This window comes from Cyrtonyx montezumae, unplaced genomic scaffold, assembly GCF_038088225.1.
Source record: "Cyrtonyx montezumae isolate F1298 unplaced genomic scaffold, pur_monq_1.0 scaffold_37, whole genome shotgun sequence".
Lineage (NCBI taxonomy): Eukaryota > Metazoa > Chordata > Aves > Galliformes > Odontophoridae > Cyrtonyx > Cyrtonyx montezumae.
The window spans coordinates 1,778,678-1,848,803 of record NW_027072042.1 but is presented as its reverse complement, the minus strand read 5'-3'; the positions used below and the strand labels follow the sequence as shown (position 1 = coordinate 1,848,803).

The 70,126-nt window shown below is 45.7% G+C and overlaps 4 protein-coding genes across 4 annotated transcripts; 1 reads left to right on the top strand and 3 right to left on the bottom strand.

Annotated features, from left to right (window-relative positions):
* The first annotated feature begins 1,998 nt into the window (after window positions 1–1,998).
* LOC136054445 (inhibitor of nuclear factor kappa-B kinase subunit alpha-like) lies at window positions 1,999–7,090 on the top strand. The gene is made up of 7 exons (XM_065745713.1): window positions 1,999–2,025; window positions 2,489–2,598; window positions 3,998–4,047; window positions 4,754–4,850; window positions 5,638–5,785; window positions 6,352–6,488; window positions 7,021–7,090. Exons 1-7 carry the CDS (start codon window positions 1,999–2,001, stop codon window positions 7,088–7,090), a joined length of 639 nt encoding a protein of 212 aa, XP_065601785.1.
* Window positions 7,091–15,798: 8,708 nt separating this feature from the next.
* Window positions 15,799–28,723, bottom strand: LOC136054444 (acrosin-like). Its single transcript, XM_065745712.1, has 5 exons — window positions 28,708–28,723; window positions 17,414–18,002; window positions 17,027–17,292; window positions 16,602–16,762; window positions 15,799–16,180 (listed from the first exon to the last, which is right to left on the bottom strand). Exons 1-5 carry the CDS (start codon window positions 28,721–28,723, stop codon window positions 15,833–15,835), a joined length of 1,380 nt encoding a protein of 459 aa, XP_065601784.1. The 3' UTR covers window positions 15,799–15,832.
* Window positions 28,724–29,049: 326 nt separating this feature from the next.
* Window positions 29,050–31,073, bottom strand: LOC136054443 (acrosin-like). The gene is made up of 5 exons (XM_065745711.1): window positions 30,952–31,073; window positions 30,665–30,862; window positions 30,278–30,543; window positions 29,853–30,013; window positions 29,050–29,431 (listed from the first exon to the last, which is right to left on the bottom strand). The coding sequence occupies exons 1-5, from the start codon at window positions 31,071–31,073 to the stop codon at window positions 29,084–29,086; spliced, it is 1,095 nt and encodes a 364-aa protein (XP_065601783.1). The 3' UTR covers window positions 29,050–29,083.
* A 12,599-nt stretch (window positions 31,074–43,672) lies between these two features.
* Window positions 43,673–59,854, bottom strand: LOC136054442 (ATPase family AAA domain-containing protein 2-like). The gene is made up of 18 exons (XM_065745710.1): window positions 59,835–59,854; window positions 59,355–59,463; window positions 59,026–59,141; window positions 57,644–57,818; window positions 56,888–56,976; window positions 56,412–56,571; window positions 54,711–54,801; window positions 53,955–54,269; window positions 53,020–53,146; window positions 52,499–52,682; window positions 51,411–51,596; window positions 50,703–50,838; window positions 50,365–50,561; window positions 49,131–49,290; window positions 48,660–48,782; window positions 48,414–48,563; window positions 46,809–47,020; window positions 43,673–43,717 (listed from the first exon to the last, which is right to left on the bottom strand). Exons 1-18 carry the CDS (start codon window positions 59,852–59,854, stop codon window positions 43,673–43,675), a joined length of 2,595 nt encoding a protein of 864 aa, XP_065601782.1.
* Between the last annotated feature and the right edge of the window lie 10,272 nt (window positions 59,855–70,126).

Sequence of the window (70,126 nt, the reverse complement as noted above, 5' to 3'; positions counted from 1 at the left end):
TGGTTTGAAAAAAGCCAGTGCAGAAGACTAGACTAGACTGTTTGTCTGTGTAGGAGAATACACTGTAGGTGTTGCTGTAGCCAAGGGTCTTGTACATTGTTTTTTTGCACACAAAAATGTGTACTGCTAAAACTGAAAATAATACTAATCACTTACTAGGCAGTGATCTGAAAATTGTACTTAACTTAGGAATACAGACATAAATTTCTTGCAAGTAAGCAGGCATATTAAGTTTTGGTAGAAGAAATTAGAGTCATTCTTAAGAAATTCAGAACAGAGCCAGAACCAGTTCTTACTGACGGTTGTCCTCTGCCCCAAGCCTGTAATGTTGCCTGAGGCTGTTGTGGCCGAAGTTCAGGACCCAGCACTAGGCCTTGTTGAACCTCATCCTGCTGGCTTCAGCTCTGCAATCCAGCCTGTCCTTATCCATCTGTAGAGGCTTCCTACCCCCAGGCAGATCAATGCTTCCTCCCAGCTTGGTGTCATCTGCAAACTTACTGAGGGTGCACTCAATCTACTTGTCTGGGTCATCAGTAGATACACTGAACAGGACAGGCCCCAATACCAACCCCTCGGGAACACCACTCACGACCAGTCGCCAGCTAGGTTCAGCTCCATTCACCACCACTCGGTCCAGCCCTCCAGCCAGTTCTTTACCCAGCAAAGAGAGTATCTGTGTGAGCCACAGATAGTCAGCTTCTACAGGAGAATGCTGTGGGAGACAGTGTCAAAGGCTTTGTCCTTTGAAAAAGACTAGCTGAAATACACCCACTGCTTAGATTCCTGAGTACTGGGAGTATTTCAATTTTACTTCCACTAAAAGTAATAAGGAGATGGAGGCCTTTGTGATGTGGAGCAGTTCTGCCTGTTGTCCTGTCCAGATTTCTCTCTACAGGGGAAAAGGGAAGCTTAAAAGCTGTGAAAAACTAGGGACTGAAGTAGAACGATCACAAAAGTTTATTGTCAAAAGCTGTTTCTTCTTCCTTTCTCATGGGTATACTGAACAAAGCCTGGGAGACAGAAGCCTTTGAGAAGGGACACAAAGAGAAAGCAGAGCATTTGTAATGTATTTTTCCGAGTAGAGGTCTTTAAAATATCTCAGAAAGTAGTCTCTATTATGTCTCATCTGTTGAAAGCTATCAAACTTTTCTCTCGCTTCTGGTCCTCAGCAGGACAGAGTGAGTTAATATAATAAAAAAAAGCTTCCTGGTTAGAATACCTACAGGGAGATGGCTCACCAGTAACCATCTTCCCCGTCCTTTCAGTGGAGTGCTGGGTCGTCTTGAACATGGTGAAGTTCTTCGTCTCTTCACACAGAGGCTACCCCTGCAGCCCTGCTACCAAAACCTTGCCATATGAATGCAGTAGGCACCTTCTAGTAAACAAGAAGTATAATGGTGGCTGCTTCTAGAAGAATGATTCAAAGCTGTCAACAGCTGCTTCTAGGAAATCCAGAGTACGAGCAAGCATTTGCTTTGCAGAGCCTGAGAACTGTGATCTGTCTTGAACCTTTGCAGTTCCGATTGTAGTCACCCCATGAACATTTATCAGAAATGTGAAATACTCTGCTCTGTTATACACAGTGATATCTTGGATTATGTAGCAGGCAGCATAACTTCAGTGAGACACAGTTACAGTCCTTACTGTGAGTTACTGTGCTCTAAGTAGAGACACCAGCAGCAGGGTTTACCTCACGTTTTTCTTCTCTCTTTTGATCGTGTGACTTCTCACTTCTTGTTTTGATCTTTACTTGCAAGATCTACAGTCATCCCTTTCTGGTGTCACATTCCTTTTACATGCCTTCACACCAAGTACTTCTGCAGTTTCAGCAACAGGTGTGTTCCAGAAAACATTCCATGTGCAGATCCTGCAGACCCGGGTCAGAAGGGAAAAGCTGAAATATCCCAGAATGGCAGTTTCTTCAACACTCGTTTGTGTTGTGCCAGATCAGTATCCACAGGCAATGGTTCCGAGATGTTATCTGCTGTTTTCTCAACCATGCCAGAGATCTCCAGTGTATATCGGGTACCTCTTGGCTTCTCCTTGTGCTTGGGAAGCTTACTGTTCATTGCGTCATCAATTGGTGTGAGGCTGGTATTTCTGTATTGCTTTGAGGATATGAAATACTAGAGGAATGTTAGACCAGAATGCACATGGGAATGTAAAATGTGAGAGCAGCTCCTATTCATGCTATAAGAACGGGAGGAAACATCTCCACTGCTGTGACTTTTGTAGACCCAGAGTCTGTATGTGCAACGTGCATTTTAAAGAGCTGTGAGTAATGAGGAAGCTGATTTTTCTCACCCATGTTGCGAATGTGAGTGATATCACTGAGTAACCTTAGTTATAACAGCAGCCATGTTGAAGAGTCTTTATCTCCTAAAGTCTGCATGGAGTCAGTCCATTGTCCAGAGAAGTGTTCTGTAAATTTCTGTCTTTATTCTTGCTGTCCTCCTTCAGTTTGATTTGTAGCTACTTTTCCCTGTAGGCTGAAGATATTGGATATCTAGATGAACAAATCATGGCTCTGCACACGGAGATTGTGGAGCTTCAGAAGACTCCGTACGCAAGGCACCAAGGAGAAGTCATGGAAAGCTTGTATGTTCTTTACTTACTGTTTTTATTATGCATTAATGGATTTTGTGTTGAGTGATGTTTTAATCTGTTGTAATGGCTCTTCTGTCTGCCTGTGTTTTCAAAATGAGTTTCTGACTTTTTTTTGCAAGCTGAGTGTACAGAGCAGTCCTGCAATCAGTTCAAGCTTATTCTGCTGTTAGGAGGGAAGGTCCCACCTTCTGTGGCTGTGTATTCCTCTTGGAGATCAAGTGATCATTTGGCAGCATTGTAAAGCAGATTTTGACAACGTTCAGTCAAAGGAGCAAGCTCACCTAGTTTACCTAACCAACCTGCAGCCTCATGATGGCTGGACCTGTGGAAACAAGGGGAAAGTAGCTGGGAAGGACAAAATAGCCACAAGATTAAATTTCTTGATAGTAAGAGCTCAGAATTCTGACTAACTTTGAGTATTCTGAGAGGAAGCATATGTCTTCCTGGTATACTCTTCCCTCTCCTCAAAGCTAGTTACTAGTCAACTAAGTTACTTTTTGTCCACGTATAGTCACTGATACCGCACGACTGGGACCGGGGAAGGAAGTGGTGAAGGAGAGAAACTCCCTTTTGCAGTAGCTGTCCACATTCACATCAGCTTAAACTACTGATGAAATTGCCTTGTAAAACATTGTTTGTAGCACTTTCACTACTGAGAACACAAGGCTGCATCAGCATTTTTCAAGGTGCTTAAAGTATACAGGATAGTTGAGTGCTACAAAGACAAAATTCTGTGCTGTTGCTCTTAACAAGGAGTGGGGAACAGTCTCCTGTTTTTTTTCAGTTTTTCAGGCTGTAGCAAAGTGTGCTGCTTCAGATCTGATGTATGCAGCCTCAAGACACAGGTGGGTCCTGTGTGGCGTGCCAGATGGGATGTGCACTGGATGCTAATGCTTTCTTTTTCCATGTGCTGCAGGAGAAGAGAGCACTTCTACCCTGTCATGGGCTGATGCAGGGCTCTGGAGACAGATAACTATGAAGTATGCTAGAAATGCTTACATACATAAGGAGGAGAAGCTTGCATGATTTCTTGAAAAAGGGGTGATATAGGGGTGATCTAGGGACAGCTAATGGAAGAAGTCTGTTGTGGGCCAAAGACCTGTCTGAACTGCTGCTTTTTGGAGTATTTGAAAGAAACGGTGTGTACTTAACAGGAGGAAAAGAAACACTGTCCTATTGTTTGTGCTGTGGATGTTTCTTTTCATTTGCAGAATGTCTCTAAATTGTCTGGGCAACATAAGCAGAAGGGGAACAGTAATTTGAGGCAGCTGTGCAGAAGCACCTTTAGTCACAAAAATGAGGTTTTGCAGTTAAGGATACTGCAGAAGGAAAACACAGCTGAGACATGTGAAGGCATATGATTTTTTTTTTTCTTTCTTTCTTTTTGAAGGGAACAAAGAGCCATAGACCTGTACAAGCAATTAAAAACAAGACCTCCAGGTACGGAAGCAGGTTGCCCAAAGACTGCTCTAGATTTGTTCCCAACAACCAGCTTTCACTAATTTTTCTCAACTCATTTCCATCAACCCTGAAAATACTGTTTAGGAGAAGTCAAGTCATTGTCAAGAACATACCTCAAGCCAATTTTATCTTGTTCTGCTGAGCCAGGACTTCTCCCAAATTCCTGTAGTACTGTTACTCAGTTATGGGTTTGTCCTATGATTTTCAGACTTGAACATCTGCCGTAAACAAGTCTGTATGCCTCCTGACATTTCCTAACATTTTCTTTCTCTAAGTACTACTCCTTTACTCCCCCAGACTCAGGAAGAACTGCAGCTCCTGTCTCATCACTCCAGCCAAAGGCAATCCTTTTTCTTTTAATATCCTAATTATTCTTGATGGAGCCTCATGTTTGGGCATTACATGTTCTGAACATGCAGCCTAGTAAGCAAGGAAGAGTTAGTTCCTTGTGCGTTTGGCAACTAGCTACGGTCCTTATCGAAGCCTATGTCTGTGGAAAGAAGAGATGGTTAAGAAAAGCTGTGCCTAATGAGAGATTATAGCTGACTTAAGATTTTCTGAACTGTGTTTCAGTTTGTTTGCCTGCTCTTTTTAAGTGACTTTCCTTATCTCTGGGCATGAGTGAGGGGAAGCAAGTGGCTCCTCACTGAGCATTTTACTGATGTAATGATGATGTTCCTTCTAGGTCATGCCTACAGTGACAGCACAGACATGGTGAAGATTATTGTGCAGACAGTTCAGAGCCAAGACCGAGTTCTAAAGGAGCTCTTTGGCCATGTCAGGTACACTATTCAGAAAAACAAAGGCAACTTTCAGCATTTGTATGTTTAGGTCAGAACCTAAGCGTTCCATTCACAGATAAGCACTTCTCATAGCAGTATTAATTCTTCTCTTTGTGTCTGTGTTAAATTTCCACTTTTTTCTTCTAAGGCATATAGCTAATGCATAAGCTAGTAGCAAGTGAGAGGAAAATGCAGTAGCTTGTGCTATTACCAGCCAAGAGTTTGCCTTAAAATTAGTCAGTTCTGCTAGTGCTTAAGTTGGAATTTGAGTCTTTAAAAAGAAAAACAACAGTGTAACAGCTGAGAAAATAACAGTTCACTAATTCCTCAAACAGCTCAAACAAACAAACAAAAAAAAGTACTGCATAGGCCTCAGTAGTCAGCAAAATGTTATCTATCCTTACTTTCTGTAGCTTATGGCTAATAGATCCCACAGAGGATGTTGCCAGCTTAGGTACATTAGTCTACAGAGACTTGCACAGACTAATTAAAATACCATGGTTGAGTTTCTAAGCTGTCTGTCATCATCAGGATCAATTTTTATACCTCAGATTAAGAGCTTATATTGTCTGTATAAGTAGTAGTCTTGAGTCTTAACTAGACAGAGAAAAATCCAGGGTCCCCCCAGCCTTGCAGGTTTTGTACCTGCAGCTGCTATGGCGTGGTACTCAGAGAAGGGGTGTTCTGGCTGAATTTTCCTTGAATCTCAAGATGAGGCCGATTCAGTCTTGCCAAAAACTCATTGCCATGCAAGCTGGAATTAACTATGTGTTTGTTTTTATTATAGCAAGCTCTTGGGCTGTAAGCAGAAAATTATTGACTTGCTTCCAGAGATTGAAGTGGCTCTAAATAACATCAAGGAAGCGGAAAACTCGGTGATGCAGATGCAGGGCAAAAGACAAAGGGAGATATGGCATTTGCTGAAAATTGCTTGTGTAAGTAGCTTCTGGTTGAGTTGTTTGCTCTTCCTTCCACTACAAGAACCAGGGGACATCAAATGAAGATGTGAAGAAACAAAACAAAAAAGAGATGCTTCCACACAGTAGTTACTTTACTGTAGGGAAGGTAAGTTTGAGATGCTGAAAGTTAACACAGATTTAGAAAGGCAGTAGACAAATACATGGAAGAGAAGTCCAGCAAAGGTGTTCTTGGTTCTAGGGAGCCATCAAATGCCAAAATGCTGGAGGCTGGAATATGGTTCATGTAACATGGCATGACATGAGCCTTGTTCTTATGCTCCCTGAGTGTTCGTCAGTATTGGAGTGTGTATACTGGCATAGGTAAATTTCAGTCTGCTCTCTTAAACCTATAGTATGTTGGCATTTCTGCAAAAGTGAAATGGTTGCTTTCTTAAATAGTGTAAGTAGTTTGAAGAATACACTTGATTTTTATGCATCATTTCTAGTCACTGTGCAGCCAGAACTATCTGTTGTTTGCCACATGCCAACATTTAAGTTCAGTTCAGGAAATGTATCACAGGAAATGAATTTCTTTTATCTAGACTCAGAGCTCTTCTCGATCACTGGTAAGCTCCAGCCTTGAAGGGACAGCCTCAACTCCAGCAGCCACGTGGGCCCCCCAGAGCTCCTCAGAATATGCACCTCACCCTCTTTCATCTATGGCAACTCCTGAAGATGGGTAAGAGACGCAAGGAAAGGATGCTGCTGCAGAGAGGGGTCATTGTAACCACTATGTACATGTACAGTCTGAAATCCTGTCCTCTGCTGATGATGTCTCCAGAGCTCAGGAGCCCTGACCTATTTACACATCTTTAATACGTCCCACGTGGTGGGTTTTGGATATGTTAGGAGAGAGCATTTTGCAATACTAGACTGTCTTTGAAGGCAATGTTGTTCAGTTCCTGGCTGGTGTTTTTAATAACTTCTTTCTGTCCATACCACAGCAGTCCCCCAGGGCTGCAGCAAAAGGCAGACTTGGAGCCAAAATGCAGTTTATTTTCATGCCCAAGTTCTGGCGCAGGTGCCAGATAAATCAGGCCATGTTTGGTGCTTCTTGCAGCAGTTTCAAAAGTGCTAATTGAAAAGTAGGTCTGAAATTGGAATCATTAGTAAACAATCTGTTTTATTTCACCCTTCCAAAACAGTTTAAGTACCTTGTATGTTACTAACACTCCAAAACCTCAGGAGTTTAGTTAACTCTTTTTTCACAGACCTCCATGCTCCAATCCTGAGCAAGTTTCATATACCTCTCAGGTAAAGCTGTTGATCTCCGTCAGTTAGCACTGTGCACTTAATGTCTTGCATATCTCAGCCTAGCTGAGACGAGAGTTGGCAGGAGCTGAGGGTTTTGGTGTTTGTTTGTTTGTTTGTTTTTTTACCTTTTCTCAGTTCAGTAGTAGCTTTAATTCCAGTCAGCCTAACAGAAGGAGGGCGCCCATCAGGGACTGCTCAACACTCAGTGTGCCACAGTGCAGTTATTGTAGAGGCTATACCAGGGTTAACAAGCACAAACATTTCATTTATCAAACCGTTTGGCCAATGGCTCTTTCTTTTGGGGCCTGAAATATCTAAGTTCTGAAGATACACGTTTTATAAGCATGATTTTGCTGGGTGTCAGTTTTCTGAAACCTTAAGCAATGCTTCCTGCTTCCTCTTTTCTCTGCTGCTGACAGGCGTGGTGGTGGTGTGGCAGTAAACAGTGAACCTTCCCAATCGCATTCCATTCCATTTTGTTGCTGATCTTTATGAAATAGTGCTGTTGTGCTCCTTATGTCCATGATAGTTTCTTTAGCAATAAATAGGAGTCGGGAAGGCAGAGAGAAAGAGGTCTGGGACGGACAGAGAGGAGATATGGGGTGGGGGAGAGGGGAAAAGCGGGATGTGGCAGAAACGAGCTCCGGGAGTAGGGAATGGAGAGAGCCGGGATGGAAAGAGGGGGGGGGTTTGGGGTGGGAGAGGGGGGAACTGAGGGCGGGGTGGGGAAGAGGAGCGATGGGAGGCAGCAAAGAGGAAGAAGGAGGAATCTGGAGTGAGAGAGGATAGCACCGGGAATAGGGAACGCGGAGAGCCACAGCGGGAGAGCTGGGAATGGGGATCGGGTTATAGGGATGGGGAGAGAGTTCAGGGGTGGAGGAAAGGGGAGAGCCGGGGTGGGAGAGCGGAGCAGTGCCGTGGGAGAAGGGAGCTCCGGGAACAGGGGACTGGGAGAGCTGGGACAGAAAGCGGGGCGGTTTGGGGTGAGAGAGTGGGGCACTGGGACTACAGAACAGGGTCTCGGAAATTGGGAAGGAGCACTGGGGTGGCAGTGGTGAGAAATGAGATGAGAGGAGCTCCTTTTATTTTTTATTTTTTTATTTTTCATATTTTTATTTGTTTGGTTTTTTTTTTATTATTTTTTAATTTGATTTTATTTTAAGGAAAATTGCAAGTGTCTTTAACACTACCTGTGCTCTGTCACTCTTCTCATCCTCTAGGTGAGTTTCAGGCAGTCAGATCACCTCCTCCAGCGGTGCCTGCCGCTCAGGTTGTGCTCCTTCTGCCCTTGGGCTGTCTTTGGTTCTCGTTCTGTTTGCGTCCTGCTGCTACTCGCTGACCTTCCCGAGCTCTTGCATGAACAAAGCCAGCTCCGCTTCACATGCAACCTGAGTTTGCTCACTCTCCTGGTGCTACTGCTGCCACTGCTGAGCATGGCTCGCAGCTGTAGCAGCTCCTCCTGGAGGAAGCGGATCTGCCAGTGGAACAGAGAGGTGATGAGAGACAGGCACACTTAGCACAGGAGCCTAGTGGGAAGGCTTGGGCCATGCTCACCTCCTGCCGGCTCTGCTCCTTCTCCTGATCTGAGAGGAGCTGCTGTCTATTTTGACTGAGGAGAGCCAGCTCTTTTTCTCCTGCAGCCAGACGTTTCAGTGTGTCCAAGTGCGAATTCAAACAGTTCTCAGCATACCTGCTGAGCTGTTGCACCCTCTCCTGGAGGGAACAGATCTGCCAGTGGCACAGAGGGGTGATGAGAGACACACACACTTTGCACAGGTACCTATTGGTAAGGCTTGGGCCATGCTCACCTCCTGCCGGCTCTGCTCCATTTCTGAGACGAGCTGCTGCCTCTGTTGTCTGAGCAAAGCCAGCTCCTTTTCTTCTGCAGCCAGACATTGTAGTGTGTCCCAGTGCGATACCACACAGTTCTCAGCATGGCTGCTGAGCTGTTGCACCATCTCCTGGAGGGAACAGATCTGCTAGTGGCACAGAGGGGTGATGAGAGACACGCTCGCTTAGCACAGATACCCAGAGGGAAGGCTCTGGCCATGCTCACCTCCTGCTGGCTCTGCTCCTGGGCCCTCTGCAGCTCCTTCTGCTTTTCCTCATAGGCTGCACTCTTCTCCTCCTGCATGAAGAAGGTGGGGTCTGTGAGCAGGAGTGGCTGGGCAGGGCACATGTGTCTGCGGGCATTGAACTTGCACAGTGCAGCCTGTGCCCTCTGCACTGAGCAGCCATGTCTGTCTCGTGTCTGTGAGTGGTACCCGGTGTCATCCCGCCCTGCAGCCCCTGACAGAGCCTGGGGCTGGACAGACGTGCTGCTGGTCCAGGTTCTGGTCAGCAAGCAGCACCGGACTGCTGGGTGCAGAGCTCTCCCCGGGCGTGTGCTCAGACACATCCTGGGGGTCTCAGGCACTCCTGCTGCCCAGCTCCACAGTGTGCTGGAGCCAGCTGCAGCAGCTGTGAACAACGGTGGCAGCTGCACTGCTGCAGCAGAGCTGGATGCCCTCCCCTTCCTCCCCTCTCTCCCCTCCCCTCCCCACCCTGGGGAGAGCTAATGGAGCTCTGGGAGTCTGCTTGCCTTGCAACACTTTACGGACAAGGCCTTTGTGGTTGCCTGCTCCACACCCTACCCTGCACTACGCTCCCTGCGCGATGCATCTCAGTCGCTCACCTGACCCCGTAGTCGGCTTACTCTTCCGTAGAGGCGGATACAACCAGCCCTCAGCAGGGAGGAAAGGACAGAGCACATAAGGACCTCGATGAGGATTTTGATTACCACCATCAGGTCCATCCTGACTGAGTCAGGGGCCTCTAGAGAAAACAGAAACATGCCCACGATGGTGAGCTCTAAGAGAGGCAGGTGGATCTTCGTCCTGTTCTCTTGCCAAGAATGTCAACACGCGAGTGGCTGTCACCCAGAGCAGAGCTCCAGCAGTGAGCACCCGATGGAGCGGCTGCCCCAAGCGTCTGTGCTGGGGGAAGCTGCCCTGTGCTTTATGATGTCACGCCCTGCCCTGTGATGTCACATTGCCTTTCCCCCACCCTGGCCGTAGGATTCCCAGTGTGCCCTGGTGGATGCCCTGCTGGACTTGTGAGATTTGGATCTCGTCGAGGCTCAGAGAAGTGCAAAGCTCGGAGAAGTCTCTAGATGCCACTGTGATGCGGCACGAAGCCGACGTGGAGGCACACAGAAGGTTCTGGAACCCGCCTTGGACGCGAGTTTCACCAAAGACTGTTCCTAATAGGGGGAAACACTGGACATTTCTCCAGCTTCAGCTCCGTGGAAGAGCTCTGCTCTTCATTCTGTATCTGTGCGTGACCTATCTGCTAGGGCTCGGGCTGCGTGGATGCCTCAGTTCCACAGAAAACCAGGTAGTAGCTGGGCGGGCTTTAAGGTTCCTTCCTTCAAGAGTCCACCAGCTCCCACACTCTCCCTCTTTGTATTTGATTCATTGGCTTCGATTCCAATTAAATGGTGTTATACCGTATTCTTTGGCATTCAGTGTCTTATTTCAGAAGTGAGTTCTCCTCCTCGGATCGTTGCCGCTGCCGTTGCGATGCGGGATCCGGGAAAAAGGGGAAGGAGGGAACGTGCAGTGAAGGTGGGGGGTTAAGGGCAGAGGTGGGAAAATGCGGGAGTGATGCTCCGGCTTATTTCCAGCTGAGTTAAACTCTCCTGCATGCAGAGATCTGTGGGAGAGTGCCAGAAGTGCTGTACCAAAGCATCTTCACTTCCTCCATTTTGACTTGATCTGTTTCACTCATTTGCGATAAAAAAAAAACAAAACAAAGAAACCAACCCTAAATAAATAAACAAATAAGAAAATAAATAACAGAAAAGCGTTTCTTTCTAGATTTGATTTAATTCTTTGTTTGGTTGTGTTGAGAACAACACCAGGGAAGGAAAGTGGGCTCAGAAGAGCAACTAATGCACAGAATGGCTGAATAAGATGAACCACCAGTTCATTCCTTAGTAATACACTGCAGAGCCTTGCTTTCACAACAGCGTGAATTTGATAGCAAGACTCATTAGCAAAGCATTTAATTCCCTCTGAAAAAGCTTGAGGGTACTGGGTTTAGCCTCCCAGACCATCTGTTGCTGGTGGCAAATGAGGAAGTCTACAGCTGACTAGAAAATTGAAAAAAAAAATAGACCAAAAAAAGAAAAAGGTATTCTGCATTTCAGATTAAAAAAACAGCCATTAACTAAAAAAAGCACTAGATGTGCTGCTGTTTGACAAAGAATTTCAGTGAAGAAAGAATTAAGGCCCTGGAAGATATTTAATTTCATAACTGAAAAACTTTTCTAAACTTAGCTATGTAAGAAACTACAGCTTCTTACTTTATCCCAAGCACAACAAACACTGCAACATTCTTGTTGTGAGTTACAAGCATTACCAATGATACTGGAGGACTTCAGAAAAGGTGAGGAGGAGAACTGGACTTCCAATCAACATTTCACACATGACTTCCGTTGGATAATCCCTTCCTCCTTACAAACTAACCACGCTGACTTGTACATAACATTCAAAACAAAAAACACTTCAACCCAACTTCGTAATACCAAAACGCTTTTGAAGTACATTCTCATCTTCAAACACCAGACAAGAAATCCTCACGCACGACAAGGCACTGCTTATGTTTGGAATCTGACAAACTACAGACTCCATCTATTTTAAAGAAATTATTTTTTACTACTACTAAAACAACTCCTCACTGTTGACAAGAAGCAAAGAAAGGTACAAGAAGCAAAGAAAGGTACTGATAACTCAGCTGAATATTCTCCCAAAAACAGCTGACTTGCAATGGATGGTTTAAATCAGTTACCTTGGAGGTTGAATTTTGAATCTTTCAAAGACCTCTGGATAAAGCAGTGGAAAAATGACCATTTCCTTTAAAGATGAAATCTGGTCAGAGAGACCACCCACAGCATCAAATAGCACCTGAGGATCAAATCAACAGAACATACATCGTTAAGGAAGTCTGCAACTTGGACAAAGGCTTCACCAAAAATTTAATGTCAGTAGAAAGGAAATGTTCTGGGGTATTTCTGAAGTTTCTTGACAGAAACACATGAAATGTAGTCAGAGATGGCCCGTTACTGAAAGCCTCCACAAACACCAGAAGCACTGACACAATGAATTAAAACTACTTACCGAGCCATCAATTTGCATTGGCTCAACATCAGCAGTGCTCTTCCCAACTTCCATCCCAGCCCTGTGATCTCCCTTCAGGTCATCCCTGTCAAAGTTTACTGGAAGACACCTGAATTCAATTCGGGAGAAGGAAAAAGCTGCTTTATCATTTCAGATGCAGCTAGGAGGTCTTTGTTTTTATGGCGGCAAGTGAACGTAGAAGACTTACTAATAAAAAACATTCCTAATGAGTTAATATTCATTGGAAGTCGTATTTGTTAACATCCGTGAGTACAGACGAGAAGATGAATGTCTGGAGTGACCATTTAAGACAGCGTTGTTGTTTCTAAGCAAATCCCAGCATGTGTGAATATTCATGCCAGCCAACATGGCACACATCTGCCTACAACTTCAGAACCAGTAATTCCCAATGTGGAAACAACAAACAGACCCCAAATCCACCTCCTCCTACCCAAGTATTTGTTCCCGTTACACACTCACATTGCTACAGTGATAATCATCAGGTGACCCTGTAACCACAATGATGATGGTTGGACTAGATGATCTTATAGGTCCTTTCCAACCTTATGAACTTATGAACAACAAACCGAAAACCCCTTAAAGCTGATACAGTATCAGGACTGAAAACACTACAGATAAATAAGACCTATCTCTAGCAGTACACCAACCTGCTAAGCCTTCTGCTGCAAGAACTTTGGGCACTACTGAAAGTGTATCTCACGTTGTCAGGAGAAGATGGTCTGTGAGAAATCAGCCTGCGCTGTTTGGGTGCTGTTGAAAATAAGGAATTCAGAAAAATGACAGTAACATATTTGAAAGAGTAAAATGCAAAAGATTCAGAAAGTGTCATGCGTTTCACCCATTTCTAATTCCAGAGGAAATTTCAAGTGTTTTGGTTTTGTTTTCCATCAGTGCACAGCAGAAGTGCAAACACATACCTGCCTTTAAGCAGATCTGAAAACCACTAGAGCAAGCCTTCTTAATTACAGTGAGGGTGGTGAGGCACCAGAGCAGGTTGGCCTGAGATGGGTGAATGCCCCATCCCTGGAGGCTTTCAAGGTGAGGCTGGAGCAGGCTCCGTGCAACCTGATCTAGTTGTGCACATCTCTGTTCACTGCAGGAGAGCTGGACTAGCTGACCTTTAAAGGTCCCTTCCAACTCTGAGGATTCTATAATTACTATTATTTCAATGAAGCATAGGTCTTTTTGGAGTTTTCTTTTCTCTATTTCCCTAACTTGAAATCAGAAAGTTCTGAGATGGAAAGAGGAAAATCTGCTCTGTAAACTGACGAAAAGAAGAGCACATTGATGTAAAAGTGGTAATATCAAATCTAAACTGCAAATCAAAAAAGCACCAGGAGTAAAAAGTGGAAATTCTGAAATCACGCTGTAGCAGGTAGCGTTACAAATGCAGCAAACGGAAAAGATCAGCAAGCATGCCTTGACAGAGAAATACAATGTGCACAGGACACATGCATCTGACAACACCAGTGGAATTTACTTGAAGAAAGAAGGTACAGTATTAAATGGAACTATGTACAACCAGATTTACATTAAAAATAATCTCACTAATGTGCAAGAAATAGATTCTTAAGAGAAACTGTACATATAACCTACCTTCCAGTGGAGCTTGGTAGGGCACAGCAGTTTTCCTCTGTCGGAGGTAGTAATGCTTCTGATTACTTTCACCATCAGCTTCTTTGCCATCACTTTCTTCTGATGACCCTGTAATACGGGAACACAACAGTAAATTATTACATGTTTTTGTTGTTCAGACTTTTAGTTTTATTTTGTTTTTTAAGATAAATGTATAGTAAGTGATGATTTCAAAGTGCATGGCCTTGAGATTGCCATAGAAAATATGCAATGCTCTTATCCCCAGTGGAAATCTAAAGCTCCCCAGGGTTTAGGCTTCCCATTCCTTCCTTTCCAAGGCAATGAGAACTTAGTCTAAAATCTGTTTGTGGTCTAGGACTGACTATTAGCTTGTCAGAGTCTCCGTCCTTATCAATTTTATAGAGAGAAATGTTGTTGGAGGGAATGGCCAGAGTCATGACCTACACCAGTATGGTTAAACCGTGCTCCTTTTGTTACCCAGGCAGCCTTATTCTTGTAGTGTTTGAGACAGGGGCGTACAGAAAACAGCGCACAATCATTGGCAGAGAGCCTCGAGAAAAACAGATCTAAAAACACTCCCGTCAGTTAGCAGCTCTGCAAAACACATCTCGGAGGAGGTAACTTTTGATTTTGATATCATAATAGTTTTGCAGACTCTCTGCTGAGGGTCAGCTCCATGAGTCATTCCAAGCCACGCACTCTTCCTTCAATTAGGATCTGCCATCCCACAGCTTACTTGAACTTGTTTTTCTTTTCATCTGGAAGTATCCTTGGTTCTCAGCCTTCCTTTCTCATGCTATTTATGCTGTTCCACAACTTCTGCTCTAAGTACACTTTCTTGTATTCCCACACGCGGGTCTGTGCCTCTGCTCACCTGGTCTTATTGAGCCTCCTCCAGTTGGCCTCAGCCCATCAATCCAGCCTGTCCTGCCCTTAGGACACTTCCTCCCAGCTCAGTGTAATGTGGGAGCTCGCTGAGCCAGTGTGAAGAGCAGCAGCAGTTCTGTGGTGGGAATTCTGCACATGGGAAGATGGCTGTGTTTGCCTTGGAGAACTGGAGGCGGCTGCCAAGGCAGGCACTGAAGGATTCGGGCTCCGGTGTCCCAACATGCACCATCGGTTTTGTGTATCCAAGGTGAGATTAAATCAAGGCCAGAGGTGGTGCACGAGCACAGAGACGCTGCTGGTGGGCCAGGGTTAACCCTGCAGCAGGCAGAGAAGAGGACTTCCAGCCCAAGGACAAAGCAGGGCTGAAAGTGGCCGAGGTTCTGTTCAGGGAGTTCTCACGTGGATAAATGGTGATTCCTGTTTGCCCTGTGCAGAATGGTCAGTCCGTTCTGGGTTTTGCAGTCACTGCTGCAGTCAGCACTTCCTAAGGCCCATTGCACTTCTACAAGCCTCCTTCTGGTGTGCTCAGGAGCTCTGCTTTCCATCACTCCCTGTCCCTAGCAGTTGAGGCTGCGTGCATAGCCCCAGGCCTTCCTGCGTGCCTTGCCCTGTGTCTCCTAAAGGCCTGGCCCCTGGCACGGGGCAGGGGGGGGATGCTGGGACCGCTGCTTCTGCTGTGCTCACTGCCATCAGTTATTCAGGGCTGATGCTGCAGCAGGAGGCGCCTACTTTGCTCACAGGGCATTGCAGCGCTTGCCCCACAGTGCCTGGCCACAGCAGGGGATGGCAGCCAGGACGCTGCGGGGAGGAGAACAGCTGGGGCTCTGGGGGGGCACGGCCTGGGGACACAGGGTCAGGGACCACGCACGTACGCTCTGTGTACGTGCCAGCCTCCTTTTGCAGGTGCCAGGTAGGGAAGCCTTTGCCTGGCAGAGGAGATTAAACTGAGCAGGGACACGGGTTGCTGTGAAAATGAGAAACTTTATTTCTACAGTGGAGTAAACATCAACATTTGGGTGAAATCAGAAGAGAGAAGGTAGGACAGACAGCACTTGGGCATTCACAGGGAAGAAAGGGGTCCTGCTACACCGCAGCCTGCTGTGGGTCACGTGGATATTTCAGCCTTGCTTTCTCTGAACCAAAGCAGCAGTTCCTGGAGCCGACTGATGAAATCCCAGACTTTCTGGGCTGGAAAAGGACATGCTCTAAAGGGGCTGGACTGCGTTGGCCACTGGTACGGGGTTGACGTATGCACTGGAGGTGGTGCTGTAGTGCGCACTTCTGCTGTCAGCAGTCCCATCTGCACCAGGATCCAGTGCCGGAAGTGCTGAGTGGAGGTATAGACTCCAGGCTGTTGCATTCTCCCGCAGCCCCTCCCCCAGCTGGTCACGCCAACGAGCCAGAAGTAGTTGGCTCTTTTATCCCTGCACATCAGAGGACCACCACTATCGCCCTGCAGAGGAGGAGAGAAGGCCAAGGTGTTACTGGGGGGCCACATCAGCTGCACAGCTGGCTTTCTCACAACACTCCCTAGAGCCACATTCAGTGCACAGCAAAGCTTGGCTTGGGTGCTAGAGCCTATAAAAGTTTCTGGGAAGGGGTTGCAGGCATGGAAAGTAGCTCTCCCTCCCTCATCTCTTTGCAATGATCTGTCCTGAGGCAAGAGGCGTGTTCCAGGACTGGCTCTGGACCTCCAGGGCACCAAGAGCATCCGGGGAGCTCTCTGGGCAGAGTCCTAGGCACGTGAGGCATGGGGAGCCAGGGGGAGGAGCTGCAGATGGGAAAGCGGGGTGAGCTCCAGAGGTGCTGCCACCCGGCGCTGGGAGGTTGGTTTGCAGGCACAGCACGGCTGCGTGTCGGTGTGCAGCTCCTACCTGGCAGGTGTCGATGCCGCCCTGCGGATATCCAGCACACAAGTTGTGGAGATGGATGGCCCCAGCATACCAGTTGCTGCTGTTGCAGAGTCGGAGGTCAATGAGCCGGACCTTGGCCTCCTGAAGGATGTGATGCGATTTGGCAGGTTCCTCCTGTAGGGCTGAGAGCAAAGTGCACAATTGGCAGCGTCAGCTCCTTGCCGGTTCTCATCCTGTTTGGGGGTGAACCCCCTTCCCTAGGTCTTGGCTTTGTGTCCTGAGACGTACCGACCCTTCCCTGCTTTGGGAAATGGGTCAGGCCCATCCCTCTCTACGGACACATCACCGTGGTGCGTGTCACCCTGGGGTTCAGTGCCGCCATCAGTACCGCCTGCCCCCTGCCTCAGCAGCACGCCAAGCTTTAGTCGCACATTTTGGATACTCACATCTCAGACCCACGTGTCCCCAGCCACTGACATAGCACTCGGAGAGCTCTGCCACGTTCAGCGAGGCGTCAGGCACGCAGGCGAGCTGGATGTAGGAGCTGCAGAGGACAGGTTGGTCCAGTTCCAGCAAGGCGATGTCGTTGGCCATGGTGCCACTGTGGTAATACTCGTGCATTATGATCCGCTTCACGTTGCGCACTACAGCTTCGGGGCCCAGGCGAGTCAAATCGCTGGCACCGATCACCACGTGCCACGGTGTGTAGGGACTGGAGGAAGGATGGAGGAAGGGGTCAGTGGGAACACGGCCACGTCCTGCAGCACCCAGGAGGGGTGCACCCAGGAACACCCAACCTCTGGCTGAACTTCAAGGAAAGGGACAGCCCTTACTTCGCGTCCTGGAAGCAGTGCGCTGCTGTGAGGACCCACTGCGAGGTGATGAGGGACCCTCCGCATACGTGTCCCGTGCCCGCAAGCCAGGTAGTCTGCAGGCTGACAATCCACGGCCACGCCCCACGCGGGGCGTCCGTGCCGCCCACGATGCGCGTTCCCCCAGACCAGGAGGCCATGGGCCGGAGCCCGCAAGTGCTGCAATGAGAAAGACGGTGAGTGCCGCTGCCGGCTGCTCCCTCGCCCCGCTCACGCTGCACGTGAGCCGCTGTCCGGGGGCCACTCACTCGCAGACACTCCAGGAGCCGTGCATGGGCCAGCACGCGGCCAGCGGCACGAGGAGGAGCAGCAGCAGCGCCGTCACTCCCGGAAAAGAGCAGCAGCTCATCGCGCCCAGCTTCGTCGCCATCGACTGCGGCCGCAGTGTGCCCGTTGCCGTCGGTGCCGACCTCACAGAGCCGCCGGTTCCGAGGGCTGTGCCACCGCCGGGGGCTGCGCGGGGGGGTCCGGGCGGGACCTGGATGAAGAAGGACTTTTTCTTTGCCTGCAGTAGTGCAGCTGAGGTACTTGAAGGTATCTGTAAGCTTAGCTGGGGTCAGCCCAGCTCTCTGTTAGTGCTGAGACTAAAGGAGTGCAGTGCCAATTTAAAATCAGGTTAACTCTTGTGCTGCCATCCTGTGTGCTTCCGTGAGCTCTGTTGAGACTGGAATTACAAGGTCAGTCCTGATTAGCATCACCATGAAAGGAGAAGTCTCATTGGGCAAGAAGTGTTTTGCTTCTTTTTGTTATTAGAGATGAGCCAAAGGATCAAAATAACCCAGTGCTAAATCAAAACTGGAGCCAATCTACATTAAAAACTTGAGTGTGCCTGGAGTTGGCACATGCTGAACTAGTCTTGTAAAGACATAATGTCATGGTTTTATGATTTTTGGTACTGGTATTCCACATCAAAACATCATGTAGTGCATTTAGAGTTAAAGAGTTAATGCTTCAGCTCCGTGGATCATCGATAGTTCCAGGTACGCCTGTCTCAGAAGGGAAGAAGAACTCCATTCCCCAGAGGACTTTGCGATGCTTTGCATTCTTACGTGTTTACGCTCAGAGGGAAAGATAAAAACTGTCTGCGGTCACGGGACACTCTCTTTCCTTTGGGATCGACTCAGCAGTGGGTGCTCGCTGCCGTCCGCCTTCAGCGCTAGCGTAAGGCCTTCGGTTTATCGGACACTCTCTCGCTCATTTTATTTGATTTATTAGCTTTAATTCCAGTTATATTGTATTATATTGTGTTATTTTGCTTTCCGATATCTTATTTAGTAAATTAGCTTTCCTCCTCAGATTGTTGCCGCTGTTTTGTTCCTAGGCCCATCTCCCTTTTCCCTTTCCTCCTTCCCCTTTCCTGGGGCGTGGGTCCGTGGGTCCCCCGCACCAATCGTCACGGAACCGGGCCGAACCTGCCCGTAAACCGTTGACATTTTTTGGCGCCCAACGTGGGGCGATACCAGCTGCCTTAGCCGGGCAGAGACATACTTTTAGAGTGAATCTCTGTCTCTCGTTAGCAGGCTTATCTGTACTGCAGGTGCTGTACGGCAAAACACGACCTTGAAGTCTGGGCGTACTGCCAGTTGTCCTGGGATATTTGTAAACTTTTTGGGTACTGCCAGCTAGTTTTAGTAAAGAAAAAAAAAAGGAAAAAAGTCTCCGAGCTGAAAGGGACAATCTCCTGATCCAGAAAGAGAGTCTTTTAGCTGACAGTCAGACTCTCCAGTCCAATCTGACCAAAAACACCTCAAAGCTGAGTATCTTTCCTGCCAAGGTACTGTGAGAAAGTAATCTTTTTGTTTGCGGTAAGAGGGAAGGAACCTGTAAATAAGTAACTGTAGTTTGTGATTTAGCATGTAACGTAGATGAACATTCCGCTTAAGCAATCAAAAAGGCCACAAAGGATAGACACTACTATAAGGAAGCTTAGCTTGCGAAAACACTTGCCACAAAGGATAGACACTACTATAAGGAAGCTTAGCTTGCGAAAACACAAAACTTGCACAAAACCGGGAGCTAGCCTAAACACGCTCAAGGACTAGTGATTATGCAATTAACCAATGAGATTTGTTCATATGAATAACGTACATACATATGCTCCGTCCTCGTGATCTACTGCTTTGAAGTCGGCACAGCCGGAGCTGCTGTGGCTGATTGAGGTACAGGGTGGGTTTTCGGGAGGTTCCAGTCTCTCGGGAACCGAGTGAGAGCAGCCAGTCCCGGCAGACCCCGGCAGCTCTCTCTCGCGAGAGGCTGACGTGGCGTAGGCGTTGCCAGGGAAACGGCGGGGGATTTAAAACGATCAGAACCCGGAAGTACCGCTCAGTCCTCGTGATCTACTGCTTTGAAGTCGGCACAGCCAGAGCTGCAGTGGCTGATTGAGGTACAGGGTGGGTTTTCGGGAGGTTCCAGTCTCTCGGGAACCGAGTGAGAGCAGCCAGTCCCAACGGCTGTTCTCGCGAGAGGTTAACGAAGCGTTAACGAGGCGCAGATGTTATCGAGGTAGGCGTTAACGAGGCATAGGCGTTGCCAGGGTTTCAGCGCCCTCGCCCACACCCCTCAGCTGATTAGGGCTGAAGGGGTATATCCCTGAAGGGCTCAGGGAGGGCAGCGAAATATCACATTACAATTCATATCTATATATATATTATTATAAACTATTATTTATTTACTTACTTTCAATTTTTTTCTTTTCTTTGTTTTTATTTTTTTTTGTGCCATGGTCTCTACTAGACTGAGGGCTTGCCTTAAGAAGGCTGTGGCAACCCAGACAGCAGGTCTGCCTAGAAGTGTGGCTACACAGGTCTCTGGTTGCAAGGAGTGCCAGAGCCTGCTACTACTAGATGAGGGTGCTAAGCAGTTCTCCTGTGCAAGGTGTGAGCAGGTGGAAGATCTGCTTAACATGGTGGTTGAATTGAAGGAGGAGGTTGAGAGATTGAGGGCCATCAGGGACTGTGAGCGGGAGATTGACTGGTGGAGTAACTCCCTAGAGTGCCAGAGAGAAAGGTACCAGGGAGATCCCCCACAGTTGGTGGTGGACTCCCTGACCTGTCCCCGTATGGCAGAAGGGGGATATCTGAGGGATAGGGAGGGCTGGCAGAGAGTCCCTGCTCGGTACCGTGGGCAATCTCCCCCTCTGCCTCCCCAGTGTCCCCAGATACCCCTAAGCAATAGATTTGCAGCATTGGAAGTTGAAGAGGTGATAAGGGGTGAAGTGCAGGAAGATTCCCGCAGGAGGTCACCAATGGCAAGGCAGTCACCTCCGTGCATTGAGACTGCTGCTACTAAGAAAGAAAGGAAGGTGATCGTAGTGGGTGGCTCCCTTCTAAAGGGAACTGAGGGCCCCATTTGCAGACCAGACCCAAACCGCAGGGAAGTGTGCTGTCTCCCTGGGGCTCGGATCAGGGACATTACTAGAAGACTCCCGGACTTGATATGCCCCACCGACTACTACCCATTACTCGTAGCTCAGGCAGACTGCAATGAAATATTTCAGAGAAGTCTGCGAACTATGAAAAGAGATTTCAGGGGATTAGGGCGATTAGTTCAAGGGGTGGGAGCACAAGTGGTGTTTGCTTCCATACCTTCTGGGGCGGTGAAGGACACAGAATGGGCTAGGAAAACACAGGTGATGAATCACTGGCTGAGAGGTTGGTGTAGAGACAGACACTTGGGGTTTTTTGACCATGGGGCAGTTTACTCGGCTCCTGGCCTGTTATCTGTTGATGGGACGCACCTATCCCAAAGGGGGAAACGAATCCTAGCACAGGAGCTAGCTGGACTCATTGAGAGAGCTTTAAACTAGCTGTGACGGGGGAAGGGGATAAAACAGGGCTCACCAGTAAAGAGCCTAAGGAGGCTGTGCTGGAGAAAGGGGCGAGGCAGATATCTCAGCTGAAGTGCATCTATACCAATGCACGCAGCATGGGCAATAAACAAGAGGAGCTTGAAGCCATTGTGAGGCAGGCTAACTATGACCTTGTGGCTATTACAGAAACATGATGGGACCTCTCCCATGACTGGAATACTGGGATTGATGGCTACAAGCTCTTCAGAAGGGATAGACAGGGAAGAAAGGGTGGTGGCATAGCTCTCTATATCAGAGAGTGTTTTGATGTTGAAGAGCTAGTGGTTGGAAATGACAAAGTAGAGTGTCTATGGATAAGGATCAGGGGGATAGTCTTTAGGAGTGACATCGTGGTGGGGGTCTGTTATAGACCACCTAGTCAGGATGAAGAAATAGACGAGGTGTTCTATAAACAACTCGTAGATGTTGCACGATGGCCAGCACTCGTTCTCATGGGGGACTTCAACTTCCCTGATATATGCTGGAAATACAATACTGCGCTGAGGAAGCAGTCCTTGAGATTTCTAGAATGTGTGGATGATTGCTTCCTGACACAGCTGGTGCAAGAGCCTACCAGGGGAGATGCCTTGCTTGACCTACTTTTCACTAACAGGGAAGGACTAGTAGGGGATGTGAAGGCTGAGCTGCGGGGGCAGCCCTTAGGACTCTTTTCAACAGCTGTGAGAGAAAGGAAAAAGAGGGGGGAAGAGAGGGGAAAAAAGAGGCAGTTTAACAAGCCAAATCCAGATGTTCATTTCATACACACACCCTGAACAGCTTTTTGCGTGGTTTATTTTGTTTTCAGAAACCATTTTTCACCAGCCTGTTTTCTCAGCTGGGAAACTTCTGGTGTAGTGTTTAAAAAAATAAATAAATAAAAATTGCATTTGACATTACGAGAAAACAGAGACTTCAAGACATTAAAAGGACAATATCCTTCTTTGACTCGGCACAATGAAGCAGGGCTATAGGAATTTTAGATTTTTGTACCACCCAAAGAATAGGCAAAAGAAATTTTCCACTCTTAAACCCAGTTTACATGGGAATTTGAGAGTCGATTTAGCTTGTTGTTTTTTTTTTTTTTTTTTTTTTTTCATTTTACATAATTCTCAGAGGACTTTGTGTTAGTATAGTGGGATTTTATCAGCAAAACTATGCAAACTGACAGAGATCAGTCCACATCTGCGTTTTGAAAAGCTGTAAGTCCAAAACTCAAGCTGAAGCTGAACGAACCTTATTTTCATCTTGGGAGAAGTAGGTCGATACGCTTGCTCACACCAACACCTACTCAGCATAGCCAGGTAGCAAGAGAAATTTGATGTGATTTAATCTTGATGCACTTTCGCTTAGAAGAAGCTGTACGATATGAACCACAGCTGGTGAACTCTGTGAGTGGCACTGGTGGCAATAAAGATAGCGAAAAGCCAACAGGATGGTGCTGCACAGAGCTTGGGGGTACTCCAGATGTTGGCAAAAGAAGAGAAAAATAGGGAAAATCAAGTGTTTTCTTTCCTCTGTTCCAGCTCATCGGCACTTCTGGCATCAAGTGCAGTAACATCCTTCTCTGAAGCCAAAAAATTATCTGTGTTTTTGCACATTAGTTTGATTTCATACAAAAGAACGTGCAAAAGTCCCCAGTAATGGCTGCTGAGCCCCCGGAGCTAAAACAGAGTAAGAGCTTTCAGGCTGTTTATTGTTCTGTCCTACCCCAAAACATGTCTACCTTTTGCTAACAGTGGTAATTTATCATGTTTAGAGAGGCATTTCCAGTTTAGTGGATTATTATGCCATGTAAGATCCAAGCGCTATTTGCTATGGTCTCAGAAAGTATCTCTGAAAGCATTTCTGTTCGGTTCGTTTTTGACCTATCAGAAATCCTAAATTCTCCATATTTGCATTGTATAACGTTGTCAGAGGAAAAGAGATGGAATCTTTGTGTACAAAACAACGACATGTATATGTATTTACTAATGAAATTACATACAACAACTGTTAATGCACAAATACAGCTGAATGTCTATACCTGCAGCTTCTCTTCCCCTGTTCCTGGTTTTCAGCTCTGGTACACACAACCTTGGGCACTTGTGAGCTGCTTCTAAAAGGAGCCATGGACGATCTTCTCAGAAAAGCAAAATATGTCAGATTTCAACTGGGACCCACAACTCTTCAGAAAAAGGATGAAAGCCATTGCTCTACATTAATAATGGGGAGCTGGGCCCAGGTATTCAGAGTTCACATCAAACATTACTATTTCTAATTATCTTATTTCTCCTATAAATGTACCAAAAGCCTGTAGTTCTGGGCACTGCTCTTCTGGAGACATATGGGTTTAGACTTTAAGCAGTTGTTGAACAAAGTTAATCTCACTCTGAAGCAAGACTCTTCCATATCAGAAATCCTTCACATGTTTGTTATTATGCGAGTCCTCCAAAATATTTTCTAGCAGAAATACTTGGCACAAGAAAAGCAGTCCTAACGTAGTTATTCAGATTAAAAAAAAAAAAACCAAACAAACAAGACCAAGAGGCTAGTGATGCATCATATCCCAGAATATAACGCAAGACTCAGACAAACCAGTAGTGGGAGGACCATTTGTAGTTATCGACTTGGCTGTCAGCGTGAAAACCTCAAGAGGGCTGTAAGTGTAGGGTTGGCTGCCTTTGGTTTTTTATATTTGCTGGTTCAGCTATGACAATCAAGGGATGTTGTTGTTCAGTTTGACTAAGCAGACTAACTCTACTGATTTCATTTCTCCAGTTTTGTTTGCCTTATCTCAATCCATTTGGCTGATAACTAGGTATGGCAAGAAGCAATGGCATTTTCTTCGACAGTTTTCTTCTCCAAATACAAACTCGTTCATCTTCAACACCACTGAAACCAGACACGCGTACTCAAAAGAATACTCCAGCTACAAATCCTTGGCATGCCATGCAAAGCCAGCACTTGGCCCACAGACTGGCACGCTAGTGTCAGTTGCTAAATGCATGGCCAAACAAGTCAATGCTTGATTTTTCTTTCTTCACTCTTTTTAAAGTGTCCACTAAAGGACAAAAGACACCATGCTTTCCTTCAGCCCCGTTGTAGGTCGCATATTGAATTTACCTACAGTTCTTGGTTGCTTCATATCAAAAACAGATTCTCTTTGTTATTCACCTCCCTCCAGGAAATCCTGCCCTTGATTTTAGTGCCGTTTTCAGAGGAAACAGGTTCAGGTTCAAGAAACTGTGGGCTAGATTTGTTTATTTATTTTAAAAGAAGTCTAAGGCTATTTTGAAAGTTCATACACAGCCAGGAGTGACATAACCTTTCTAATGCATGCTCCTAACAATAAGCAGTAGGAATTTCAAAGCACACTCAGAACTGGCTTTATTTTTTGGGTGTTTTTTCTGTCTTGTTTTGTTTTTGTTTTTTGCTTCCATTCACTCTAACAGGAACTGGATTTGACAATTGAGCAAGAGGTTAAAGGAAATCCAGGTAGCCTTCTCTAGCTCGGGACTTGAGGCAACATAAGGCACAAGTCTCTTCCCCCTGCTTCCTGGTTTATGACCAGCACTGCCTGGACTTCTCAGGCAGCATCCTGATCACAGCAGACAGATACAGTCAGGCCTACAGAAGTCGGATTCTCTGTCTCAGCCCTCCTGCTCTCCCAAGGCTCTCTCGCCTTCCTACACAGTATGAAAAAACAATAATAACAAGGTTCTGTTTTGATAGAGACAAAGTGGTTGTTCAAATAGTTCTGCTAATTTCACAAAGATGTGTGATTATGTTTCACATATGGCTCTGTGCCTTTTAATAACAGAAATTGAACACACATTTCAAGACACAAGTTTTGTTGATAGGCTGCCAACAGACCAGAGTAACTGTTTGCCTTTTGGTTTTAATTACTCTAAAGACAGCCCAGGGATCATTTACCCAGAGCTAATCAGTTTATGGGCTCTTTAGGAAGCAAGATAAGCCCACAGATGTGACAGCAAGCAGTGTGGGGGTCAGAGCTACCACAAGGACCTATGCCCAGGAGGATGAGAAGTGGAAGGGAAGGGATACGCTGCAGCCTCAGGCCTCAGCAATTATCACATGGCTGTCAGGACAGCTCTGCTCTGTGTAAACACCTCTGTTTTCTCCAGAGGGGACTCTGATCTTGAGAGCACCGTCCACAGGCACTGAAGTTATTCCTGGATGATAACACCAAAAGGTGGGCAGGAATCTGGCCCCTTCAACGCCCGCTGCGTTACGTGATGCCCAGTATTATCTCTTTAAGAGTGCTACTGGCTACACATTCTAGCCAATGAGAAATATTTTGGGGATTAAACATAACCAAGTTATTGTATAAACTCCAGAAACATCTTGAAGGTAAAAGATGATTTTATCCAGAACATCAAGATTATGGAGGGAGATCACTGGAAGCCCTAAAAGGTAGAAGCCAAGACCGTCTTAGGTTTCAGAGGTAACTGCAGATCTTAAGCACCCAAAAATGCAACAGGTTGACTCCCCTGCACTTGGAGAGGGTTGGAGGCCTGTAGCTCCACAGACACTTACACAGCCACCCCTCCAGGTGGGGCACAAGGAGAACTAGATCTTCCTGCAGCTCAAGCAAACCTTGAGGAAGAAAGAGTCAGGCCTGCCACATCTGAAGTTTCTCCTTCTTTCAAGAGACCCTATCAATTTTGCAGAGGTTTTCAGCCCATTATCACATTACAGGTAGACAGTTGTCATAAAGCATTAGACCTAAGCGAGGCTGACAGCATAACTGCAGGCTTGCTCCAGGCTCGGCAGTCTGCGCAGCACCTGCAGGCACAGGACCAGAGCAAGCTCCATCAAGAGACAGGTTGGCGTAATCTGCGGCGAATCACTTTGAATTGCTGCCTTTAATTGACAGGGCACTCAAGACCTGGTCTGCAATATAGACAAAAACCTCAAAGTACGTATGTGCACACACACTCCTGCCAGGAACTTGCTTGCCCTCAGATGAGCAATTGTTAGAGACCCAGATTTTTTTTTGTTTAATAGAGTTATGTGTTTTGCTCTGCTCATCATCATCACAGGAATAAGCAAGAGCAATGTTTCTCTACAGAACTGCTTAGGTTTCAGGCATGGGGTCAATCAGCATGCAGGTACCCTGGGGAAAGGGAGAGGGTCGCACACTTCAGATAGGGTTATGAAAGCTGAAACCCTGTCCACGTGCTGTGGATAATATATATAGCACAAAAAAGTAACGATTGACGCTCTCACTAAGTCACCAGTCTGCTGCAGTCCCAGCTTCCAAACGCCTTAAAATGAGTCCTTTACATGAAACTTCTAGACCAGAATTTAAGATAAAAATATTTTTTCACCCTTTTCCCACTGTATATGACCTTATATTTGCCTGCATAAACCTATACTGAGTTCTCAGATCCAAAATACTCAGCCAGACTCTTCTTAACACATGTGTTACTTCAACTGGAGAGGAAAGTCTTCCATCTCAGCATGTCTTATCTGATGCAGGACACCCTTTTATTTTCCTCGTTGAGTAAAAGATAATCTCTTGGGAGAAAGCCTGTGTCATGAGCTCCTGGAGAAAGATGTTATATTAAACCATCTCAACTTCTATACTTTAAGGTCTATTTTCATTTCTGGCTATAAAAGTAACGTGTACCAATGGGAAGTATTACTCTGGCTGATCTTACAGGGGTGCAGTGAGAAGCAAGAACGCTGAAAATCCCAGCAAGGAGGGACTTAATAGAGAAGCCACATATGAACTATATAGACTTCTGAAAAAATGTCAATATCAGCATGCACTTAATCTATTTCAGAGAAAATGCTGCTTTTGTACTGTCTGAAAGCATTTATAAACATTTTATTAGTTTCATGGTTGTATTCTGACCGCAAGTTACCACGTCTAACAGCACAGAGCTCAGAAGAGCTGTAAAAAAAGCTTCCAGTAGAATCCAAAAATGGGTTTTTGTTGTTCAGACTTTTAGTTTTATTTTGTTTTTTAAGATAAATGTATAGTAAGTGATGATTTCAAAGTGCATGGCCTTGAGATTGCCATAGAAAATATGCAATGCTCTTATCCCCAGTGGAAATCTAAAGCTCCCCAGGGTTTAGGCTTCCCATTCCTTCCTTTCCAAGGCAATGAGAACTTAGTCTAAAATCTGTTTGTGGTCTAGGACTGACTATTAGCTTGTCAGAGTCTCCGTCCTTATCAATTTTATAGAGAGAAATGTTGTTGGAGGGAATGGCCAGAGTCATGACCTACACCAGTATGGTTAAACCGTGCTCCTTTTGTTACCCAGGCAGCCTTATTCTTGTAGTGTTTGAGACAGGGGCGTACAGAAAACAGCGCACAATCATTGGCAGAGAGCCTCGAGAAAAACAGATCTAAAAACACTCCCGTCAGTTAGCAGCTCTGCAAAACACATCTCGGAGGAGGTAACTTTTGATTTTGATATCATAATAGTTTTGCAGACTCTCTGCTGAGGGTCAGCTCCATGAGTCATTCCAAGCCACGCACTCTTCCTTCAATTAGGATCTGCCATCCCACAGCTTACTTGAACTTGTTTTTCTTTTCATCTGGAAGTATCCTTGGTTCTCAGCCTTCCTTTCTCATGCTATTTATGCTGTTCCACAACTTCTGCTCTAAGTACACTTTCTTGTATTCCCACACGCGGGTCTGTGCCTCTGCTCACCTGGTCTTATTGAGCCTCCTCCAGTTGGCCTCAGCCCATCAATCCAGCCTGTCCTGCCCTTAGGACACTTCCTCCCAGCTCAGTGTAATGTGGGAGCTCGCTGAGCCAGTGTGAAGAGCAGCAGCAGTTCTGTGGTGGGAATTCTGCACATGGGAAGATGGCTGTGTTTGCCTTGGAGAACTGGAGGCGGCTGCCAAGGCAGGCACTGAAGGATTCGGGCTCCGGTGTCCCAACATGCACCATCGGTTTTGTGTATCCAAGGTGAGATTAAATCAAGGCCAGAGGTGGTGCACGAGCACAGAGACGCTGCTGGTGGGCCAGGGTTAACCCTGCAGCAGGCAGAGAAGAGGACTTCCAGCCCAAGGACAAAGCAGGGCTGAAAGTGGCCGAGGTTCTGTTCAGGGAGTTCTCACGTGGATAAATGGTGATTCCTGTTTGCCCTGTGCAGAATGGTCAGTCCGTTCTGGGTTTTGCAGTCACTGCTGCAGTCAGCACTTCCTAAGGCCCATTGCACTTCTACAAGCCTCCTTCTGGTGTGCTCAGGAGCTCTGCTTTCCATCACTCCCTGTCCCTAGCAGTTGAGGCTGCGTGCATAGCCCCAGGCCTTCCTGCGTGCCTTGCCCTGTGTCTCCTAAAGGCCTGGCCCCTGGCACGGGGCAGGGGGGGGATGCTGGGACCGCTGCTTCTGCTGTGCTCACTGCCATCAGTTATTCAGGGCTGATGCTGCAGCAGGAGGCGCCTACTTTGCTCACAGGGCATTGCAGCGCTTGCCCCACAGTGCCTGGCCACAGCAGGGGATGGCAGCCAGGACGCTGTGGGGAGGAGAACAGCTGGGGCTCTGGGGGGGCACGGCCTGGGGACACAGGGTCAGGGACCACGCACGTACGCTCTGTGTACGTGCCAGCCTCCTTTTGCAGGTGCCAGGTAGGGAAGCCTTTGCCTGGCAGAGGAGATTAAACTGAGCAGGGACACGGGTTGCTGTGAAAATGAGAAACTTTATTTCTACAGTGGAGTAAACATCAACATTTGGGTGAAATCAGAAGAGAGAAGGTAGGACAGACAGCACTTGGGCATTCACAGGGAAGAAAGGGGTCCTGCTACACCGCAGCCTGCTGTGGGTCACGTGGATATTTCAGCCTTGCTTTCTCTGAACCAAAGCAGCAGTTCCTGGAGCCGACTGATGAAATCCCAGACTTTCTGGGCTGGAAAAGGACATGCTCTAAAGGGGCTGGACTGCGTTGGCCACTGGTACGGGGTTGACGTATGCACTGGAGGTGGTGCTGTAGTGCGCACTTCTGCTGTCAGCAGTCCCATCTGCACCAGGATCCAGTGCCGGAAGTGCTGAGTGGAGGTATAGACTCCAGGCTGTTGCATTCTCCCGCAGCCCCTCCCCCAGCTGGTCACGCCAACGAGCCAGAAGTAGTTGGCTCTTTTATCCCTGCACATCAGAGGACCACCACTATCGCCCTGCAGAGGAGGAGAGAAGGCCAAGGTGTTACTGGGGGGCCACATCAGCTGCACAGCTGGCTTTCTCACAACACTCCCTAGAGCCACATTCAGTGCACAGCAAAGCTTGGCTTGGGTGCTAGAGCCTATAAAAGTTTCTGGGAAGGGGTTGCAGGCATGGAAAGTAGCTCTCCCTCCCTCATCTCTTTGCAATGATCTGTCCTGAGGCAAGAGGCGTGTTCCAGGACTGGCTCTGGACCTCCAGGGCACCAAGAGCATCCGGGGAGCTCTCTGGGCAGAGTCCTAGGCACGTGAGGCATGGGGAGCCAGGGGGAGGAGCTGCAGATGGGAAAGCGGGGTGAGCTCCAGAGGTGCTGCCACCCGGCGCTGGGAGGTTGGTTTGCAGGCACAGCACGGCTGCGTGTCGGTGTGCAGCTCCTACCTGGCAGGTGTCGATGCCGCCCTGCGGATATCCAGCACACAAGTTGTGGAGATGGATGGCCCCAGCATACCAGTTGCTGCTGTTGCAGAGTCGGAGGTCAATGAGCCGGACCTTGGCCTCCTGAAGGATGTGATGCGATTTGGCAGGTTCCTCCTGTAGGGCTGAGAGCAAAGTGCACAATTGGCAGCGTCAGCTCCTTGCCGGTTCTCATCCTGTTTGGGGGTGAACCCCCTTCCCTAGGTCTTGGCTTTGTGTCCTGAGACGTACCGACCCTTCCCTGCTTTGGGAAATGGGTCAGGCCCATCCCTCTCTACGGACACATCACCGTGGTGCGTGTCACCCTGGGGTTCAGTGCCGCCATCAGTACCGCCTGCCCCCTGCCTCAGCAGCACGCCAAGCTTTAGTCGCACATTTTGGATACTCACATCTCAGACCCACGTGTCCCCAGCCACTGACATAGCACTCGGAGAGCTCTGCCACGTTCAGCGAGGCGTCAGGCACGCAGGCGAGCTGGATGTAGGAGCTGCAGAGGACAGGTTGGTCCAGTTCCAGCAAGGCGATGTCGTTGGCCATGGTGCCACTGTGGTAATACTCGTGCATTATGATCCGCTTCACGTTGCGCACTACAGCTTCGGGGCCCAGGCGAGTCAAATCGCTGGCACCGATCACCACGTGCCACGGTGTGTAGGGACTGGAGGAAGGATGGAGGAAGGGGTCAGTGGGAACACGGCCACGTCCTGCAGCACCCAGGAGGGGTGCACCCAGGAACACCCAACCTCTGGCTGAACTTCAAGGAAAGGGACAGCCCTTACTTCGCGTCCTGGAAGCAGTGCGCTGCTGTGAGGACCCACTGCGAGGTGATGAGGGACCCTCCGCATACGTGTCCCGTGCCCGCAAGCCAGGTAGTCTGCAGGCTGACAATCCACGGCCACGCCCCACGCGGGGCGTCCGTGCCGCCCACGATGCGCGTTCCCCCAGACCAGGAGGCCATGGGCCGGAGCCCGCAAGTGCTGCAATGAGAAAGACGGTGAGTGCCGCTGCCGGCTGCTCCCTCGCCCCGCTCACGCTGCACGTGAGCCGCTGTCTGGGGGCCACTCACTCGCAGACACTCCAGGAGCCGTGCATGGGCCAGCACGCGGCCAGCGGCACGAGGAGGAGCAGCAGCAGCGCCGTCACTCCCGGAAAAGAGCAGCAGCTCATCGCGCCCAGCTTCGTCGCCATCGACTGCGGCCGCAGTGTGCCCGTTGCCGTCGGTGCCGACCTCACAGAGCCGCCGGTTCCGAGGGCTGTGCCACCGCCGGGGGCTGCGCGGGGGGGTCCGGGCGGGACCTGGATGAAGAAGGACTTTTTCTTTGCCTGCAGTAGTGCAGCTGAGGTACTTGAAGGTATCTGTAAGCTTAGCTGGGGTCAGCCCAGCTCTCTGTTAGTGCTGAGACTAAAGGAGTGCAGTGCCAATTTAAAATCAGGTTAACTCTTGTGCTGCCATCCTGTGTGCTTCCGTGAGCTCTGTTGAGACTGGAATTACAAGGTCAGTCCTGATTAGCATCACCATGAAAGGAGAAGTCTCATTGGGCAAGAAGTGTTTTGCTTCTTTTTGTTATTAGAGATGAGCCAAAGGATCAAAATAACCCAGTGCTAAATCAAAACTGGAGCCAATCTACATTAAAAACTTGAGTGTGCCTGGAGTTGGCACATGCTGAACTAGTCTTGTAAAGACATAATGTCATGGTTTTATGATTTTTGGTACTGGTATTCCACATCAAAACATCATGTAGTGCATTTAGAGTTAAAGAGTTAATGCTTCAGCTCCGTGGATCATCGATAGTTCCAGGTACGCCTGTCTCAGAAGGGAAGAAGAACTCCATTCCCCAGAGGACTTTGCGATGCTTTGCGTTCTTACGTGTTTACGCTCAGAGGGAAAGATAAAAACTGTCTGCGGTCACGGGACACTCTCTTTCCTTTGGGATCGACTCAGCAGTGGGTGCTTGCTGCCGTCCGCCTTCAGCGCTAGCGTAAGGCCTTCGGTTTATCGGACACTCTCTCGCTCATTTTATTTGATTTATTAGCTTTAATTCCAATTATATTGTATTATATTGTGTTATTTTGCTTTCCGATATCTTATTTAGTAAATTAGCTTTCCTCCTCAGATTGTTGCCGCTGTTTTGTTCCTAGGCCCATCTCTCTTTTCCCTTTCCTCCTTCCCCTTTCCTAGGGCGTGGGTCCGTGGGTCCCCCGCACCAATCGTCACGGAACCGGGCCGAACCTGCCTGTAAACCGTTGACATTTTTTGGCGCCCAACGTGGGGCGATACCAGCTGCCTTAGCCGGGCAGAGACATACTTTTAGAGTGAATCTCTGTCTCTCGTTAGCAGGCCTATCTGTACTGCAGGTGCTGTACGGCAAAACACGACCTTGAAGTCTGGGCGTACTGCCAGTTGTCCTGGGATATTTGTAAACTTTTTGGGTACTGCCAGCTAGTTTTAGTAAAGAAAAAAAAAAGGAAAAAAGTCTCCGAGCCGAAAGGGACAATCTCCTGATCCAGAAAGAGAGTCTTTTAGCTGACAGTCAGACTCTCCAGTCCAATCTGACCAAAAACACCTCAAAGCTGAGTATCTTTCCTGCCAAGGTACTGTGAGAAAGTAATCTTTTTGTTTGTGGTAAGAGGGAAGGAACCTGTAAATAAGTAACTGTAGTTTGTGATTTAGCATGTAACGTAGATGAACATTCCGCTTAAGCAATCAAAAAGGCCACAAAGGATAGACACTACTATAAGGAAGCTTAGCTTGCGAAAACACAAAACTTGCACAAAACCGGGAGCTAGCCTAAACACGCTCAAGGACTAGTGATTATGCAATTAACCAATGAGATTTGTTCATATGAATAACATACCATAAAAGGAAAAACCACCAGAAAGGGTCAAGAGGAAGATATGGAGGAAGACTACTTACTTCAACCCATAGGACCACCGGGAGGCAGAAGAAGACCCCCTAGCAACAACTGGATCATGCGCAGAGTACACCACAATGAGGAAGTGAAAAGGACACGTATACGGAAGATGGACTGTATAAAAGGATCGGGTATTGGTTCAATTGTTGCGACAGTCGGTGGAACACAGAGTCCCCTGTCGCCCAGCGCTGCATTGCCTCTTTGCTCTTTGCTCAATTTGATTAATAAAATTCAATAGTTGAATTTTTGATTCCTAGTCCGTTGAATCTATTTATAACAGTACATTATTCCATTACGAAAATGAACTGACCCATGTTCGGGCTCAACAAGACAAGCTCCAAGGTGAACTAAATTCCCTCATAGCTCAGCGAGATGAATTTCGAGCCGAACTAGAGAGAATGATCATTAATACTAACCAATATGATCAACCACAGGTGACACCAGAATTGATGTCAGTTGCCCCTGTAAGAGGACGGAAAATGAAAAAAGTCTCAACTCCCTTAGAAGAGAAGAAAGAGGAGGAGCTGAGAGTGGAAGAAGCAGACTCTGAAAGAGAAGAAGAGAAAGTAGAGGAATCAGACACTGCAAGAGAAGAGGAGAAAGGAGGTCCAGAGGAGTGGTTCAGAACTCTAGATTTTCCAGTAGGAGGGCAGAGTCACCCAACAAGATCACGGTCACCAACGCCTAGAAGGGCAAGGAGTCCTGATAGAGTAGGAGATGAAAGAGAAATTGTTACCGATGTTACTCGACCTCTGAAAATGAATGAAATTCGAAGTCTGAGAAAAGACTTTACGTGCCGAGTTGGAGCCCTAATCCCACTGAGTTTCTTTGCTCTGCAGCCAAGACCTGCTCAGCTCTCTTCACTGTATTTTCAGCTTGCTCTTCTCCTTGTTTATGCAGATGGAGGCTGCATGTTTAACTGTGAAAACAAAAGCACTTAACTGCATCTGCATACCTTCAACACGAGCGTGCGGCCTCCTCTTGTGCGGCCTACTGTTGTGACCCCGGCTTTGTCAGCGCTAGGCCGAATTTCAGCTTTGTGGCTTCAGACTCCTGGGAAGCTGTGAAGCCCTTCAGCATGCACTTGACCACTCTCTTTCATTTTAATGCTTGTTTATCTGAACTGCTTCTTGTACCTCTCCTATGAAGAGAGGCTGTGAGTCAGGCTTGTTCAGCCTGGAGAAGGGAAGGTTCTGGGGAGATGTGCTGTGGCCTTCCAGTACCTGAGGTGGGAGAGTGACTTTTTGCACGGGCAGATAGCAATGGAAGAAGGGGGAATGGCTTTAAACTAAAAGAGGAGAGATTTAGGTTAGATGTGAGGAGGAAATGATTTCCCCAGAGGGCGGTGAGGCCCTGGCACTGCGGCCTGGAGCTGTGGTGCCCCATCCCTTGGTGTGTTCAAGGCCAGGTGGGATGGGCCTTGGGGAGCCTGAGCTGCGGGGCAGCCCTTAGGACTCTTTTCAACAGCTGTGAGAGAAAGGAAAAAGAGGGGGGAAGAGAGGGGAAAAAAAAGGCAGTTTAACAAGCCAAATCCAGATGTTCATTTCATACACACACCCTGAACAGCTTTTTGCGTGGTTTATTTTGTTTTCAGAAACCATTTTTCACCAGCCTGTTTTCTCAGCTGGGAAACTTCTGGTGTAGTGTTTAAAAAAATAAATAAATAAAAATTGCATTTGACATTACGAGAAAACAGAGACTTCAAGACATTAAAAGGACAATATCCTTCTTTGACTCGGCACAATGAAGCAGGGCTATAGGAATTTTAGATTTTTGTACCACCCAAAGAATAGGCAAAAGAAATTTTCCACTCTTAAACCCAGTTTACATGGGTATGAAGCTTCAAATCTGAGTGAAGCATCCACCTGGATCAGTGGAGAGATGCCTCCCTGCGGTGAGCACCTTGGACTAGAAGCAGGTACTGTGGTGACTAGTGGGAAGTGAGGGAGGTTCTGCCATCGCAGCTGGTACACAAGGTGACTTAGATAAGGCCCCGACTCATGACTACCTATTTTGGCCATTTTTTGGAGGTTTTATTGTTCCAGTTCTTTCTCTCTGATTGATGAATAAGACGAATGCCTCCAGGGGAACCGAGTGTTGAACAAAACCTCTGAGCAGACTCCTGGAGATGCTTTTTTTTCCTCCTTTGTAGACAAATTTGAAACTGCGACATTTTAACAATCACAGCATGTGGGTCAGGTGTGTCCAGGTCCTGGTTGCTGCATAGGCACCAACATTCGTATTGGTCACAGTGGAAGCTCAGGCTTCTTTTTTGTGAGGCTAGGAACCCGAGTGCTTCTGTCTGCATGACCTTTACTCTCGTTATTTCATTGCTGACTTCTTTGTTAAGAGCTCTAAATAGGGGGAACAATCAGTGCCCATCACTAGGAAAGCTTTTGACCTCAAGAAACACCAGACCTGTTTGTCCTTCCTGTGCATGGGAACATAGACTGAGTCACACTGAATCTTGTGGCAAGAGACAAAGTCTGTGCTTCAACTGGACTTTGCATCTGAATATCTCAGTGAACTTAAAAAATTAGAGTTCTGCAGTGTAAATCAAATACTGTGTGAGTGAGGGAGATAGGGAATAGCTGGAAGAAATTCTTCTTTGTCGAATTTGTTTAAGCCCTTCCATGATTTGGCACTAATGCCGAGAAATCCAACAAAGTAACTTGACACAGCAGTGAAATATGTCAAGCAGTTATTCCCTTTATTACAGCTCTGGGTGCATGGGGGATCTCTCCACCAAACATGCACACCAAAGAGAGAAACAAATACATATTCATAGGTATAGCACATGCATATTCATCACATTCCAAACTCTGGTTATCAAGGAGATTAAACCTAAGGGTTAATTTTGCTGTAAATTTTCCAGCCTTGAAGGGGGAGAGCTCCTCATCATTCCTGAAGAGAGACATTGTTTGGTTATCTTGCTGGGACAACAGGATGTCCATCCTGCTTTCTTATTGACAAGCTTATTAGTTCGGTTTATGCCCACCCCCATTCCTGAATTTTGTTCTCTGTTTGTGTAACACATCTGGCCCAACAGATAAATCAACAGGGAGTAGCACCTTTGTTGCCATGTCCTTTGCGGTGTACCCAAAAAACTACTTGCCTCTATTTCTGCTTATCTGCTGTGACAACCATCTGGATGATTTGCAGTTGTCTTTACTGTAGAGAAGCTGTTCTCATGATTCAGTACCAAGCAGGTAGAAGTTTGGCAGCCATTCTGTCTTTAGTAATAGAAGCCTCCCAGGGTTTCTTGCCAATTTTGTCCCAAAGCTCTCCAGCAAGAGAGAACCCAGTTGTCAGAAATTCACGGATATTTTTGATTATCCGTTTAAGAAAAGTAGCTATTTCTGAAACAGATTCAGGCTGATCCTGGAACTTTAAAACTAACCATAATACTTCAAGATTTACTTGTTGCTCCTTCGTTAGTGAACTCTCCATGGTTCCTGACTGCTCACCTTGTCCTGCACAACGGTGCGGGCACGCGTGAAACAATCTCTCCGTAGTTCAGTCGGGCGACGCTGCTGGACCGGACTCGCTCAGCTGCGGTGTGATTCCTCACATTCCAGGCCCTAAACTTCAATTATTTATGAATAATTTAAGGTACTTCCCTAGACTTTCCAGTGAACAAGAGTATCAGGCAAGAACTGACACACACACAAATCAAATTAAAATTGTGTTAGGTTTAGCGGGGAACAGGTACGCTTTCAGGGACTATTTAAAAGGGGAGGCACTGGAGGAAAAAGCTCTTCTTATATCACATTTTTCATTCCCAAATCTCTTAAGACCAAGGGACATGATGGAAGCAGCATCATCTGCATTTGACATACAATGAAAAAATATATTGGATTGCTCAGGGTCAGCCCAGCAGTGGCACACAGGGCTGGAGCTGGAGGCTCTGCAACCCCCCCAGCTCACTCTGCTCACCTACTAGGAGCATCCCTAATGGGAACACCTTCAAATATCAGCTGATAAACACAGCCCCAGAGAGAGGGCAGATAAATCTGAGTTATTGCAGAGATGCTGGGAATGTCAGAGCAAGTGGGACAGGCTCTGACTGCAGAAAAACACTACTGCAAATCCAATATTCCTGTTCTGTAATAAAATCTGTGCATGTAACGCAGTTGGTCTGCCAGATCAGGGCAGGTTTGGACTTGGACTGATCTCTGTGCTATGGGGAAGCTTCTTCCCTTGTTGCCAGAAGGTAAAATCTGCCAGCACAGGGGAGGAGGAGGAGGAATATTGCCCAGAAGGTCCTGTTGTTGCAGGTGATTTTCAAGGAGAGGCTGGATCAGATCCTGGGCAACCTGATTAAGCTGTGGATGTCCCTGTTCATTGCAGGAGAGATGGAATAGATGACTGTTAAAGGTCTCTTACAACTGTAAGAATTCTATGATTCTATGCCACGCATGGCAACTGGAAAAATGTTCCTCTCAGAGTGGTGCTTCAAAATGTTGATTTAACAGCATCTCTGTGAATATGATGTTGTTATTGCCACCTTATCTGAGGCAGGGGTATTGCAGAAAGCAGCGTCTGAGACATGGACTCAAATGTGGACGATCCAAATCATTTATTACTGGTTTTAACATCCCTAATATACTTTCACAAGTTTTTTGTCTTGTAACTTTCCCACCCCCCTTTACATGTCAATAAAATACTCTCAAAAATAGTCCTTAACTATGCATACAGGCGCTAATCCAATCAGGGTCGTGAGTTGTTCCAAACCACACACTTCCTCCAGTTGAGATCTGCCATCACACAGCTTACTTGAACTTGTTTGCTTTCTCTTCTGGAAGCGTCTTTGGTTCTCAACTTTCCTTTCTCATTCTGTTTATCCACAGCTTACACTCTAAATATACTCTCATAGTCCACAGCAGAATCACACTGAATTTCTAAATCACAGGGGCTGGAAGAGACATCTGGAGGTTATCAAGTCCAACCTCCAACTAAAATAAGGTCCATAGAGTAATTTGCACAAGAAAGTGTGAGCAAACAACCTGCTGTGATGAAATCAGCTGGTGAGCAAGACTGCTGTTATATGAGTGCTTGGGATAGAAAGCAAGCCTGACATAGAGACTGCCATCACATTGTTCCAAAAATGAACAGGCAAAACAAAGATGTCCATCTAAGTTACATGAAGTGTCAACAGATTCCAGAAGATAGGTTGTTGTGGACATGACAGTAAATGTGCAATTTTTATTTTCCCTAATCTATCACCGTTGCAAAGAAAAACACTGAAAGAGGGAGGGTGACATAGGCCCAGACTGGTGCCCAATTACATGCAGCCATGAACTGTGAGGTCACCAACCAAGGAAGGGATTGTGACATCAGCGAGAGACCATTGTGACCTCCATGACGCTCGCCTATGAATTGGGGCACCAGGTAGAGTGCAGCGTGGACTCGTGTCTGGAAGCTGGTCGAGCTAGTTGGTGGCACCATATGAGGACTTTGTTGGGTTGTGCTGTGGAGCTGCCAGCAGCACTTCTGGGCACCCAGCCCATAGCATCACCAGTGTTTCCCTGGCCCTGAATGGCTCAGGCAGCCAGGGTCCTGCAAACTGCTCGCGGCAGCAGAGGTGAGCAGTGCGAGGACACGGCCCCCGGGCGGCCAGCAGGGAGCAGGGGCTGGGAGGGTTTGCAGCTCAGGGACCGGAGCATCACTGCTGCCTGCCCAGGGGACACAGAGTGACCGCGGCCTCTATCTCTCTCTCACTCTTTTTCAGTTTGTGACACCTTCTGCCTTTGCTGCAGCACCAGTGAGGGGAGCAGCCTCCTGACCTCCGATCTCCCAAGCCCACTGTGCAGCCCGGTGCCATGGAGGTGCCATCGCCATGGATCTGCCCCATCTGTGGGCAGGACCAGAACGATGTGGCCTATGTGACCCCGTGTCTCCATCAGCACTGCTATGGCTGTGCACTCTGGTTGGCCAAGAAGAAACCCAGCTGTGCTGTATGCGGGCATAAGATCAGGACCATCCGGTACTCTGTGTGGTCAGATGATGATTACCTTGAGTATGCCATCCCACAGCCTGCAGCACACTCAGCTTCTGCCCTGCAGGATGAGCAGGGGCCTGAAGAGCCAGCATCTGTTGCCCTGGAGAGCAACTTCCCTCCCGAGGTCTGGGTTGCCTTTTTCCAACAATATCTCGACCTCAGCCCACTGCTCGCGTGGCTGGATGGAGAGTTTAGGGACACTTCTGAGAACAGGTGGTGGGAGATGCTCTGCAGGCGAAGCAACATTCAGCTCTACCTCTGCACATATGGACTGGATGAAGTGGCCTTGGTGCAGAAGCTGCAGCCATGGCTGGGGAATCGCACAGAGAGTGTTGTGAGGAGGCTCATTTCCATTACTGCAGCACTGTATGGCCCGCAACTCCGCCAGCAGCTGCACCGCCACAACAACCATGCTGCTGCTGGGCAGGAAAACATATAGAGGATTATATATTACAGTATGCATCATTATAGAATGATAAAAAAAAGAAAGAAAGAAACACAGTTGCTTAGTTGTGGTTGCTGTCCCCACCCATGCTGGTTTCTCCCTTTTCTTGTCCCAGGGAAGGCCACAGAATCACACATTTATCTCTACAATCAGAAAACAGCCAGTTATGACCGTGCCAATAAAACAAGAGTGGGCCCCAGCCCACACAAGATGGACCTCAACGTTCTTCTAATAATAATCCAGTCCTCGGCATCCTTGCATACTGCCAGCTCCAGGCCACTAATTAACTTATCTGCTTAAAAGATGCAATCTTTGTTCTTGCTGCCGCATTTGTTGCCATTGTTTTAAGCAAATAATGCAATCAGATAGAGAACACGAAGCTAGTCTGATTTGTTCCTTTGTTATGGTTTTATCATTTCTGTTGTATTATTGATATTCCACATCATAACATCATGTGGTGTATTGGGAGTTAAAGAGTTAATGCTCCAGCTCTGTGGATCATCGATAGTTCTGGGTGTACCTGTCTCAGAAGAGAAGAACTGCATTCCCCAGAGGACTTTGCGATGCTTTGCATTTTTACATATTTCCGCCCAGAGGGAAAGATAAAAACTGTCTGCAGTCACGGGACTCTCTTCCCTTCAGGACTGAGCTTGGCAGTGGGTGTTTGTTGCAGCCGTCTGCCTTCAGCGTTAGCGTAAGGCCTTCGGTTTATCGGACACTCTCTCTCTTGCTCATTTTATTTGATTCATTTGCCTCAGTTCCCATTATATTATATTGTGTTATTTTCCTTTCTGATATCTTATTTAGTAAATTAGCTTTCCTCCTCAGATCGTTGCTGCTGTTTTGTCCTTAGGCCCATCTCCCTTCTCCTTTTTCCCTTTTCCCCTTCCCCTTCCCTGGGGTGTGGGCCCGTGGGTCCCCTGCCTCAATTGTCACGGTACCGGGTCAAACTGTCCCACAAACCGGTGACATCCTTGATGAAGATTTAGCAGAAGGAGCAGCTGTTTGCTACCCTTCTCTTCTGCAATGCACATAACTCTGTGCCTTTCTCCATCTTCACCTCCTTCCTCATGCCTATCCTGACAGTGTGAAAGGCAAAACAGAGCATGGGGCAACATCTAGCACATCACAGTTGGCTCTCAAGAGCCAGGTAAAATCTTCAGATATTGCTGTGAACAGCTGTGACTGCACTGCCATGGCAGAGGGGGAACTGCCACAAACCCAGCGATTCCTCCAAGGCCATGGGGTGAGCAGGCTTTGACCAGGACCACTTCTTCATATGGATGTGGCATAGCAGCACCGTAACCTCCAGCACGCTGTGTTTTCATTCAAACCACATCAGAAATCAAAGAATCAAGAAATCTCAGGAGTCAGAAGAAACCTCTGCAGGTCATCCAGTCCAGCCCTCTACTAAAACTATCTCAGTGTTTTCTGCTGCCCTCACGGTGCACAGATGTGAAGAGCAGGAGCATGCTGTGAATGGCTGCATTCATTTTCCTCTGTGTTCTGGCAGATGGGTGAGGATGGAGGAGGCCAGGGCTGTATTGATCCTCTCAGGGTTCCTCCCACCATCCCTAAAGTCCCCAGCCTTGACAGAGTCCCCTGGCACAGCCTAAGCACAGCATTCAGCCGGTCCCTGCCCTGGCCCTGGGAACAGGAAGGAGCCAGGGATTACGGGCAGGCATTCACTGCTGGGATCCCAATGGCACAGAGCCTAAAGCCACCAAGTTCAAGAACCCAGCAAACCCCATTTTTTCTGTCCCCCAGTTTCACCCAGAGATGGTGACATCCCCATATCAAGGCTTTGTCCAAAGAGTCATCCCTGAGTTCTTTCCAGTCCTGTGAGGAACCAAGGTGCTGGGCTGATCCCTTGGGGAAATGGGGACATAGCATCTGGGGACACTGGGAAGAGGAAAGACAACAGGAACATGGGCAGTGGGGATATTTTGTGTGGATATGGGGACAACAAGTGGACACGGATACAGGGACATCATGGGGACATGAGAATATCATGAAATCAATGCACATGTATATCTGGAGGAAGGGATAAGAGTAGATATGTTTATCAGGATGTAATTGCTGGTGTGAACTGTTAATATCCAATCCACGTTTAGTGATATATGTCTGCTCAGTTTGGGTCAGCCACTGTGTTTGGAGGGGAGGTGCCATGCACATATCTGGATATGTTTCGTGCCATTCTGCGTGTCTTCAAATGAAGAGTGCATGCTCTGGCTTGTTCTGTGTAGTGGCAGAGATCCTGCTCGGGCTTCAGGTTGCTGGACATCCACCAGCACACTCTGGGCAGTCCGGAAAACATGAGCTCAAAACAAAGCATGACCAAGTGACTGTGGAGGCTCCTGTGTGATGTGGTGGCCACTCTGTGGGGTGCAGGATTCGCCCCAGGTTCCTCCTGCAGCAGATTCCCCACCACCTACCTGTCCTCACCTCCCCTGCCCCACTGCTGAACCTCAACATGGAACATGAAGGAAGTGACCTGCAATGCCTCCTCATACCAGGACCCCCTGGGGGATGGAGGGGAGTGCGTAGCTTTCAGTGCACAAGGGCGTTTTGACACCCACAGCTGTGTGTGTGAGCATGCAGACCACTCCTGGCATGTAAATCACTGTCCGCATTCACACGTGTTAGCTCCTTGTGCAAATTCAGGGGGCTGTGGAGGAATGAGAACTCCAAGAAGGGAAAAAGAAATGCAGCTTTGTCACATTCCGATGCCTTTCACGTGGAGGACTCCTTGCGTTATCTGCTGGGAGATTTTACGTTTCCTATGGACTATGTTGATCTTAATGTGAGCTGGAACCAGATAAGGAGCGGTATCAATGGAAAACAAAGGTCACCATGGACAGCTTGCACAAGCCTCTCTTAATCCCACGGTGAAGCTTTTTATCAGCCCAGGTATTCTATTTCCTCCAACCCTCTATCTCTCCCATCCATCTCCACACATCTGTCCTCACGCCCACCCAACCACTCACCTCCTGACATCTTTCTCAACCTGAATTATTTTGTGGTTCTGCAATCAGCGTGGAGCTTGGCTCAGTTCAGACAGGGTTGTTATGTCAGGGTTTCCATACCCCACAATAGAGGCAGGGAAGGGATAGAGTAGGTGCCCCAGTGGGTCGGTGCTACCCCATGTTCAAGGAGGAGGTGAAGCAGTCAGGGTTCCTGCCAAGAGGAGTCTGTGTGCCCTTCATTCCCTTTCCCCATGATGTATTAAAAGCCAAAGGCATGTACAGCCTCCAGGTGTGCATTTCTGTCATCCTTTGCTGTTGGGTAGATCAAAGCAATTCTCATTTATTTTTCCCACTTGCTTCAAATCCTCAAAAGTATGTGTGTGCTGGCCAATGTTTGATGGCACAGGTTGGATCAGGTCCATCCATCCTTCAGGTTCTGTTTCAAAGCAGACCGTCCTGAATCTTGTCTCCTGGTGCCTCAGGTCTCTAAACCTAACCCAACCCTAACCCTAACAGGCTGGATCAATGAGACAAGGTTAACAGCATGAGTTTTCTTAAAGCCGAGTGTTGGGCCCTGCATTTTGGTCACAACAACCCCAGGCAACCCTACAGGCTTGGGGAGTTGTAGCTGGAGAGCTGCCTGATGAAAAGGGACCTTGGTGTACTGATGGACACTGGGCTGAACATGAGCCAGCAGTGTGCCCAGGTGGCTAAGAAGGCCGATGGCATCCTGGCCTGAATCAGGAACGGGGTGCTGAGCAGCACTGGGAAGTCATCCTGCCCCTGTACTCGGCACTGCTGAGGCCTCACCTCGAGTGCTGTGTTCAGTTTTGGGCACCTCAGTACAAAAAGGATGTGGAAGTACTGGAGCATGTCCAAAGAAGGGCAGCAGAGCTTGTGAAGGGCATGGAGAATCAGCCCTATGAGGAAAGGCTGAGGGAGCTGGGGCTGTTCAGTCGGGGTAAAAGGAAGCTGAGTGGAGACCCTATCACTGCCTTCCAATATCTGAAATGTGCTTACAGTGAGAGCGGGGCAGGTCTCTTCTCACTGATGACAGGTGACAGGACCAGGGGAAATGGCTTCAGCTTCTGCCAGGTAAGTTTAGGTTGGACATTAGGAAACCCTTTACAGAAAGGGTTGTTAAACACTGGAATAGGCTCCCCGGGGACGTGGTTGAGTCACTGTCCCTGAATGTGGTTAAGAGCCGTTTGGGTGTGGTGCTCAGAGATATGATTTAGCAGAGGGTTGTTAGAGTGAGGGCTGAGGTTGGACTGGATGATCTTTAAGGTCTTTTCCAACCTGAGTGATTCTGTGATTCTGTAACATAAAAACACTTATACTTTTAAAGTTCAGAAACTTTATTAAGATAAATTTGTCTTTACATAGATAAGTACTGAATTACAAACATAACAGAAGAACATACAACAAAAACTTCACAGAACAGAAATCAAGCATGTCAAAGATCACGACATTGCAAGCTGGAAGGCGTCAATTTCTTTCTTCATTGCCTAATAAGGAAAAAGAACACAAAATATCAGTAAGCACACATGAAACTAATAAAGGCTCCCTACTTTTTCATGAAACCAATCAAGAATTTGCAAGGATGCCCAAGTGTTAGCTGCAGGGAGCAGACAGTGCACTGCTTCTCTCACAACGCCTTGTTATCTGCTCCAGCTTCAGACGCATCCCTATGCACCCAAACTGGAAAGTGGCACGCAGAGACTCCATGGATCTATACCAACAATCATTTCACAGCAATCAGAAAGGGGAAACAGCTTCCAAACAGGCATAACTACTAGCTGAAAAAGTTATTTCCTGCTGTCTGAGTGGTTACTTGCTAAATTCTTCCTCCTCGTGCCATAGAGCTTCCTCCTGCTCGCTTTGGACACCGCTCTCTGAATAGGAGAGAGATTTTTGTTAAAGCCCACTGGGTTCAAAGGTCTTGACTCTGAAGACTGAATATCCATTGTATCTAAGTTGAGGCAATACTGGGAATGCCTGACTTGGACCATGGTGCCCCAGGCAGATTTCTGAGGAGTACTGACAACTCCAAAATCCTGTTTTATGGGAAGAGATCAGACAGTTGGACTCAGTGTACAACTGGCACGGCAGAAATCTCCCTTTAAGTCAAATTACAGATGCTCAGGCACACCAGTTAAAAATTGAAACTGTTCTCTAGTTTCACTAGAATCTCTCTCCTTACGTTTCATAATTTACTTGCTCTTAAGGATGGAATGACTACCAAGTATCACCGTGTCTGCCTGCCAGCAGGGGGAGAAAGCACAACGCTGAGCTTAGAAAAGCACCCTCCTTTCAGAGCCCCCCCACCCCCAAAGGAGTTCTCAAGAACAACTACTGACAGGTTAAGGTTAGCTGCTGTGTTGGAAAGGGCCGTGCGAGCAGACTCATTGTCTCCAGGTTCAAGCTTTTTCCTGTTGAAACTGCCAACAATCATGCCAAATCTAACAATGGCTTTGCAATATGGATAAATGCCTTCCAGACTGAAATTAAAAAGTCTTACTTTGGTTGTTGTCTTTGCACAGGCAACAAAGCAGTAAAGAGTAGGTTCATAGGTTCATTAGGTTGGAAAGGACCTACAAGATCATCTAGTCCAACCATTCTCCTATCAACTATCCCTACCCAACTACTAAATCAAATCCCTTAGCACCTCATCTAAACGTTTCTTGAACAGCGCTAGGGATGGTGCCTCACCCACCTCCCTAGGCAGGCCATCCCAGTGCCTGACCACTCTTTCAGAAAAGAAATGCTTCCTCAGGCCTAATCTAAATCTTCCCCGGCGCAACTTGTGGCCATTCCCTCTCGTCCTGTTGTTATTTATCAGGGAGAAGAGGCCCACCCCCTCCTCACCACAACCCCCCTTCAGGAAGTGGTAGAGTGCAATAAGGTCTCCTCTGAGCCTCCTCTTCTCCAGACTAAACAATCCCAGCTCCCTCAGCCGCTCCTCCTAAGACTTGTGCTCCAGACCCCTCCCCAGTTTTGTTGCCCTTCTCTGAACACGCTCCAGGGCCTCAATGTCCTTCTTGTAGTGAGGGGCCCAAAACTGAACACAGTACTCGAGGTGCGGCCGTACCAGAGCTGAGTACAGGGGGATGATCACCTCCCTGCTCCTGCTGGCTACACTATTTCTAATACAGGCCAGGATGCCGTTGGCCTTCTTGGCCACCTGGGCACACTGCCAGCTCATGTTAAGCCAAGAATCAACCAACACCCCCAGCTCCTTTTCCTCTCTACATTCTTCAAGCCATTCTGCCCCAAGCCTATAGCATTGCATGGGGTTATTGTGGCCAAAGTGCAGGACCCGGCACTTGGTCTTATTGAACCTCATCCCATTGAGCTCAGCCCAGCTGTTCAGCCTATCCAAATCCCTCTGAAGGGCCTCCCTACCCTCACGCAGTTTGACACATCCTCCCAACTTGGTGTCATCTGCAAACTTACTGAGGGTACACTCAATCCCCTCGCCTAGGTCATCAATAAAGATATTAAACAAGATGGGCCCCAAAACTGACCCTTGGGGAAGTAATTTAGTAATGCTAAAGAAGCATGACACCCAGAATGCACATATACTGCACCACAGTGGCAGGCCATGCTATAAGACAAAACTTACCTTCAATAATTTACTTCTGTTATAATCTTCCCGATGTTGGTAAATACACTGAGAAATTGCAGCAAATAATTTTTCAAAGAGATATATATCTGCTTCCTTTGTTAGCTCAGTGACTGCACACAACAGTTGCTAAGGAAAAAAATACAAGTTCAGAATAGCTAGAGGTCCTTGGCCCCTTTGTTCTCAGAAGTTCAGCAGTAACATTAATGAGTAACAGCACTAGCAGGTTGTCAGTGGGCTGTTTTAAGGTAAAAGGGCTTGGTGAATTTTAACAACAAGGAAGAGAAACCGCCTCCTAAGGTGGACTTTACCAAAAGTGAAAACAGCAGCCTTCAGAAATCCACAGCAGATGTATGTGTGGAAGCACATCAATCCCAGTCCATCACAGGCTGTTTTATTTCACATTCTTTATGTCCTCGCCATTAACCGTTTTAACTGGAGCTGGTTAACAACTGCATCCATTTATAATTGTACACATAGCAAAAATACGTCCTACTTCAGAATTTGAAACAAGACATTAGACACACCTGGAGGTCACGGCAGTCCACAAGCATTACAGCAACTTCTGTTGTAGTGTTGCGCACTTCTTCAGTGTTCTTCTGCTTACATCCTGCCAGAGAATGTCTTGCACAAGGATTGCGAAGTACCCAAGGATCTGGAATGACAAATTTCCTCTGTGAGGTTTTCTGTGTATCTGGGATACAGCGCTCGTGAAGCGTCCTGTATTGGAATACAATCTCCCTCTACAAATACAGATATAGCACTGCTGTAACTTCTTCACTGAGCAACGCTTGGCTTCTATCTATTTCCAGCTAAAGTCTTCTGCAAAAAGGAGAAACTCAGAACAAAAAGAGCGCTAGAGAAGACAGAAGGATAAAAGAAGGAAAAGAAACAGTGACATTGCCATTACAGTATTTCACACTACTCCAGAAAGAATTCAGGTTAGGAAACATCTTACATTGCAAACATTGTACTCTTTCAGTTTCCTCCCAAGTAGGATCCTGCAAGGACTCAAATTCAGGCTGAGCAGTGTTAGAAATACAGCTTCCTGGGAAATCTCCACTGTTCTCGCTTTGATCATTTAGGGGAGCTTCATTCTCACTGTTGAACTGAACACTCTTTCTCCTCTTCGCTGCAGAGGATGAAGAGGATTTCTTTCTCTTCTGTTTTTTTGTTTTTGACCCATCTACAAAGAAACAGTAGAAAAAGGAAATCAAAAGACTACCAAAATAATTCCTTCCAAATCTGTCATCTTTATTTGACTTGTCTTACAAGGAAAACAATCAAAGGAGTTGAAGCACAGTTACCTATCTCCCTACATGTGTTCAGAAAGAATTTAAGGTTACTGGGGTCAGTTTGCTATTAAAGATTAAAAAGTCAACTGTGTGATTTCATTCACAAAATAATCTTCTGTCATGGTTTTATGCTTTTTGGTACTGGTATTCCACATCATAACATCATGTAGTGCATTTAGAGTTAAAGAGTTAATGCTCCAGCTCCGTGGATCATTGATAGTTCCAGGTATAGCTGTCTCAGAAGAGAAGAACTCAATTCCCCAGAGGACTTTGTGATGCTTTGCATTTTTACATATTTCCCCTCAGAGGGAAAGATAAAAACTGTCTGCAGTCACGGGACTCTCTCTTCCCTTTGGGATCGACTCAGCAGTGGGTGCTCGCTGCCGTCCGCCTTCAGCGTTAGCGTAAGGCCTTCGGTTTATTAGACACTCTCTCTTGCTCATTTTACTTGATTTACTGGCTTCTATTCCAATTATGTTGTATTACATTGTGTTATTTTGCTTTCTGATATCTTATTTAGTAAATTAGCTTTCCTCCTCGGATCGTTGCCACTGTTTTGTTTTTAGGCCCATCTCCCTTTTCCCTTTCCCCCTACTCCCCTTCTATGTATTTAGAAGAGTTTAATTCAAAAGACCATTCTAAGGGAATATTCTAAGGAGAAAAAAAATAGCCTGTAAAGACTTCCACCTCATACACTTTCTGATTCTGCTGACCTTGTTAAAAACCAGCTTTGTGGTTTTGCCCAACAGAAAAGCCCACCGTGCTTTGCGCTTAACACAGCATTCAGAGCATATGAGCAAAGTCAGCAGCAAGATTCCCACTCTTGTGGACCAGGAATCTTTACAATACGTCATGTGTTTCAACAGAAAGAACTCAAAGTCTCCTCATGCCTTACTAAAAAGGAGCAGGACTTTTAAGAAAGGATGACTGTTCCTTTCCATCCCTGTTTTATAGCTCCTCGCTTTTTCTGCTTTCACTGGAAATAACAGTAAAAAGGCAGCAAATATTTTAGCATTCTGAAGACAGAAAGGAGGAGAAAATGCTCTTTCCTATAGTTGTAAACTAGTTGAGTGTTCAGAAACCATGATACCAAAAATCAGCAATTTAGGAGCCATTCAGCATCAGCTGCGGCTGGTGTTCTATACTGTAAACCAACTTCACTTGAACCTCATAACCGTTCTGAATTTATCTGGATTTATCTCAATTTTTGAAGTAAATTCAAAAAACATAACACTTCTAGCATGCTAACTTTCTCTAACGCCTGGCTCTTTAACTACGACTTGCCATTGGAGAGAAGTGTACTGGCATCTACAGGTGCCAGTGCCATCTTTGTTTTGTCATTGCACTTTGCATCCGCTTTCATACATCTTGTAGCAGAGCTTTTCTTTGGCATCACTGTGCAGAAAGGTGGAGCATACTTGGAAGAGCTGCAACCTAGCAATAAGGAACAGAAAGTGAAGAAGTTTGGGTTGCATTTTCAGTTACAAATACAGGGACGAGGCTTAAAATCCTTGGTCTCAGAACGCTTACCTCTTCTCTCACGAGATTCCTTAATTTCTTCACACAGTTTATTAAAATCTTCACCTATTTCTCTCTTCACAATAGAATGTGCAGTATCTCTCAGACAGCAAGCTCTGTGCCTGATGAGACGATCTGAAATGTTACAGGCAGGACTGAGTATTTTCTACCAGACAGTGGAACTTTTGGTCACAGAGAAAAAATAAATAAAAAATGTTGCTCTCTGCATTGGCAGTTTCTGAAAGGACATCTCAGGGAATATTTTTAACATGACAACTAATTTTTAAAGCAAAAACACCACTTAATTAACATTTACATTCCACATCCCAGTAGGTTTGCACTACAAAACTTATAATCTGGCAAGCAACGTTGTCTGTGGATGCTCAAAAGGATCTGATCCGAAGCCTGCCACCCACACACACCTCTTATCCACCTACACATTTTACAGTTCCTCTACATCAAGGACCAAAAGCACTAACTCACCTCCAGGGTGTTGGTCTGGGTTGTATTCTAAAGCGTTACTACAGATGAGATCGATATCTCTCAGAAAATCTCCTGCAGTTAGGTATTGGTGTGAGTCAATCTTAGATAAAACTGTTGAAAGATCCATTGGCTGTTTAATAATTGTGTCATAGTCAGGTACCTACACATGAAACAGAAGTGTTTGGAGGTTGTACTGGACTTGCACATTGTCTACCAAAAGTTATTATTTTTAAAACTTGAATGATTTCCTAAAAACCCTGAATACTTGCGAGACATTTAGAACTTGCTAGAAGGGGGATAAAAAAAAAGCAGGGAGGTCAGAAGCACGTATGTAGTAGAAAACAGATGGCCATGGATTCATTTCACCTTGCCTCAGAAAAATCACAACAAAGAAATCTGAGGAGGTCACCCAACATCTCTTTGTTGGCACTGAGAAAAAGGCTGCGTGAATTGAAGCTGGGAAGTATTGGTGCTGGGCATTCACTTCACAACGAGATAACTGGACCCAGAGGGGCAGAGTGCTTTACTCAGACAGTAAGAGGAGCCTAATGGCTAGTTGAGATGAGCACGTCTGTATTTGTTTAGATTATTCACACCTCAAGAACCTAATGGGAAAAGCAAAATACAAGTCAGCAGATACCTAAGGGAATAGGACTTGGCTGACACAGCTACACCAAAATGACAGTTGACTTGTAGTGATACATCTCTGGTTTAGACTCATTCAGAACATTAAATAAGAAAAGGGGAGCTAAGAAGTGTATGGGAGACAGAAGAAACCACGTAACACTGACAGATGATCTCATACTGAGTATTCCCAGATGAAACAGAGAAGTGAATCTCAAAATTTTACAAACCGCTGCTTCTATTCCTGTTCACACAGAAATAATAGGCAGTTCACAAAAGAGCCATGTTTGTCATTATAAAGAAATGCCTCTACATTTTTCAGTGCTGCAGCATGCCTTATCAAAAGCCTTTTCAAAAGCAAACTCTGTTGACCTTTGGGCTGATGTTTTAGAACAAAGAGCTTTGACAGAATATTCAAATAACAGACAGCTGAGAGCCTTAAGGAACCGGCAAAGGGAAAAGCCCTTCCTGCTTCTTGCAAAATCCTAAGAGTACAGTCCTAAAAACAAAGAGAAACCTTCCTATATAGAGCTGACAAACACTGAGAAATACACTGAGAAATTATTCATACACACAGATAAAATGGCATTACAGATCAACATCAGTTTACCTCCTCCAGGTCCACAGGCTTTGTAAAGGCCCTGAAACGTCTGTCGATGGCAAGTCTGCGCGTAACATCCCTCAGGAAAATTCGGAGTTCATGCAAGGTATCCTCCTGCTGCTCCTCTAGATGCTTCAGTTCTTCCTCTGTCAGAGGCTGAGGCTTGGGTGGTGGTGCTACAGGCACTGCTTCCAATGTCTGCCCAACTGCAATTCATCAGACAATTGTAGCCAGTGTCAGCTACTCAAATACAAGCTCATGCTGAAGTACTGAGAGAAAATTACCACCTAAGACCCAACAGCTTGTAACTTGCAGTTGGAAAAGTTTTAGGTGTAGAATATCCTCACCTGCCTTCCTTCTCAAAGCAGGATGTTTGACAGCTTGATTCAAAATCACTTCCTCGAAAAATTTTCTTCTTTCATTCTCGTCAGGAGATGGGATGTTGAAAACTTCTCCAGAATCACTGTTAAACAATGCTCTTACCTAAAGCACGAGGAGAAAACCACATGACACGCTGGTAATATTGTGACATCTGCTACATCCCAGATTGCTTACTCTTTGTACTGACTTTCCCTGCTGTCCTTCACTTTTAACTAGTGTGGTAGCTGGAGAAGGAAGACAGAGGGTTCAGTAGACAAGAGAGCTCTCTGGTCATTTTTTTTCTCCCTTTCAGTAAGGTCCCAACTTGCACGGTTCTATGGTACATTTCATTTTTCAACCTCTACTATCAAAACGTAGGGGACAAATCTCAGTATCTATCTTAGAAGGAATTTATTTACCAATATAAAAATTTCTGTGGAAACTTAAGCACGTTCAAAGCACTTCATAAAGAACGCATCCAGGTAATACCACCTTCCCCTTTGAGTAGAGACAAAGTAATCAGAGTGAAAAAGCTATTTCCATCCTAAACACATTAATGCAGAAACTCAGAAATCTACAAGTTGTGTGTCTACTCTTACAGTATGCGTTTCAGAAAGCACAGCACTCCAGTGCCTCAAGTATTCCTAAAATAACAAAAAACTGAACAGAGTTAATAGAAGTACTGACAGAAATACCTCACGTGGGAGATCTGCGTGGCACACATCCGATGTTGCGAGCAGCAAGACTGGAGCAAACGCTGGCATGCTCTCAAATAGTGATATCAAAGTAGCTTTTACTGTAGCTCCAACACTGTCCCACCACAAATGAATAAGTGGGATATAAATTATACACGGTGCTGTCCGCTGAGCTTCTTTAATCAACTAGCAAAACAAAAACTTGGGTCAGACAACTCATACAGAACAGGCTGCTCATGGATAATTCTACATAGGTATCAAACTATCCTAAAAAGCAAGTACACAAAGCCAAACCAACAAGAAGTCCATGTGGGGACTTTATAGTTCTATGGCCACAGGCACAGCCACCACATAGCAAAAAAAGAAATGTTCTGTGTGACAAAGGAGCAACCAGTCGCGAACGATGCCTATCCTTACTTGTACTGCACTCAAATGCTCCTAATAAAGATCAAACCATTTTAATGTAGTGACTCCAAACAATGAAACAGATTTGCTGCCTGAAAGAAGCAGCAAAACATCTCCAGATCTGTTTGTTTCTAGAAGAAAGCCTCACCACTGTACAAATGTAAGTGTTTTTTAATGCACTTCTTGCACGTATCACAGCAGCATAAGATGCATAATATGCAAACGTAACAAAAATGAGCATGAAAACAATCAGCAAAAAACACAAACGCTTCCTCCAAACTTTGGTTGCCTTACAAATGTCAAAGGGAAAAAGGAAGGTACAAAAACTGCAGTCTGATGCAGAGCCATCTACTGGGAGCACAGAGTCCTAGAAGCTAATGAAAACTACTTTCTGAATACTGCTGAGATGAGCATGATTTTCTGGCACAGGCACATGCTGATTAGCAGCATCTTTCAGATTCCTCAATTGCATCCTCACCATAAAACATGCAATGGAAAATATGGCCACGTACAACATCACTATTGTTCAGGGCTGGATCTAAAAGAAAGGTGATTTTTCAGACCTAAAAAGAACAATATCAGACCACTGCTACTAGCAGTGCATTCTGCTTACCTTGCAACTCAACTGTTTACATTTAATCAGTGAATCCCCTAAGATTAAAGAGTTAAAAAAAAAAGGATACCCGTGCACATGTTTCTTCTGGCGATGACGCGCTAATAAATAAAACTGACAGGTCCAGGGTGTAAACAGGAAACATTTCCAGTGCATGTAAAACAGCAGGTGTCAAGTGGGATGCCAGCCCGTATCGTGCCTTTGCTACTAACAGCAGGCGTGGCCTGCATGATGTAGGCTGCCAGAAAGCTGTCCTAGAAAAAGCATCATAGAAAAAGTTAAAAATGAAGTGATAAACAGAGGTGCAAATATTCAAAGGTAGCACAGTTCTGTGGTTCTGAGTATTCTGAAGAATGCCATGGAGTAAATCAACATGTTCTCACAGCCTGAGGATCACTTGGCTTAGGTAAAGAAGGCTGAGTTTTTCCATTTCAAATCTGTTCTAGCAATGCACTTCATTAGAAATACAGCACCTTCATTCTTGCCTCTTGCAAATATCTACCACCCCCACTACTTCATCACCTGCCACCCTTCACACTCGTAACAGCCAAAACTGCTTAAGAAGTAAATGCAACTGGGACAGACATTTACCTAGTCAAATTGAGGAATTTTCCCTGTGGTCTGTAGGCTGTTTTATCTCCTACACTCTCCTCAAAGATTGAGACTGAGTCATAGATGCTGTCAATGATGTCATCTTTTAAGACAGAATTTAAGCTGCCTGAAAGACAAAAGAGTTCACAACATGTGTAAGGTATGTTTCCCCTTTGTTCATTTTTTTCCCCCTTAGCATAAAGATAATTAGGAACAATTTCTGTAGTTCTGTAAAAGCTAAGAGAAAAAAAAAAAATCCAACAAGGCCATTACTTCCTGGAGCAGGTTCCCACAATGGAAGCATAGAGATTAAGGTTGTGGTGGCCACAGGCTCCGATTTGTCTAGGACTACTGAATCGTAACAGAGACAAACCCATCTTCTAACGAAGTATCCTTAAAGAGCACTCAAGGAAAATATAATGGAAGGAAGGGAACAGAAGGGCAGGGCAATTGCCGATCCCCTACCCTTTCTGCTTTATACTATTGGTAGTTCTCCTGCCTCTGTTCTACCAATGCAAATGAAACTACCAGCTCTGCTGGGAGTAATACTAGCAGAATAGCCTCCAAAACTCATCACGTAACTCTTCAGGGATCTCCATTAACCAGGAGTGGGATGAGCCTTACACTTCAATCCTTACATCTGTTTCTACAAAGACTAAACACGTTAGTGACTGTCAGAAACAGGACGCTTCAGTAGAGAATGCATAGTTCTCTCCTATCTATTAATGAGTCCTTCGGCACCTCCATCTCACATCCCACTATAGAATCCAGAATGAACACTATGCGTTATATTCCAGTCATTCCTATAATACAAGCGTGCACATGCAAATAAGATTCTATCATCGTCACGTCTGAAGTGTCTGTGTACGCTGACTGCACAAACCAGAAGCTTTTGCTTTGGCAGAATCTTCAAGCAGTGGATGCTCTTATTATACCTTGCTGCTGGTGCTTTTCCAGTGCAAGCTCTGCATGAGGAAAAACCTTTTGCACAGCTTGTAGAATGCTCAACAGCGCTTTTCCTAGCAGTGGCTTCATGACAGATGTCAGTGCTCGGGCTGGGGTTGGTACAGCCCTGTGAGATGCTGGAACGATCTTCTGCATAGCCATCTCAAAATCTTTGGCTTGTATTTTAATAGAATTGACATCTAGTTCCAATTTTTCACTGCTCAGGTAGATCTGAGGATAGTGTCGGCGGAGGGCACACAGAGCAGCCTCAGCACACAAAGATTTTATATCAGCGCCGCAGTACCCTAAATAAACAAAGAATTAAATGTTACATCAGTCTGGAGCAAAATATAAGTCACAGTCCGGGTTTCCAAGGTGCAACACGTAAAGAATTTGCAATCCCAAAAGCAAGTGAGTTAACAGAGAATTCAAGGTGCTACTGCACAGTAGAGAAGTTTTGCTCTGTAGCTCACTGCCTGGTATCCAGGGCATATGAAGCTCCTTCCTTATCCCCTTTGCTCTGGGGGAAGATGCCTCACATCCATTCCATGTTCTACAACAACGATGACAACAACAACAAAAAGGATGTAGATGAAAGCAGCTAATCCTGACTGCTGCCAAGGTTTGTCAGCTGCCTAACGGACAGGTTCTGCAGCAAGGCACAACAGCTCAGATACTGCTGGGTACAAGCTATGATTCCTTAGATCTTAATCCCAATCACTAACCCATTTTGCTTTCAGTCTTACCAACACACTCCTCGGCAAGCTCATCTATAAACACGTCCAGCAGCTTAGGTGTCCAGTCACGGGTATGAATCTTGAGAATTTCTTTTCTGGCCTGGAAACAAAAAAATTGCATTTTACTTTATCCTATGTTTTTCCTGAAAACAGCTACAACAAAACAAACAACACTCCCTCAAAAACCTTCTTAATACTGCAAACAGTTTGCTTCTCTGCTAAACATTTGATGTGGTTGACATGATAGAGGGAAGGGATGCCATCCAAGGGGAGCAGGACAGGCTTGAAAGGTGGGCTTGTGTCAACCTCATCAAATTCAACAAGGCCAAGTGCAAGGTCGTGCACCTGAGTCGGGGTAATCCCAAGCACAAATACAGACTGGATGGAGAATGGCTTGAGAGCAGCTCCAAGGAGAAGGATCTGGGGGCGTTCATTGATGAAAGATTCAATATGAACCAGTAATGTGTGCTTGTAACCCAGGAGGCCAACCGTATACTGGGCTGCATCTAGAGAAGTGTGACCAGCAGGGAGAGGAAGGTGATTCTGCTTCTCTACTCTGCTCAATTTGAGACCCCACCTGGAGTACTGTGTCCAGATCTGGTGCCCTCAACACAAGAAGGATGTGGAGCTGTTGGCCCAGGTCCAGAGGAGAGCCATGAAGATGATGATCACAGGGCTGGAGCATCTCTCCTTCAAGTACAGGCTGAGAAAGCTGGGGTTCTTCAGCCTGGAGAAGAAAAGGCTCCAGGGGGACCTTACAGCAGCCTTCCAGTATCTGAAGGGGGCCTATAGGAAAGCTAGGCAGGGACTTTTTGTAAGGGCACGTAGTAACAGGACAAGGGGAAATGGCTTTAAACTGAAAGAGGGCAAATTTAGACTAGATATCAGGAAGAACTTATTTATGGTGAGGGTATTGAGACACTGGATTGGGCTGCCCAACAAGGTTGTGGATGCCTTCTCTCTGGAGGTATTCAATGCCAGGCTGGATCGGGCTTTAAGCAACCTGGTCCAGAAGGAGGTATCCCTGCATACAGCAATGGGATTGAAACTAGATGATCTTAATAGTGGTCCCTTCCAACCCAAAGCATTCTATGATTTTATAGTTCATTAAATACACGCTCTGCATTTTCAATCAGGAAATCTAGTCTTTCTAAATTTGTTTCATTTACCTTTTTCTGAGAACCTGCTATTAAATAATGGGCTACTCTAGATTCCATAAAAAAGTAAGCTTTCAAAATGTGTGACCTAATGACCTTCAGCAAAAAAAAAAAAGTAGAAATTATCGTGAAAATCATTTTTTTTTCTCCCTCCAAGAAACTCCTCTTTAAATTTAGGAAAATTTAATGATGACAGTTCCATTAGTTCATTGAACTTTTTCTTCTGTGAGCTCATTCAAGGAAAGTAGTTCTAGCATTACTCTTCAAGCTGCTACCATTTCTATAGAGAAAACAGTTATGACTCAAACTATATACCAGTTTCAGACTCCAACTATGTACATCCTGTTGTTCTAGTCTCATTGTGGCGAAACCAAAAATAACACAGAATGAACTACCTGTTGAAATCCTCTCTATCATACATTCTCAGTAGCAGACTTGCTCTGTGCAGTATGAACAGTGTCTCCACATACCAGTCTTCTGTCCAAGCTGGACAGCTTTTTGCTGTAAGGTCGGATTGGTCACATTAGCATGAAGGCTGTATTTACTTTCTGACCTCTTTATTTGGCAGGCTGAAGAAGAACTCCCGGTCGAAGCGTCCAGGTCTCCGTAACGCAGGATCGATGGCATCTATTCGGTTGGTCGCTCCAATTACCACCACCTCCCCTCTGCTGTTTAATCCATCCATGAGCGCCAGAAGTGTTGATACAATAGAACTAATAGGAAAGAAACAATTCTTATTCATTGGCTCAGTACATTTTGGTACAATTCACATGACCTTCTCCAATGAGGAATCAACAAGGACATTTTCTGGATGAAAACATGTCATGGGTGAGCACTTCAGACAGACAAAAATAGGTAAGACAGACCTCGTGCTAATATTGGGCAAGTTAATTGTTTTCAACTACTGTCTCAAATTTAGGAAGCATCAGGTTACCAGTTTTCAGGATAAAATCAATGTGTAATATTAAAGCGGTCATCTCCCTCCCCCCACCCCCATCAGATTTTACGTAGGCACAGAAAACAGAATACCTATGAACCTGATCCTGTTTACTGGACCGGACAGGAGCAAGGCCATCTATCTCATCAAAGAAAATGATGGAGGGTCTCATCTGATATGCCTAGAGTGAAAACAGTGACATCATAAAAGTAGAACAGCACTTTGACCATTTTGACCAAAAGTAGAAGAGCATGACCATTTCCTTTAAAGAGAAAAGATTTGAAAAATGTTATGGTTGGCAAGTCACTGAAACTAGATTTTTTACACTAACATCAGGGATCTCAAATTACTGACTTGACGGAGTATCTGACATAAGGAACAGAAAGGATCAGTCTATGTCAACCTACTGGGACCAGGTGACAGGAAACACATCACAGCAGTAGCTGTTAAGGCTATTGGGTTGCCGTAAAGAAGTCAGAACTTAATCCAATTCCAGGTTGTGGAAGCAAGCTTCCTTCCTGAATTTAAATAACCCTGCTTTCAGGCAGCACCTGGTTCCCTCTGACCTAAAGCCATCATCTCTTGCCTCCTGCAGCCTTCTCTGCAGCTGTTCTGGTGGAAGGGGCTTCTCTTTGGAAGCTTTTCTTATTTTGATTTCAAACCCCTGATCCAAATTACAGAGGCACTGAAAAAGAGAATGTCAGTGTTTGCATTTCAGTGGGGAAAAATGAAAAAAAAAATAAAAACAACTCTAATACAGTACTCCCCAAAAGAGGATGCTCTTAACGACAATTACAGAAAAGTACAGTTTCAACTGGGACAGAATATACTGCACATTTTAATCTTACCTGATCGAATAACACACGCAGTTGCTTCTCTGACTCTCCTGCCCATTTACTCAGGCAGTCTGCACCTTTCCTCATAAAAAAGGTCACCTTCCTGTTCCCTTGGCTGCATTCATTCGCAAGGGCACGTGCAACCAAGGTCTTTCCCGTTCCTGGCGGACCATAGAACAGACATCCTCTGCAATAAGAAAATTCAGATAGGAAAAAGACACTGTGAGGAGAACCTATGACAACCACCATCCCTGGAACAGACAACTCCACTTATCTAACAAAAACATTTCAAGTATAAGACCGCATCAACAGCCGAAGTCAGGGTAAGGTCCTTGCAGGTGGAAGTTTTGTGTTCCTACCAAATTTCCAAGGCAGCAAAATAAATGAATAATGCAGATACCTCAGATGTACAAAACCTCCAGAAGAGATGATACTGTCTCAAAAGGACCCTTTCAAAACTGCTGGCATAAGAAGAGGTGATCAGAGCAAAGTGGGCTCAGAAGAGCAACTAATGCACAGAATGGCTGAATAAGATGAATCACCAGTTCATTCCTTAGTAATACACTGCAGAGCCTTGCTTTCACAACAGCGTGAATTTGATAGCAAGACTCATTAGCAAAGCATTTAATTCCCTCTGAAAAAGCTTGAGGGTACTGGGTTTAGCCTCCCAGACCATCTGTTGCTGGTGGCAAATGAGGAAGTCTACAGCTGACTAGAAAATTGAAAAAAAAAAATAGACCAAAAAAAGAAAAAGGTATTCTGCATTTCAGATTAAAAAAAAACAGCCATTAACTAAAAAAAGCACTAGATGTGCTGCTATTTGACAAAGAATTTCAGTGAAGAAAGAATTAAGGCCCTGGAAGATATTTAATTTCATAACTGAAAAACTTTTCTAAACTTAGCTATGTAAGAAACTACAGCTTCTTACTTTATCCCAAGCACAACAAACACTGCAACATTCTTGTTGTGAGTTACAAGCATTACCAATGATACTGGAGGACTTCAGAAAAGGTGAGGAGGAGAACTGGACTTCCAATCAACATTTCACACATGACTTCCGTTGGATAATCCCTTCCTCCTTACAAACTAACCACGCTGACTTGTACATAACATTCAAAACAAAAAACACTTCAACCCGACTTCGTAATACCAAAACGCTTTTGAAGTACATTCTCATCTTCAAACACCAGACAAGAAATCCTCACGCACGACAAGGCACTGCTTATGTTTGGAATCTGACAAACTACAGACTCCATCTATTTTAAAGAAATTATTTTTTACTACTACTAAAACAACTCCTCACTGTTGACAAGAAGCAAAGAAAGGTACTGATAACTCAGCTGAATATTCTCCCAAAAACAGCTGACTTGCAATGGATGGTTTAAATCAGTTACCTTGGAGGTTGAATTTTGAATCTTTCAAAGACCTCTGGATAAAGCAGTGGAAAAATGACCATTTCCTTTAAAGATGAAATCTGGTCAGAGAGACCACCCACAGCATCAAATAGCACCTGAGGATCAAATCAACAGAACATACATCGTTAAGGAAGTCTGCAACTTGGACAAAGGCTTCACCAAAAATTTAATGTCAGTAGAAAGGAAATGTTCTGGGGTATTTCTGAAGTTTCTTGACAGAAACACATGAAATGTAGTCAGAGATGGCCCGTTACTGAAAGCCTCCACAAACACCAGAAGCACTGACACAATGAATTAAAACTACTTACCGAGCCATCAATTTGCATTGGCTCAACATCAGCAGTGCTCTTCCCAACTTCCATCCCAGCCCTGTGATCTCCCTTCAGGTCATCCCTGTCAAAGTTTACTGGAAGACACCTGAATTCAATTCGGGAGAAGGAAAAAGCTGCTTTATCATTTCAGATGCAGCTAGGAGGTCTTTGTTTTTATGGCGGCAAGTGAACGTAGAAGACTTACTAATAAAAAACATTCCTAATGAGTTAATATTCATTGGAAGTCGTATTTGTTAACATCCGTGAGTACAGACGAGAAGATGAATGTCTGGAGTGACCATTTAAGACAGCGTTGTTGTTTCTAAGCAAATCCCAGCATGTGTGAATATTCATGCCAGCCAACATGGCACACATCTGCCTACAACTTCAGAACCAGTAATTCCCAATGTGGAAACAACAAACAGACCCCAAATCCACCTCCTCCTACCCAAGTATTTGTTCCCGTTACACACTCACATTGCTACAGTGATAATCATCAGGTGACCCTGTAACCACAATGATGATGGTTGGACTAGATGATCTTATAGGTCCTTTCCAACCTTATGAACTTATGAACAACAAACCGAAAACCCCTTAAAGCTGATACAGTATCAGGACTGAAAACACTACAGATAAATAAGACCTATCTCTAGCAGTACACCAACCTGCTAAGCCTTCTGCTGCAAGAACTTTGGGCACTACTGAAAGTGTATCTCACGTTGTCAGGAGAAGATGGTCTGTGAGAAATCAGCCTGCGCTGTTTGGGTGCTGTTGAAAATAAGGAATTCAGAAAAATGACAGTAACATATTTGAAAGAGTAAAATGCAAAAGATTCAGAAAGTGTCATGCGTTTCACCCATTTCTAATTCCAGAGGAAATTTCAAGTGTTTTGGTTTTGTTTTCCATCAGTGCACAGCAGAAGTGCAAACACATACCTGCCTTTAAGCAGATCTGAAAACCACTAGAGCAAGCCTTCTTAATTACAGTGAGGGTGGTGAGGCACCAGAGCAGGTTGGCCTGAGATGGGTGAATGCCCCATCCCTGGAGGCTTTCAAGGTGAGGCTGGAGCAGGCTCCGTGCAACCTGATCTAGTTGTGCACATCTCTGTTCACTGCAGGAGAGCTGGACTAGCTGACCTTTAAAGGTCCCTTCCAACTCTGAGGATTCTATAATTACTATTATTTCAATGAAGCATAGGTCTTTTTGGAGTTTTCTTTTCTCTATTTCCCTAACTTGAAATCAGAAAGTTCTGAGATGGAAAGAGGAAAATCTGCTCTGTAAACTGACGAAAAGAAGAGCACATTGATGTAAAAGTGGTAATATCAAATCTAAACTGCAAATCAAAAAAGCACCAGGAGTAAAAAGTGGAAATTCTGAAATCACGCTGTAGCAGGTAGCGTTACAAATGCAGCAAACGGAAAAGATCAGCAAGCATGCCTTGACAGAGAAATACAATGTGCACAGGACACATGCATCTGACAACACCAGTGGAATTTACTTGAAGAAAGAAGGTACAGTATTAAATGGAACTATGTACAACCAGATTTACATTAAAAATAATCTCACTAATGTGCAAGAAATAGATTCTTAAGAGAAACTGTACATATAACCTACCTTCCAGTGGAGCTTGGTAGGGCACAGCAGTTTTCCTCTGTCGGAGGTAGTAATGCTTCTGATTACTTTCACCATCAGCTTCTTTGCCATCACTTTCTTCTGATGACCCTGTAATACCGGAACACAACAGTAAATTATTACATGTTGTTGCAAATGATCCTAAAACTAAAATGCACTGCACAGGTGCCTGTGGGTCTTACTATTACCATCACCTAAATAATAGAGCACATCTGAAAAACTTAAGACAAATTTATGCAGTGCACATTTCAGAAATTACTAACCCAAGCAGATAAGCATACGTTATGGACAGCGTTCCACCCTCTCGGAAACTGCTGGGAGACTTGTCATCAGCCTCACTATTTAATAACAGGATTCTGTCATCGTGCTTAGCTAAGATGCAGCTCCCATGAAAACAGCTAGTTCAGAAAGTCATTACTTGTCATTTTGAGCAAGTGTTTCACAGAAATAGCCTTAATATGCTGGAGTGGTAAGGATAAGCATTAGCCGTCTAGCTCCTAAGTTATAGCTGCGCCCAGGCCCAGTCAGCATTCACCTGGAATCCTTCATTTGGGTTTCCCCTGCCACTGCCCATCTCCATACTCCTCTGACTTTGTGATGGGAAGTGGCAGAGCTTTTCTTGGTCTCTGTCTGCACTCTTTTTAATCCAGAAAGTTCCCACAAAGATCATCTAACTTAACTGCCTTCATCAAAGCCAACTTGCTTCTTAAAACCTTCAACTTTTCCCACAATTTACAAGTTAATGTGGTCTTTGGTGACTTCATCTCATTCACCTTATTCCCCCAAGTACCAACAGGACAGCTCCTAATTACAGGCCCCAAAAGCAGCTGCCATAGACTACCTGTTAAAAACAAAAATGGATAATGCCAAGCTCTGCCCAGCTGATCTTTGCACTTGGGAGGAGCTTCTCACACACATCTGGCAGCCTGCTTTACTTGCTGAAAATCCTTTCTGTGCTGCTCAAAACCATGAAAACGAGGCTTTTGCCCAGAACATAGTAAAGTTAAAAACAGAACTAACCTTCAAGCTCCTGTTGATTGTCAGAGTCACCACTTCTTTGAATTTCTTTCTCTCCACGGGAATACATATCAAAAGTTTCCTCATAAAAAGCAACAAGAAAGATCAGTCACAGAAGTGCATAAAATCACAGAATTGTAGGGGGTTGGAAGGGACCTCCAGACATCATGGAGTCCAACCCCCTGCCAAAGCATCTCCGTAGCCCAGGTTGCACAGGTAGGCGTCCAGGCAGGACTTGAATATCTCCAGAGGAGGAGACCCCACCACCTCTCTGTGCAGCTGTGCCAGTGCTCCATCACTGCACTGGGAAGAAATTCCCACACACGTTTGTGCAGAACTTCCTATGCTTTGGTTTGTGGCCATTTCCCCTCATCCTCTTGAGGCACACTGCTGAGAAGAGCCCAGCCTCGACCCTTCACCTTCCTCTCCTTAGGTATTAATAGACATAGATCACATGCCCTCTGAATCTTCTTTTCTCAAGGCTGAACAGCCCCAGCTCTCTCAGCCTTTCCTCATAAGAAAGGTATTCCATGCCCTTTATTGCTTTTGTAGCCCTTAGCTGGACTCCCTCCAGGAGATTCCTGTCTTTTTTGTACTTGGGGGCTCAGAATTGAACACAATACCCCAGGTGAGGCCCCATCAGGGCAGAGTAGAGGAGGAGGATCATCTCCCTCGACCTGCTGGCCATGTTCTTTTTAATGCAGCCCAGGATCCCATTGGCCTTCCTGGCCACCAGGGCACACTGCTGGCTCATGGCCAACCTGTCATCTGGTTCCTTTCTGCACAACTCTCCATCCTGTCCAGGTCTCTGAACAGCAGTACAGCCTTACGGCATGTCAGCCATTCCTCCCAGCTTTGTATCATCAGCAAACTTGCTGAGGGTGGACTCAATCCCCTCATCAAGGTCATTGATGAAGATGTTGAACAGGACTGGACTCAGCACCGATCCCTGAGGAACACTGCTAAGTGCAGGCCTCCAACTGGACTCTGTGCTGCTGATCACAGCCCTCTGAGCTCTGCCAGTCAGACAGTTCTCAAACCCACCTCACCATCCACTCATCTATTCCACAGCTCCTCAGCTTTGTTAGAAGGATGCTGTGAGAGACAGTGTCAAACGCCTTGCTGAAATCAAGGCAGAATACATCCACTGCTCTCCTCCTCCCCATCCACCCAGCCAGTAGTGACATCATAGAAGGCCACCAGGCTGGCTGAGCACCAGTATATCTCCCATACACATGCCTGTCTCCTACACAGTAATATCAATCAGAGCGCTACATAGACACAAACAAATTAATGCACAGGAGGAGAGGATCATGAATACAGCACTCACAATTCGTAACAAGAATTCCTGCACTAAGTTCCTGCATACTTGTAGAGGTTAAACGCTTGCCCAGAAACAACTAACACACAAACCGAGTGTATTAGTTAATCACAATAACTAGTTCATCACCTACCAGTGTGGCAGAATTGAGGAGAATACTCGTTCAAAACCAGCTGACACCAGCAAGTGAGAGACGTTGTACCAGCTGCTGTGGACAGAACCGACTCCGTCTCATAGGAACCGGTGCTAGGCGCTCCACCTTGGGAGGGGTTCTAGAACAGGGGACCTCATACGGTCCCCTCCCACTTCAACCACCATCACTGAAGGAAAGAAAACGAAAATGGAATCCAGATTTAAACCAAAAACCCAAAGGCAGACTGTTAAGACATTTAAAACGTATGTGCTTATAATTCATAAGGCACAACAGAAGACTGTAATTTAATAGAGAAAAACTGACAATACATACGGTTACTGCATACAGTTCTAACAGTTTTGAATTTGAAGGGCCCCAAGTTCCTGAAAAGAAACACAGAAAGCCATACACTGCTTTCTCTTCAATGTGCTCTTGAACAGAATGAGAAAGACTGAGGAAGGAAGGATAAACAGCTGCATTGTACAAATGAGATGGAAAGCATCGAGTAACCTCTTTGTGTCTGCAGCTCCCAGCCAGAACTTTTCATAAGACTTGGAGGGAAAACTCAAGTCCTGAAACAAGTGCTTGTTTAACTGGGTATTGTTTTGAATGGACTTTTAAATTCATTCCAAAGTAGTAAGCCCGTTCAGAAACTGCAGCACAAGACACATACTCACTGTTATCTCAAGTCTTCTGCAGAAGATACTTCTTCCACTCTTAGTTGTTCTGCAGATATCCTCTATATTGAGAGGACAACAAGTTCTGACCAGAGACCAAAACTGCACTATATTTTGACATTGTGTGTTATTCTTGACCTGCGGTCAGTTCTTCTGAAGAAAATGATTTCAGTCCAATTCTTACTACTCAATAACTTCACTATGTGAAATATTCAACTTATGCAAAAAATGGTAAAATAAATGAGTATTTACTTCTGCATTGTTGAACATCCCAAAGTCTTCCAAGACCATTATATGACGTCTACATATCTTCTCCATGTCATCCATTTTTTGCAACACTGCTTCTGCAGTACTAAGACAAAAAGTTGGCACAAAAGAGCGAAGGTAGGCAAGCACACAGAAAAATTAAAGGGGAACACATCTTCAGTACAACACCTTAATATGGCACACACAAATCAGAAGCCAATGACACCAAGCCAAGTTCTAAGCGTTATCAAAAATGATATCAGATATTTCCTTTTTTACAGAGATTGAAGGAGCATTTGAGGATGTGCCAACATGCACTGTTTTTCTTCTCACATTTTCTTCGAGGCCTCATTCTGCAGCTTTTGCATCGCTTCTGGTTTTCAGTGTTCTCACGACTGAAATACAGTAAATACATGAAATATTTGGAGACAGTAAAGATGCAATTCCCCTTCTTTCACCATTAGAGCAAACAAAGAGAAAACCTAAAGAGGACTTTTTCCTTAAATGCAGATTTAGAAGTTTTTGTCATGACTGCAGCACTCTACTTACTGCTTGCTTTGAACATAATGTACTTAAATGCATGACCCATAAAGAAACTTTAATACTGAAAGCTTCCGATAGAAAAAGCTATAAACAACTCTGAGGTGTTTTACTCCATCTACCTAAAATGGCATCTGACAGCATTTTAAAAAATGGTTTAAAAAATGACAGGTCTCTTCTTGGGATGCATGCATTTAATTACCCCACAAAAGCATGGGCTGCTTTTGTTTTCTGCATCACCATAACAGCTCAAGGAGATCAGAACTGTTTGAAGAAATACATCTAAACAATGGAGAATTCAAGCTCTTGCTTTCTTTAAAAGTCTGCCTAGCACTTAACATACACATCCTTTGCCACAAGCTTGTTACTGGCACTGTCAGTAAAATAGTGAACAGAGGACACTGGGAAGGTAATAGCTACACCACGGTGTCAGTATGACAACAGCTATGATTTGATCTTGTCATTGCTAACTATAAAACTAAGTTTGAGCCTGCTAAATAACATCATACCTGTATAGTCAGAACGTGAATATCAGCATGTGAAATGCTCTCCTCCAGGTGCTTGCCCTAGTTTAGCCTATGTCTGGTAGAACACTGCACAGAACTAGTGGATTTCTCCACGTCAGAAGAAGGTTTTGCTGCACCAAGCATGCTCCTTTCTTCAGCACTGCAGTTTGGTTCCTAGTTAAACCCATAAACGGAAATGAAGCTGTACATTAACTGAAGCATTACATAAACTGAAATTCAGCTTCTACCCCTGTACAAGCTGAAGTGTTGACCCAAGACAGGAATACGGCCTGTATCTTACACTGGAGAGCAGATCTTCCCAACTTGGTACCTATGAAACACTTATATTACTCCCTGTGAGCCTATGAGTCGCCAGAAGGAAACAAATAATGCTGCAGTGTTCCAGAGTTGCTATAAGATCATGTGCAGCATCTGGTGCTGGTCTAACCAGGACTGATGGAGCATAAGATGGACCAGCACCACGTGATCGCATGCTTCCAGCATCTCACAGTTGCTGAGAAATTCTCTTCCCAAAAATTCAAGATGCACTTTAAATTAGATGTTAGGAAAATTGTGGATGCAGACAATGTTTCTCTTGACAAAGTGCATCTAGTGTGCTACCTCCACATCCCTGCTGCCATGAAATCAGAGTGAAATCACAGCTAAAAACCTCAGAGGTGCTGGATGTCGGTATGAGACATTAGGACGTATTATTCGTATCACCAACATGCCTTTTTAATAGGTTTTTCTTTAAACACAGGAAACCTTTAACATACCAAAAAGGTTTTATGAGCACAAATGCAAATTACACCAGTTTTACCTTCTTCTAAGTTGTCAAAGTAATGGAAACAGCATTCAGCTCAGCCTTTTTGGTACAGCCCTTTCCAGTGGAGCAGCAGGAGATGCCCATCCCAGCTCTACACAGACCCTGCAGAGGAACAGCACTGTCAAGTCCTGTACCTTACATGATGCATTTCCATCCAAGTGAGCATCTGAAGGACTTCACGGGTAACCCTGGCTGCTCTTCTCCAAACAGGGAAAAGCAACGGGCCAGCTATGCAAACTCCATATTCACACAGAAGTAATAGGAGGGTATAAAACCCAAGCAAGACACAGCTGTAAGGGGCTGGTACAATCCTGAGTGCACTGAAAGTTACTTTCAAGCCCAGAGACAGCAAGATCTGCGTTTTGTTGTGCCAGATGGACTCTCTGCCCTATATGACCTAAACAAAAACAGCCACGTCCTGATATTTTTCTCCTAAAGCCTACAATGAGTATCCATCTGACTCATTCATCTATCCAGCTGTGTATTTCTTCCCTGTCACACTGATTTTTGATCCGCCTTTAAATTCAGTAACACCAATTTTGTCCAGCTCTTTGCTCTGAGGAGTTCAGAAAGCAAAGGGGTCCGCTCTGATCCTCGTGACACAGCACGAGGGCCACCTGTGTGTGAAATGCATTCCTGCTTCTCCCTTCGGAGCCGTCTCCCGAGTCTCAGAGGAGCACCCCACAGAACAGCGCGTGCCCCCTGAGCCCCACGGGCCCCCCCCAGCACGGCAGCCCGGCAAGGACCTATGTCACCCCATCCCGAGCACCGCGCGACTGCCTCCTCAGCTCACGTGACGTCACGCGGCCATTGCCCTCACTCAGCATGGCTGCCCGGGCACCACAACCCATTCTGAGCATGCGCAGAGCAGGCCGCTGAGCCCTCTTGTCCAATGGAGAGCCAATCGTCACTCCTCCCGGGCCTTGAGTGACAGCAACAGCAGCCAATTGATTCTGCTCAGACTAGGGGGAGGGCATGAGCATGTGGCCAATCATGGGGGCAGAGCTCCCCAGGAAAGAAGACCAGGGCGTGGGCGTGAATATGACAGGCAACAGCGGCAACCAATGAGAGGAGGGGCTGAAGGAACGGCTGGCCAATAGGAGAGGCGGAGAGGCGGGCAGTGTGCTTTGGTTCGCCTGCAGAGCAGTTAGGGGCTGACTGACACGCTTCCTTATTGAGTTGGGTGGGATTGATGAGTACATTTGGCTAGGGTCATGCCATTACCTGTTCCGCTACATACTGAACGTGCAGCTCTTCTGTTGCATCCCTGTTCATTTACTTGTTTGATGGCGTTTGGTACTGTACACTGTAATGGGCAAATAAGTGATGGATGTTGTTTCATCCTGAAGAAATGCAAACTTTAGAAAACAGGCCAATTTCCACCCAGTCATAATTTTGTAATGGAAACCAGCAAGGAAAACCTACAATCAGTATCTCGGACATGATTTTATAAGATTTATGAATTATATTTTAATATTAAAATTCCACTGGTTTCTATGAAATACAGTTCTGCATGTTTCCTTCTTTAAAGTTTTCTTAAAAATTACCCACATATTTTTCTGTGAAGTTACTGTTTTTTTCAAATATCTTACTATAGCCCTGATTTTATATTCAAAAATGTCTTCATAGATTTATATTAAAGAAAAATTGAAATTCAGTGACAAATACTAAATAATGCTCAACATAATTATAACTTTTACCTCCCACTTCCTGAAGGGGGGTTGTGGTGAGGAGGGGGTGGGCCTCTTCTCCCTGATCAATAACGACAGGACGAGAGGGAATGGCCACAAGTTGCGCCGGGGAAGATTTAGATTAGACCTGAGGAAGCATTTTTTCTCTGAAAGAGTGGTCAGGCACTGGGATGGCCTGCCTAGGGAGGTGGGTGAGGCACCATCCCTAGCGCTGTTCAAGAAGCGCTTAGATGAGGTGCTAAGGGATTGGATTTAGTAGTTGGGTAGGGATAGTGATAGGAGGATGGTTGGACTAGATGATCTTGTAGGTCCTTTCCAACCTTATGAACCTATGAACCTATGAACCTATGAACCTATGAACCTCAATATGCTCCAACTGCTGTGACTCCCATACGTGTCCCATGGGCCACTTTTTAAGAGGTTGGACTAGGCAAATCTCACCCCAGTTCTGGTCAAGTGGTTCAGGGCTGGGACATGAGCATCCCACCCATGGGCTCTGTCTGAAGTGTCTGCCTGGTTTTGTGGACTTAATAGCTTTGATGGAGTAATGATTGTTCCTTATCGCATATAACTGAGAAATGTTCTTTAATACTTTTCACAATAAATTGCAAAAGAAAAAGTGCAAAAGCAAATTTAAATTGTGTGTTTACGTGTGCAAAACATCCTTCTCACTCACTCCTTTGAGTGATATATCTTATTAAGGTAAAGTCTGAGGGAGGAAACCCTTTTTTTGTTATTTTTTAAATTTGTATATGTTGTGGAATATGATTGGTAATGTTTATTCAATCAGAGAATCAGAGAATATCCTGAGTTGGAAGGGACTCATAATGACCACCTTGTTGGGCTCCTGGCTCTACACATGACCAGCCAAAAATCAGATCATAGATCTGAGAGCACGAGCCCTGTTGCTGTCACAGAGAGCAGAGCTCAGCACTGCCCCACCACGCCCTGTGAAGAGCTGCTCAGCCTCCTCTGGCATCTTCCCCTCCGGATCCTTCTCCATCTTTGTAGCCCTCCTTCAGACACTCTCTAATAGCTTTATGTGGTTCCACAAATATTGATGCATCAGTGTCACACAGCTCCTTCTCCTGGTCTTGTGAGAGGTGTCCCTGTCTACAGGGCATCGTGCCTGTACCTTTGAGGTCTTTCCCAACTCAAAGCATTCCTTTGGCCACAGGTTGGGTATACTGCACTTAGCTAAGTGTCGGTGCTTTTTTATACCTTTAATTTCTGGTATTTGGGCTTTTCTCACCACACAACACTCTCAACTATAAAGTCTTCACGTCTGAACTCCCATGCTACATTACAATTAGGCTCATCAGTTTAAGTGCTGTCATGCCATAGAGCAAATCTGCAAACTTGGGGTGTGCTCCAGGAGTGCATGGTGTGCCTAAGGGCAGAAGGACCTCAGGAAGTTTGCGATCAAGCATGCCTATGAGAAGCCCACTACTATCATGTTACCACAAGTTGCGCCAGGGAAGATTTAGATTAGACCTCAGGAAGCATTTCTTTTCTGAAAGAGTGGTCAGGCACTGGAATGGCCTGCCTAGGGAGGTGGTTGAGGCACCATCCCTAGCGCTGTTCAAGAAGCGTTTAGATGAGGTGCTAAAGGACTTAGTTTAGTAGTTGGGTAGAGATAGTGATAGGAGGATGGTTGGACTAGATGATCTTATAGGTCCTTTCCAACCTTATGAACTTATGAACTTATGAACTTATGTCTCATCCTGATCAGAAAAAAGAAAATAGTGTGTGCATATATACATATCCCAGAAAGCTTTCTATTTAAAAATGAACAAAACCATAAGTTGATGCCGAGAAATCTGACAAAGTAACCTGACACACCAATGAAATATGTCAAGCAGGTGTTCCCTTTATTACAGTGCTGGATGCATGGGGGATCCCTCCGCCAAATGTGCACACTGAGGAGAGAAACAACTACACATTTAAAGGCATAACACATTCATATTCATCACATTCCAAAGATATGGACTGAAATTCCAAAGTAAGTGACATCTCCAGTGGTCATAGGATTAAAGCTAAAAGTAAATTTCCAGATGTTAAAGAGATTACATTATGTTGCCAGCAAATCTGTCTCCTTATCTTCACAGACTTCCCCCATTGAGTTGCAAGCAGCAACTGCACTTGGTGCTTTATTTGCCAGACCTTTCCAGCAGCACCAT

Coding starts and splice junctions, on each gene's coding strand:
- LOC136054442 (XM_065745710.1), bottom strand. CDS start 59,854: ATGATTATCACTGTAGCAAT. Junction 52,683..53,019: donor AAATTCCTCAATTTGACTAG/GTAAATGTCTGT, acceptor TGCTTTTTCTAG/GACAGCTTTCTGGCAGCCTA. Junction 43,718..46,808: donor CTTGGGAGGAAACTGAAAGA/GTACAATGTTTG, acceptor TTTCCTTATTAG/GCAATGAAGAAAGAAATTGA.
- LOC136054445 (XM_065745713.1), top strand. CDS start 1,999: ATGCCAGAGATCTCCAGTGTATATCGG. Junction 5,786..6,351: donor ATTTGCTGAAAATTGCTTGT/GTAAGTAGCTTC, acceptor TCTTTTATCTAG/ACTCAGAGCTCTTCTCGATC. Junction 6,489..7,020: donor ATGGCAACTCCTGAAGATGG/GTAAGAGACGCA, acceptor CTTTTTTCACAG/ACCTCCATGCTCCAATCCTG.
- LOC136054443 (XM_065745711.1), bottom strand. CDS start 31,073: ATGGCGACGAAGCTGGGCGCGATGAGCTGCTGCTCTTTTCCGGGAGTG. Junction 30,544..30,664: donor CACTGCTTCCAGGACGCGAA/GTAAGGGCTGTC, acceptor TCCTTCCTCCAG/TCCCTACACACCGTGGCACG. Junction 29,432..29,852: donor GCGGCATCGACACCTGCCAG/GTAGGAGCTGCA, acceptor CCTCCTCTGCAG/GGCGATAGTGGTGGTCCTCT.
- LOC136054444 (XM_065745712.1), bottom strand. Junction 17,293..17,413: donor CACTGCTTCCAGGACGCGAA/GTAAGGGCTGTC, acceptor TCCTTCCTCCAG/TCCCTACACACCGTGGCACG. Junction 16,181..16,601: donor GCGGCATCGACACCTGCCAG/GTAGGAGCTGCA, acceptor CCTCCTCTGCAG/GGCGATAGTGGTGGTCCTCT.